The 65365-nt window shown below is 35.4% G+C and overlaps 1 protein-coding gene across 1 annotated transcript; it reads right to left on the bottom strand.

Annotated features, from left to right (window-relative positions):
• Positions 1-27829: 27829 nt before the first annotated feature.
• On the bottom strand, positions 27830-52817 carry LOC311170616 (transmembrane protease serine 11D-like; the record flags this gene model as incomplete). The annotated part of the gene is made up of 10 exons (XM_084233000.1): positions 27830-27991; positions 29780-29918; positions 31716-31979; positions 33495-33672; positions 36663-36701; positions 38513-38670; positions 44746-44813; positions 49114-49232; positions 51043-51164; positions 52732-52817. 10 exons carry the CDS (start codon positions 52815-52817, stop codon positions 27830-27832), a joined length of 1335 nt encoding a protein of 444 aa, XP_084089126.1.
• Positions 52818-65365: the final 12548 nt, after the last annotated feature.

Here is a 65365-nt window from a genome sequence, read left to right as displayed (position 1 = left end):
GAAAAGATGCTATAAAAAAAAATCTACATTTTCCCAATTCTGTTAAATCTAGGAATGATCTAGTGCATTTAAGTTCTGACAAATGAGAGAATGGGAAAATAATTTGTGCATTTTCTGATATGTTTTCTTATTAAAAGAAGGTATGTTCTTTCCTTATTCTGCCTTCTGGTTGAATGGAATGTATATACATGATGAATAGGCACAGTTACTTTGGAAACTGGGTGTAACAACTAGGTCATTGTAGGGTAAGGAAAAATGTCAGGCTTTTCTGCCCTCCCGCCATCAGGATAGATGATGGATCCTTTCGGTCCTGAATGCATGCCTGATGGCGGGCACCTGGAGTAGGGTGTGGGCATAGGTAGATGGGATTCACCTGGGCTGAGACTGGGCTTTTAAGGGCGGCATCATGGGGACGCCAGCAGAAGCTGAAAGAGAAGCCAAGAGAAGAGAAGCAGAAAGAATGCCAGAGAGCCCAGAAAGAGTAAAGACTTGCTGGGGGCTAGGAGGCCTGCCAGCCTCCCGGCCCCCCAGCGCCCCTGCCTGTCATGTACCTGGTAAACCTAAATAAAAAAACCTGCAAAACCCACTGAGGACTCTGACTCCACCTTTACCCGGTCTGCATGGGATCAGAAAACATGCACTGCGTCCTTCCTGACATTACAGTCATGGACCCAGGCGCCTTTATTTTTGACATCTTGAAGTGACATACTAAACTTTTGAAATATTTGTCTCTGAATCTTGTATGTTTGTATTCCTTTCCTAAATCAGGAGTTCTTAACCTTTGCTGCACTTTGGAATCACCTGAGGAATGTTTAAAATGATAATTTTCACTCCAGGCAGCATTTTTGAAAGTGATACTATATACACTAATACATTTTTAAAAAGCCTTCCAGGTAATTCTAAGTACAGCCTGGGTTAAAAGTCACTGATCTAGATCAGGGGTCAATAAACTATGAAATCTAGCCTGTTACCTGGTTTTATATGGTCTGTGGGCTAAGAGTGGCTTTTGCAGTAAAAGTTGAAAATCAGAAGAATAATATTTTGTAACTTAAAAATTATATGAAATTCAGACCTCAGTGTGCAGGAATAGTTTTAGTAGAAAACATTACACTCATTTATGTTGACTAATTTATTACTAACAGTAGCCTCAAGCAATGGGATAGCAATTATACCAGTCCAAGAGGAAAATGTATATTACCTGGCTTTTAGCAGAAAGTGTGCTGACTCTGCTATAGATAATGAACAATTTTAGTGCAAGGATTGGTATGAGGCTTTAGAAGATCTTCATTACTGCTAAATCCCCATTACAGTACTTAGCCTAGTACCTGCTATTAAGTATCTAGTAATCATCCAGTGAAGGCTTGAGTGGAATTTGCATATAGCTTCATAACCTTTATTCTTTCTCCCATTGTACTATTTTCAGGAAATTTATTCCCTCTCTTACAAAGTCAACCAAACAGAAGACATACCATTATCTCGGGATTAGAGAAAGCAAAGTAAGGTAGATATCTTGTAGTGAAAATTTATGCTAGATTTTGGTTTGTTCAGCTGTTCTTATTTAAGTACTGATTACTAATTAATTGTGTGGAGATGGCTCCTGCTTCCAGGTTTGCAGTCTGGGGTAATGAAATAAAAAAAAATCATAAAATGGTGATGAAATCTGCATTCAAAAGGAGTTATCACAAGGCTGTCTCTATAGGATGCCAAAAGATAAGGATATAAGTCTAAATTTGTTAGATTGAGATTTTGTTTATTTAGTAACAAATAGATTCTCAAAGAACTTTTAATTTTGAATTCATACAAGATATTGTGGCATCCTTAAGGTGAAAATCATACAGTGACTTTTAACAAGACATGTAATTACACCTGAAGTTGTTATGTCTTTTATATATTAACAAAAAAAAAAAAATATAAAGACAAAGGAAATAAAATCTAAGACTGAGGAAACCCTATTAAAGTACTTTATACAGCCTCAGGAGGGTCTGTTCTTGTTTCTACAGGTTCACTGACTTGTGAAAATTTACATTATTAAGAAAATTTATTCTCATGCAGAGGCATTTAATTTTGAACTTTTTGTTTTTATAAGCTGCTAAAGTTTATAATTTCTGGGAAGTAGGTATTACTAAGACTACCTTCAAGAGTGAAATTTGAAATACATTAATATTCATATTTTACATGGGTAGTTTCTTCTGATATTACTAAAACTACAGGATTGTTTTGGCATAAACTTAAAGTGGTTATTATATATGGAAAAACATGTATATATTGTGTGTACATACACTTATGTGTGTGTATATATACTGGTATTTAAAACAAGTATATTTTATAGGAGGTTATCACAAAACAATTTTGGTTTTAGTTTTTTTAGTAATGAAAGCTATGGGCACTAAGTTACAAAACATGGTCTTAGTTCAATAATTATCTGAGTCTGTTTAGTAATCAAAATTTGAAATTGATTTAAAATTAATGTTTTTCTCTCCCCAAACTCCAACTTAATATTACTCATTCTCCACAACATGAGCTGGATTCAGCTCTTTCTAGTCTTAGTGGGTGAGAATTTGGCAGCTATCTTAGGTATGCTAGGAACATAGTGCATGATTAAAACTGACTATGTTTTTCTGAACTCAATGTATCTTTTATTCATTGATGATGTCTCAATTATAGTTCACTTGGAAATAGCCCACCTTGAGTATTTAAGCATCAGGAAATATTTCACTTCCCTAACCTGAGATCCTATTATCCCTCCAAGTGCTCCCTTGGATAGAACCTAAGATGAGTGGGTTCCCCCACCCCCACAGGTGGTCTGTATCTGTTTCATGGAAACATTTATACACTTTGTCTCAAAGATCATTCAAGTTACCCAGGGTTACCACAACCTCTCTACTCTTCTAGACAAGCAGCAAGTCTCTTGTACGTCAGATACATTCCGGGTGTAGATCAGACTCTAGTCCACTGTGTGCCCAAATTGACCAGGCTATTTCCAGGGTCATATTGGTCTTTCAAGGTCCATGTTTCATGGAAAGGGGAAAAATAAAATTTGTTCAGGTATTGGAGTGGTTTTAGTGAAAGAAAAATTATAGTATACCTATTTTTAAAGTTACTGTCTTCAAATATTCTTATCTCTTTTTCTGGGTCTTTTATACCCTTTATGAAAGGTGTAGGTTATATGTCTATTTCTTGAATGCATACCTCTTACTCAAAGGTTTATAGGCATATACTGTGACTATAACTCTTGGTCTGGCAGCTAAAGCAGCTTGCATTACAATCTATCTAGTCATCTTGTTCACTTACACAGTAAATCTGTGTCTATAATAAAAGGCTATATTTGGAAGATGAAACAGAGGTGGTTGTAAATGCTTAATTCTTGGGGGTATGACCTCTTTACTCCACTATACATAGTTTTATTTCTGTGTGTATTTTTTTCTGCATAAACTGAAATGGAAGTTTGTTTAGGTACTTTTTTCCCTAAATATGATTTTTTAAAAAAGATTTATTTATGCATATAAGAACTGGGGTATAGGCCAGAGGTGCGGGGCGGGGGTGTGGGGGGAGGCGGCGGAGATGAGAGGACCCACCAGAGACAGAGTGGGGAAAGGACAGGCGAACTGAGTGAAATATACTGCTGAGGGCAGCAGCGGGCAAGACAGGAGAGGTCTGATGTGTCATGTTGGTAACTCCCTGGCTAGGGATCGAATTTGTGCTGCAATGACTGTGGATAGCTTCATAGGTTGTGTCTTAGCCCCGTGTGCCACCAGGGAGGCCCTAAATATGAATTTTTTTAAAATTAGAAAATACTATAATGCTTTAAAACAGCAGTTTGCAATCTGTGAGTCACGAATTATACAGAATGGGGCAAGGTGATAGCAGAAGAGGATCCTATAGAAAAATGTTTATATACATATATGTAGTATTGTTCTAGACATAGTGAACACTGATTGTTGTTCTAGACCTGTTGAACAATGATTTTTGTACATATTGCTAATTTTCATAGGTGTATATAATTGAATGCAAGTTAATTTAAGGTGTTACTAAATTTATAGTACTTGTTTGTCTCTTATTCAACAAAATTATTCTCATGGCAATGTACGGACCGTTTTTTCCCTATAAAAAGGTTCTCAGTATTGAAGAGATTAAGAAAGAATAGGTGAAAGACAATATATCAAGAACAGAGTACATAACACAAAAAATTGTTTTAAAGGGAAATCAAATCTGAGGATCCCATAATTTTTTCCTTTTCATTCTTCAGTAATAAGGATGATGTACTTTTGTGGAGAATTTTGAGAGAAAAAAAAAACATATAAAGAAAAAATACAAGTTTTGGAATAAGAAATTTAACTTAGAATCCCAGATTCTAAGTTTTTGTATTTGATTATCTCTTCAGAAATTTGTAGGTTCAGCAAAGGAAGGGACTGTGACTACTTTAGTCATTAGTGTTTTCACAGAGCCTAGATGTATACCCAGAGTTGAAGAAAACACCAAAATCTGGGTCAGAATTCCTTACACCAGATATCACTAACAAAATCTGCAGTACATGCTATTAACCATAAGACATTCTCTCTGACAAATAATCTTGTTTGATTCCTTTCCTTCTCCCACTCCCCATATCCCTAAATTTCCCAATAATGGAATGAATTCTGTTTCATAGGAAAGCCAGACATAATTATTACTTACCATAAATGACAAAATAAGCAATGAGTCCGATGACTGCTGAGGCAATCAACAACATTAAGATACCTAGGGTAATCTTTCCACACCTTGTGAGTTTCATTTGTGTTCTGGAGTCTGTTGTTCTAAGCAGAAAAGACAGAAAATCAAGTGTTAATATGAGCAGGATAGAAGAATCTCAGAAATAAATGTGGATTTAATGTTAATTGTAAAAGTGAATCATGTTACACTCATTCTGTATTCACTTTGACTACTGGGTTTGGAAAATAATATATAGAATTAGTGAACATAATATTTAGTATGCTTGTTTTTCAGTACATAGGAATGATGGAAATACTAAAATAAAAATTCATTCGTTCAGCCAATATTTACAGATGTTCTATGGCTAGGCACAACTGTAGGAGCAAAGACTCTTCCCTTATAAAGCTTATATTTTACTGAGAGGAGATAGGCAGCAAACAAAGAGCATAAATAACAAATACATAACTGGTAAGAATATATGGGCTGTGGGGAAAAAATGTTAAGCTATGCAAAGATCATAAATAGGAGATGGTGAAATGTGAGATGGTGGCAGCTGGATGCAACTAAAAGTGGTCAGACTAGGCACACTGAAAAGGTAAAACCTGAGCAGACTTAAAACATGTTTGGGGCTTAGCCATGCAGATATCTGGAATATTCCAGGCAGAGGGAGCAATTCAAAAAAGCCTCAAGGGAAGATGTTATGAGGATGATGTGGCTGTAGCAGTAAATGAGGAAAGAGGTGTAAGAGCCTAAATCTGGAGTTTGGGATTGAGGACTCAACTGGTAATATAAACCCACATATAGATTAGGTTCTGGGATGAGAAGAGATTATGAAGGGAGTAAATGTATGTAGACAAGATCAAGATATGATTACCTGGGTATTCCCATATTAAGAGATTAGGGAAAAAAAAGAAACCCATGTAAAAGCAATTGAGAGGAAGAAAGCAGTGAGTCCAGGAGGAAAAATAAAATATAGAGAAATGTGTCCTGGAAGTTAATTGAAGTTTATTGAGGTTGATGAAGTTTATTGAGGTTGATGATGAACAGTTCATCAACTGTTTAAGATGTTTAAGATGTTGCTTAAACTGTCCAAGATGTTGCTTAAACTGTTTAAGATGTTGCTGATAGCTCAAATAAGGTGAGCATATGAAAGCTGAAAATTGACCATTGAATCATCCTTATGGAGGTTACTGGTAATCTTGATGAAAGAAATTTTAGGAGTTGAAGGGTTATCAAACTGATTAGCGATTGGTTTAAGAGAGAATGGAGGCCTCCCTGGTGGTGCAAGGGGTTAAGATGCAACCTATGAAGCTATCTGCAGCCACTGCAGCATGAGTTTGATCCCTGATGGCCAGGGAGCAACCCACATGGTGCAGCAGAACTCTCCTGGCTCGCCCGCTGCTCCCCTCAGCAGTGTGCTTTGGTCAATCTGCCTATTCTGTTCCCCACTCTGTCTCTGGTGAGCCCTCTCACCCCCCACACCTCTGGTCTGTATCCCAGCTCTTGCATACATAAATAAATAATTCTTTAAAAAAAGAGAGAATGGAGTAGGGGAATGAGACAGTGACCATGGGCCACTCTCTCAAAGAATTGGCTGAAAAGAGGACTGAAAAATAGGACTATAAATGGTGATAGCAATGGGTCAAGATAAGTTTTATTTTATCATGAAAGTATATATAAAAATAAAATGTATTCTATACATTTTACTATGAAAATTTACATATATGTACAGTTGTAAGGAATAATAGAGAAGAGCTTAATGAACCTCCATATATCCATCACATTTTATAATTTTCTGAAATATTTTAAAGTACAGAAAAATGCGTGCATTGTGACAGTCACTCCTTTATTTTCCATCTAAAATTAAGGACATAAATTAACTATTTTTTATACCTAATGAAACTACCAAAAACTTCTCAATATTCTCAAATACCAAGTTCATATTCAAATATCTCTTTCCTCAGACTATCACAACTTTTTTTGTTGTTGAACAACAGTCAAATAAAAGCCTCCACACTGTACTTGGTCATTATGTTTCTTTCAATCTAGAACAACTTCCAAATTTGTCCTCTGTTTATTTCTCATGTCACTGACTTGAAGATACTGGGTTAATTATTCTATAGAATGCTTTACCAAAGAGAAGTTTGTGTGTTTACTTTTCAAAAAGTTATGTTTTATTTTGTGATGAATATTGACTGAAATGCAGTTGTAACAAGAATGCCGAGATCTTGTACACCTTATCCATTGTTTCCCCATGGTAACAAATTGCAAAACTAGTGCAACGTCACAATCAGAATATTTACATTAAAGCAGCCAAGATACCTATTTCCAAGACAAAAGGCCCACAAATTGCCCATTTTATAACCACGCCACCAGGACACCTGTCCCCTAGTCCTCTTCACTTAACCCCTGGGAGTCATCTGGCCTGTACCCCAGTTGTTGTATGCATAAATAAATAAATCCTTTAAAAAATCTGTATTCCTATGCATAATTATATCATTTTAAGAATGGCATGTCAATAAAATCACAGAAAATGCAACATTCTGAATTTTGCTTGCTTAGCAAAATTTTCTGGTAGTTCATCCAGGTTGTTTCATTATCAATAATTCTTTTAAAAACATTTTTAAAGTTGGGAAGTAAATTTTATTATAGCTATACTACCATTTGCTTACTTATTCATTGAAGTATATCTAGATTATTTCTGTTTGGCTGTTGTGAATAAGGGTTCTATAAATGTGTACCCTTTTATTTTTTTATTTTATATATTTTATACATCATCCTTCATTTTTGTACAATGCATGCTTTCGCATCTCAGTTATAGTCCTTGTGAAACTCCCATCCCCAATTCACCCATACTTTCTTTTTTTAAAATTTATACAAGCACTGGGTACAGTCAGAAGCGTGGGAGTGTGAGAGAAATCACCAGAGCCAGAGTGGAGAGCAGAACAGGCAGACTGATAAAGTGCACTGCTGAGGGGAGCAGCAGGTGTGGCAGGAGAGGTCTGTGCACCATGTGGGACCTTTGCCAGGCGGCCGGGGATCGAACCGGCACTGCAGAGGCTGCAGGCAGCTTTGCAGCCCAGCACTCAACCACTGCGCCACCGGGGAGGCCCATCCATACGTTTTTGTGTGAACATATGTCTTCATTTCTTTGGGATTAATTTTCAGAGATAGAGTTGCTGAGTTGTGTGGTAGTGGCTTATTTAAGAAACTACCAAACTGCTTTTCAAAATGATTAAGACATTTTATATTTCCACCAACAATGAATGAATTCCTCTGCATCCTTGCCAGTGTTTGTGTTGTGACTAGTTTTTAATTTTAACCATTCTGTACAATTATGCATATTCTTATGATTTTAATTTGCATTGAATAATGATGAACATCGTTACATGTACTTATTTGCCATCTAGTCCTCTGAAATGTCTATTTTGGCTAATTTTTAGCTAGATTTTTCTTTTTTTTACTATTTTGAGAATTCTTTTTATAGTCTAGATTCTGGTCCTTTGTGGGATTCCTCTTTTGCAATCCACCCTCCCACCCAGGTCATAGTTTTTCACTGTCTTAATGTCTTCTACAGAGCAAAAGGTTTTAATTTCGATGAAGTCTAGTTTCTTAATTTATCCAATGTGGACTATGCTTTTGGTGTTAAATCTAAGAATTCTGACTAGCCCTAGATGTCAGACTTTATTATACTTTTTTCCTAAAATTTATACATTTTATTTCATTTCCCTTAGGAACTATTTTTTTTTTTTTTACATAAGGTCAGAGACTAGGTTGAGGATTATTTTTTGCTGAGGCTGATTTTTGTTCTTTTGAATGTCTGCTTGATCTAGCATCATTGCTGAAAAGACTTCTTTCCTACCTTGAATTGCTTTTGTCCCTTTGTCAAAAATCAGTTAGACATATTTATGTGGGTCTATTTCTAGGTTTTCTTATGTTCCATTGATCTGTATCTCTCCAACATTCAATACCATGTAATTTTCATTATATATACTAAGTCTTAAAATTATCTAATTGGATTCCTTTTATTTTATAAAAATTGTTTTTAGCTATTCTTGTTTCTTTGCTTTTCCACATAAAATTTAAAAAAGCTTGGGCCTCCCCGGTGGCGCAGCGGTTGAGCGCTGGGTTGCGAAGCTGCGCGCGGCCTCTGCGGCGCCGGTTCGATCCCCGGCTGCTCCCCGGCCACCAGAGGAGGGTCCCACATGGCGCGCAGACCTCTCCTGCCGCCCGCTGCTCCCCTCAGCAGTGTACTTCGGTCCTTCTGCCTGCTCTGCTCCCCGCTCTGGCTCTGGTGAATTCTCTCACCCTCCCGCGCTTCTGACTGTACCCAGTGCATGTATAAACAAAACAAACAAACAAACCAGCAAACAAATAAATAAAGCATGCCTCTATAAAAAAAAAAAAAAAAAAAAAAAGAACAGTAGGAAAAAAAAAAAATAAAAAAGCTTGTCAACATGTAAATAAGTCTTGTTTGATTCTTGATAAACAGGCCAGTAAAAGTATGTCAATTTGAATATAGTTGACATATTTACTATGCTGAGTCTCCCAATCATGAACACGGCGCATCTTCCCTTTTCATTAGCTCCTCTTTGGATGTCTTTCATCAGCATTATATTTTTCAGCATACAAGTGGTATACATGTTTTGCTAGCATTACACATAAATTACATTTTTTTTTTAATAGAGGCATGTTTATTTGTTTGTTTTTGTTTATACATGCACTGGGTACAGTCAGAAGCACAGGAGGGTGAGAGAATTCACCAGAGCCAGAGCGGGGAGCAGAGCAGGCAGAAGGACCGAAGTACACTGCTGAGGGGAGCAGCGGGCGGCAGGAGAGGTCTGCACGCCATGTGGGACCCTCCTCCTGTGGCCGGGGAGCAGCCAGGTATCGAACCGGGCGCCGCAGAGGCCGCGGGCAGCTTCGCAACCCAGCGCTCAACCGCTGCGCCACCGGGGAGGCCCATAAATTACATTTTAAGCATTTATAAATGGTATTTTAATTTTGATATCCATTGTGTGTTACTAGTATACAGAAGCAGAATTAATTTTTTTTAGTTTATCTTGCACTTGTGACTTGGTTCAGTTTTTAGTTGTAGGGAGACATTTTTTAGTAGATTCCTTGAAATTTTCTAAGGAGGTAATCACATCACTTTCAAATAGATTTACTCCTTACTTTCCAACCTTTGATTTTTATTTACTATTCTTAATTAGCTACTGGCCAGGACTTACACTAGTATGTTAAATAAGAGTCATCAGAGTGGACATTTTTTGTCTTGTGCCTGATCTTGGGTGGTTATAAATTTTTTTCAAACGTGTGTATTTGAAGTCCAAGAGGTTTTTCTTTATTATATTTTCCTGAGAATTTTTGTTAAGAAATGGTGTTGATTTTTGTCAAATATTTTCTTTTTCTTTTTTTACATCAATCAAAATGATTTTTTCTTTTTGGTCTGTTAATTGGTGGATTACATTGACTTTTTAAAATATTTAATCAACCTTTCACCCCAGTATGAATAAGATTTGGTATTTTGTTTTTGGGGAATTTTATTTTTTATTTATTTTATTTTATTTTTTAATAGATTTTATTTATTTATTTAAAGATTTATTTATTTATACATACAAGCACTGGGTATAGTCAGAAGCGCGGGAGGGTGAGAGAATTCACCAGAGCCAGAACAGGGAGCAGAGCAGGCAGAAGGACCGAAGTACACTGCTGAGGGGAGAAGTGGGTGGTAAGAGAGGTCTGCGCGCCATGTGGGACCCTCCTCTGGTGGCCGGGGAGCACTCGGGGATCGAACCGGCGCTGCAGAGGCTGCGGGCAGCTTCGCAACCCAGCGCTCAACCGCTGCACCACTGGGGAGGCCCTTTGGGGAATTTTAAATATAAATTTCCTTAGTAATCACAAGTCTGTTCAGGTCATGCATTTCATATTGGATGAGTTGTGGTAATGTGTGTTTTTCCAAGAATTGATACCTTTTGTCTAAGTTGTCCAATTTATGATTATAAAGTTGTTGGTAGTATTTCATTATCCTTTTGACAGCTACAGGTATGTAGAGATAGTCCCCATTTTTGCTACCAGTAATTTGTGTCTTTTTCTTTATTAGTCTAGTGGTTTACCCCTTTTATGGATCTTTTCTAAGGACCATTGTTTTGAGTTTTTCCTGTTTTCAAATCCAATGATTTCTGCTCTATTTCTTTCCTTCTGCTTACATTGGATTTACTTTATAGTTTTTCTGGGTTCTTACAGTGGAAGCTTAGGTTATTTCCTTTGTAGTTGGAAAATATACCATACATGATTTCAATTATCTTAAATTTAGTAACGTGTGTATTATGGCACTGCATATGATGTATCTTGGAATATATTTCACGGATGCTTAAAAAGTGTGTTCTGCTGATGGTGGTGGTGTTTTCTATAATTACTGGAGCCTGTTGATGATGATGTTGATGTTATTGTATATCCTGTTTTCCTGTGTAGTTGTTTAACAATTATTGAGGAGAGGTATGGAAGTCTACAACTATAATTTGAATTTTTTTTTTATTTATACAAGAGCCGGGGTACAGGCCAGATGCGTGTGAGGGTGAGAGGATTCACCAGAGACAGAGTGGGGAACAGAACAGGCAGAAAGACTGAAATACACTGCAGAGGGGAGCAGCGGGCGAGACAGGAGAGGTCTGCTAGCCATATGGGTTGCTCCGAGGCTGGCAGGACCGAACCAGTGCTGCAGAGCAGCTTCACAGTGCTGTGCTAAACTGCCTGTGCCCCAATAATTTGAATTTTTAATAATTACTCCTTTCAGTTGTATTGGTTCCTCCCCCCCAAACATATTTTGCTGCCCTCTCTTTGGTTAATACACTTTGAAGGCAGATTGACTTCCTTTACAATTTCCTTTCTGGTAATTTTCTTTGCTCTGAAGTCTACTCTTATCAGACAGCTATTCCTCCTTTCCTATGAATAATGTTGCATGATATGCCTTTTCAATTCATTTACTATTAACCTGCCCATATTGGTGAGTTTCTTGTAGACAGTGTGTGAATGGGTTATATTTTTAAGTCTGTTCTGTCAGCATTTTCTTTTTACTGGTAGATTTAGACTATTTACATTTAAAATAACTACGAATATTAAGACTCAAGTGTACCTTTTTAATACCTTCATCAAGACATTGTTTAGAAACTCATGAAGTTTATTCACAGATTGAGATTTTTATAGGCTTTAGATGATATGTACTGCTTGGAAGTAATAGTTAAGACAGAGTAAGAGAATACCAATAATAAAACCTTTTAGATAAGGTATCATTTATGGATTGGGAGGGAAGTTTATTCCACTGTAGCTGTGTTTCAATATTGTTAAATGTGCACAGAGGTGGAGGAAATGTCTTTTTAGAAGTTAAATAATTTACTGTTCATGTTTATGAGCATTTTCTATGTGCAAGTCATTATGTTAGGCAAAGGGGAATACAGTAATGAACAAGATTATTAAGTGAAGATTAAATAATGAATAAGGCTAGTAAATGTAAAATGCAAGAACTGTAAAAGTTTAATTTTATATACTTTATTAGTATCCTAGTTTGCAAGCATACTAGTAGTACTAGTTTGCAAGTGCTGCCGTAACAAACTACCATGGACTGGGTGGCTTCAACAACAGAAATTTATTTTCTTACAGTTCAGGAGGCTAAAAGTCTGAGGTTAAGGTGTTGACAAGTTTAGTTTCTTCTGTTGAGGACTCTCTCCTTGGCTTGCAGATGACTGTTTTCCCCTTGTGTCTTCACATGGTCTTCCCTCTGTACATATCTGTGTCCTAAGTTCCTCTTATAGACAGTCCCACTGGATCATGGTCCACTCTAATGATCTCACTACAATATAATTACTGCTTTAGAAACCCTAACTTCAAATATAGTCACATTCTCTGAGTTTTGAGGTAACATAATTCAGTCAATTACATATTTTAATATTTGAAATATATATTAATATAAATACTTTATATTATATTTTCCACATTTTCCGTACTAAATACCATTGAGAACAACATTTTACGTATGCTTGTATGGTTGTAGGCATGTGGAGATGTTTCTCTACATATTGTATAAATATATATAAGTAAACACACATTGAAATGACTTACTAAATATTAATTAGTTTGAAACACATACATTAATATTAGTTTTCTATTTGCAAACAAAATCAACTATTACAAATTTATTTTTTAGTTAATAGTAACTTCCTGAACAAATGATATTCCCTAAAAGATAATACTAATTAGATTTCAATGCAGGTAAAATTCCAAGTCAAAATCTTTTTTTAGAAATTTCATTTGTTAAAATATTTTCACCATTTAAATATATTGTTGAAATTATGTTTGCACCATGTACATGAAATATATCAACATTTTCTGTGTAAGTAGATGTAAATTGACTTTTTTGCCATAATAAAATAAATTAAAAATTTTAAGACACAGTATGACATCTTGCTGTGTAATTGTTTTAGGGAACACACTTCATTTATAGAAAATAAGTGACCTACTCACTCTGTGAGTCAAGAATAGTGTTTAAAGTTTTTTGAAAAATAATAGTCTAAATGATATGTTAAACCTAGCAAGTAAAATTCCTACAAATGAGTATATTATCCTATAACATGTACCATACCCACAGATATGTCTGTATGTTTTACTTATCACAACTAGCCATGGAATAAACCTCAATGAAAATAGGATAAATGAAGTATGAAATTTTAATTGGCAAGTGTTTGCAATTCTCAACTATGTTCTTTTTCAGATTAAACCATGTAAGGATCCTGCTTTTATAGATTAAAAATTAAATGTTGGCAACTTTATAATAATTCAATCTATCAAAACACAGATATTCTTCACTGTTTCTCCTTATTTGTCAAAAAGTGATACAGGAATTTGTTTACAAGGGAATAGTGTTTGACTTTATACTTCCTTCCAGTAAAGTTCCTAGAATGAGAAATTTGTGTTTTGTAGCTGGAAGGGACTTTGCAACTCACCCATTTTACTTTCCTAATTTTAAAGAAGGGGAAATTGTAAGATAATTTATCTTTAGGGAACTTCAAGTCTATGGAAGGTAAGTATTCTAGGTAGACATTTCTTCTCTGGTTATAACCAGTATATAATAACTTGTAATAATCAGCATATTTAAGTTAGGGGTAAAGTTAGGATTAGGGTCATTTCTTGATCGCTAGAAAGAAAATTAAATTATATTGGCCACTCTAACTTGCAACTCTCATTTGTCATTTAGCCAAAATATAAGAACACTACAGTGCAATCTATTTTGATTCACAAATGTAAAATCATGGCTTAATAAATAAAAATTAATTTTAAAGGCAAATGAATTAAGTGCTCATTTCTGTCATTATCATCTGAATTTTCTAAGATGTAGATGTTCTAGTTGCAAAAGGTTTTATCGATTTATGATGTTACTGTGTTCATAAATTAACAAGAAAAAAAATGAAGCTTTGTTAAATCTATTTTCTTGAAATTATTTTCTAAAAACAATGCCAGACATATAAATGCCATTTTCCTAACCTGTTTTTATGTGGAATTTTGCCAGAAGCATACACTTACTCTCATCTGGGATTGGATCTTGAATGGGAGTAGATGTAAAGAATAGAAAAACTCCTTTTGATTTTAACAACATGCCTCAATTTTCCAAGGTGTTTATTTACTAATGTGTATCCTGAAGTCTTTCAGATGTAATATTGACAAGGAGGTAATGAAATTGAGACTTACTTAGCAATTTCAGAGTGGCTTTTTAGCCAGTTGTAGTTAAAAAATTTCCTGAAAGAATGAATTGGGAATTGGGATCCCCCTACACATTTCTTAAATATTATTTATGGAGTTTTAAGAACTGAGCAAGTTAATGTGGACATAAAACACATTGCTTAGAAGCCAAGATCAAACATAGTTACCAGAGATTTTGCTAGTAAAATCATAGGAATTAACAGTAAAAATTTGATGGAAACGACTTCAAGATGTCTCTTATAGCTAATTAAGCTAAATTATTAATATGAATGTACAAAGCGACTGATTATTAAGACAGTTTATTGGGAAGTTACATTCTGTCCAATACTATACTGATCATCAAGAAGCTAAGTACTGGTAAAATACCTAGAAAATTTGTCTAAAAATTTTATTAAAAATATGGGTCACGGTCAGTAGGTTTCTCAAGGCCTGCATTTTGTTAGAGTGCCAGGAAAGACAGTAATACGTGTGAATTTGTCCTTTGTGTGCTAATTCGGTTAGCTTAAGAATCAAAACATAAAAATGATTGCCCACCTGTGTGTGCAATAAGTCAGCATTATTTCTTTGATTTATAAGGCCATTGCTCTCTGACCAAGTGGCATTGCTAATGGGAAGGAATAGAATCCTCTTTCATTGCTGCTGTTCTTGTTTCCAAATAAAATGTTAAATTACATCACTGAAAATGTATAGCGGTGAAACATTGTGCTTTAATACCTAAAAATTAAGATTTATACTTGTGTCTTCTATTTCCTATAGGTAAAATAGTAAACATATGTAAAATAGTATATGTAAAAATAACATAAATATTAATACTCCATTATCAAAATACAATGTTGGAGGTGATACCTATAACTATCTTGATACATATAAATACCTTGTATTTTTTCAGTTTTCAAAGTAAAATTATTTAGAAGTAAAATTCCCTAATTTTATTTCAATTCCAGCAATTATATACATGTATACATGTGTGTCTGTCTTCTCATATACTTTTCTAATGTGTAATGGAAAGATTTCTCACAAAATAACAAGCAGAACAAACCAATTTCATTCTGGGGCCTCCCTGGTGGTGCAAGGGGTTAAGACACAACCTATGGGGTGTCAGCAGCCACTGCAGCACAAGTTTGATCCCCAGCCAGCGGGGGAGCCCACATGGCCCAGCAGACCTTTCCTGACTCCCCCGCCACTCCCTTCAGCAGTGTATTTCAGTCAATCTGCCTGTTCTGTTCCTCTCTCTGTCTTTGGTGAATCCTCTTACCCTCTACACCTCTGGCCTGTACCCCAGTGCTTGTATGCATAGGTAGATAAATCTTAAAAAAAAATCTTTCATTCTTAAACTTTCCCCCCCTTTCTTAAGCATATATATTGAGCATGTTTCTATAAAAAAAATTAGGGAAGTAAGTCATACTTGAGGGCATTAAAATGCAAAAGAAGCTACTTTAGCTAATCTCATCCTTTCAGAGAGTTTACCAGAGAGCAATGACAAACCCTCCTGCCCTCCTGCTGCCCACCCCCGACAAGCCCACCTGTTCTGCAGCTGTGTCCATGCCTGCTCCCTCTGCTGAGCTCGTCCCTTTGCCATCTTCTCTCCAAGTGCTGGGCAGCACAGTCATTCTTCACCTATTTAGCTTATGAGATCCTGTGGGTTTTATGTGTTTTATGATAATAGTATAATGATAATACTTAACACTTGCACAACTTTTCATCTTCAAAGCGCATTCTGAACATTTACTAATGAATATTACATTAGTAAAACATGAGCTGTGTGTATGCTACTCCGTAATTAATCATATGACCCAAGTGGAGGCAAAATTTAAAACTCAAAACTCACTGTGACTGAGATGGTAATAGTGTCACTGGGTTTGAGGACAGTGAAACTTTATTAAGGCTTACATTTTTTGGAGATGAGCATCTGCACTTCTCACTCCCTAGAATCCATATCCAAAAATTGTGTCAGATTTCTTTATTGCTTTTTGGTGGAAGGCCAATTGTTTTTCCAGCTCTAACTATTGAGATCTGAATGCTTCCCAACTCTTAAATCTCTTGTCCCCTTCGAACTGTACATCATCCTTTTATGAATTCCTCCTTGAAATTTTTAATGCTACCCTTAAACTAGTGTTCACTAAAGAATTTTTTATGCCTTGAAATCCAAAATGTGCTGATTTTTTAATTGAAAATATGTAGATATACGCAGTAATTTTCCAAAAATTTCGGATAGCGTTCTAGTTCATAGCAGCCAATTTCGATATTAGTGTGGACACATCCTAATGTTTAGCCACCTGGAAGAAACATTTGACAGACTAGAGGCAACCAGTAAGGGAGAATGCAGTTATATGCTAAGCTAGAAGACTTCTTGGGTGACAGCATTTGTTAAAAAGACTCAACCTCTTTATGTAATAATCAAATAGAATCACTATGCTACTGATCCTATGTCCTTTCTTCCCAAAACATGTACAGGGGATGATAATCATAGAAATCATATTTGTATGATTTCTGCTCTGCCCTTTTTGTCAAAATACCTAGTGTGATCCTTTGCTCCTTTCACTCTCATGTGTCTCTATAAATACTACTCATTCTTTAAGGGTAGCTCAATCCTTCCTCCAAAATAGCTCAATCCTTTCTCCTTTCTCTCAAAATACATTGCTTTGTGACTTGAAGCTCATAAATTTATGGGAGATTGCATCAAAATGTACAGAGTTTGGGGGTAAATAGACCGGGGATTATAAACTTCCTGAATTATTATAGAATGTTTTTGAAGACCAGGAAATAGTATTTTGATGCAGGATATCTTCTTTCTTTGATCAAAAATATATATTGGATAAACTATGGTACATTTAATGTACAGTGATGAAAGAAACAATCTCTCAAGTCATGCAAAGACTTGCATTTTACTATGTAACACATTTTACTATGTAAAAGAAGCCAACCTATAAGTCTACTTATTTTCTGATTCCAACTACATGACATTCTGAACATGGCATAACCATGGAGATAGCAAAAATACCAGTGGTTCCCAAGGGCTAGGAGAGGGGAATGGATAGGTAAAGTACAGAGGATTTTTAGGGCGGTGAATATGCTTTGTATGGTGCTATCCTGATTACTACATGTCATCATACATTTGTCCAAATTCATAGAATGTTCAAAACCAAGAGTATACTCCAAGGTAAATTATGGACTTTGGGCAATTATGACTTATCAGTGTAGGTTCATCAATCATAATAAATGTTGCAATTCAGTGAACAGTGTCAATAGTAGGGGAGACTATACATTTCTGGGAGTTACGGAATATATGTAAAAGTTCTGTACCTTTCAGTTGTGCTGTCTACTACTCTACTCTAAAAAATAGTCTTTAAAAAAAAGTGTTGCATATCTGCCATGACTTTGGTACAATACTAATTATTATAGGATTAGAAATGGCACCCTAAGGGCTTACAAACTCACAATGAAGGCAATTAAATAATCTGGCAATTAAAAATATCAGAATACACACTAGATGGAGCATTCATGGAACACCATGTGAACATGGAAGTGAAACCAAACACTGCTTTTGTGGGAGGGAGTTGGAAAGGAGTACTCAGAAGATGTATGATCTAACCCAAAACCTGAATATGTTTGACATTTTGTTCAAATAACTATGGCTTGCTATGTGGAAAGGAGTGGATTATGGAATTGGAAGGGAGCAGCTAGAAAGTTATTTTAGTCATCCAGGTGCAAATGCTTTGAATTAAAGCATGGAGATGAAGATATCTAAATTTAGTCAAAAAACTTGGTAGGGTTTAATGAGTGATTACATGCAGGTGTGAGCACTTGGAGGCCTCAAGATCAATACTGATGAATAATTTCATGAAAGTTTTGATGAAGGCACTTATGATACCTTGGAGTATAAGAGTAAACAATAAACTATGTGGCAATGGTTATCTTCCTGCTTGTTCAACAGCTCTTTGCAAGTAGTGCTGATGAATAATTGGACATGAATCTCTTGAGATTACATGGTCTATAGTAGTCTTTAGACTTGAAATATTTTCAATTCAATATTTTAATCAACAATTTAGGAAAAATAACATTTTCACAGGAGTAGCTAATATGATAGGTCTACATCAGTATTTGAGATGATAAGTTAAATTGTGAAATCCTGGGGAAAATAATAGGTAAGAAGATACATATTTGGTATTCATATATTACATGATTTTGCACTGAACTTAAAGTATAAATACAGAATGAGGGAAATGTTTTTTAGAAGTGTAAACACCTAATCATCTAACTATTGTATGCTGCTGCTGTGTAAAAATTTCTCCAAATGCTAACCTTTATTTTTTTGGTAAGATTTATTTTATTTATGCATACAAGAGCTGGGGTATAGGCCAGAGGAGTTGCAGGAGGGTTGGGGGGAGGATTCAACAGAGACAGAGTGGAGAGCAGAACAAGCAAATTGACTGACATACACTGCTGAGGGGAGTAGCAGGTAAGACAGGAGAGGTAGTTGTGCCATATGGGTTAGCTCCCTGGCTGAGGAGCGAACTCATGCTGCAGTGACTGCTAAGAGCTTCATAGTGCTGAGACTTAACCTTTGGTGCTACCAGGGAGACCCCCAAATGTTAACCTTTAAAAACAAGAGTGTATGTTCCTAATCACAGAAAGTAGCATTCCCACTGTTTCCCATGATTATTAGAACCTACCTGGAACATGCAATTCTGGTGCTGTAGTTTCAAAAAAATGACAGGTGAGAAGCTGAAATTATAACATGACTAGAAAACTTAGAAAGAGAGGTTAAAGAAATTAGAGAGTGTTGTCTCCATCTGATAAGACTACATAAAGTTTTAGGGACTAGAGGAGGGCAGAGACAAAGTATTAGAGTGAGAGCTGAAAGATAGGTCCTATGGCTCTTCAACTCTTCTACATCTCCCTCCACTTAGTTCTGGAGAGTAGGAATAATAAAAGTGGGGTATGTGTGAGGGGTCAAAAAGTAGAGAGGTCTTATGTTCCTCTTCACATTTGGAGTGGGAAAATGACAGCCTTGCTGAATTTCTTGAGCAATGGTGGTGCTCGAGAAATTGGGTAGAGAGACTTGACAGTATATCGAGGAAGAGAGACACCTGAGGTGGCCTTGCCAGATTTGATGGTGCTCAAGAGTAGTGGGCAAGAATAGTTCATTCATTCTATGATTCTAGAAGTGCGCAGAAATGAGTTTGTGTGAAATTGACTGACCTGGTGGACATTGGACCAGCAATCAGCAGCATGATCTGTTGAGTCTAAGTTGGAGACAAGATTCACATTGCCCAGAATTCTGACAGGACAATTATAAATGGGACAGTGTGCTTTGCAGGAGGTGATAGTCTGGACAGAGGATGACTGTAGGTCAGCCCATCAAATGCAAGTGCTTTGACACCGTGTAAGTCACTTAGAACATAGAGAAGGGGGAAGAATATGGTAATTTACCTAAAAAACCATCAAACTGTTTGAGAAAATCCTGAATTGACTTAATCTACCAAGTTTAAAGTGTAGAGTTGCCACCACTAAATAGAATGGGGACTTGAGAGAGAGATGTAAATAAGCAGGTTTCTTTTATGGGAGGAGGGCATGCTTGAGGGATTTTTACTATTTTTTTTTAAATTGTATTACTTTATAACACTGTATATGGTTTAGGTGTATAAGTTCATACCTCTTCAGATATCTATTACCACATCACACCCACTACCAAATTACCCATATTTTTCCACCATAGACTTATTTGCCCTCTCCCTCCTCCCTCCCAACCCCACCTTCTACCTCTAGTAGTCTCAATTCTACAGTCAGATTTCTAGGGTTTGTTTTGATTTAGTTTTTTTCATGTGTTGAATAAAAAGAAAACAAAGGAACAGACAAAACTAAGTCACTAAATATTTAAATCAACAAATTCAAGTCTTCATGAGGCAAACATTATCATGAATAGTCTTATGTTATAGACACTTTAGTTTTTATTCCTCCCTTTTCCTCATTTACAGACTTTTTATTTGTCAATTTTTAATTTAATGTTTTTCAATTTTATTTTTAAAGTTTAAGAACATATTTAAGAGGAGCATAATGAAAAATTGTCTTTCTCGAGGCAGAAACTATCCCTTTAATTAGAGGGGTATTTCTAATGAAAAAGCTGTTTTCTAATTTTCTTAATGTTTGGCATTGAAGAGTGTCCTGAAATATAATTATGTCTCTGTACAGGCATTTATACCTGAGATTTTATGAAACTACAAAGAAACAGCTTACACTCACCTCAAGGTATTTAGTATTGGTACAGAACGAAAGTCTTCAATTTCTCTTACATGTTACCAAAATATCAAGGATATTTTCTCATGTAATTAGTGTTTCTTGTGTGAGGTTGGAGGAAAAAGAAATGAAGCTACTGTCACTCTATTTAAAACAAGTTTGACGTTCTTCTACATAAAAAATATTTACAGAAGGGATTGTAAAAAGCTTCAGTTATAGAAGAAGAAACATTTCCTTGTTCTGATTAAGTTCTACAAACAAAATGGTGCTTTCTTTTTATTTTTTACCAGGATAATATAATTAAATAGACCACAAAATCAGTAGAATGATAGTTTTCTTAATTGGCCCAAGTAGGTGGTATAAAGTTACCTTTGAAGCTAGTGTTGATTTTTTATTATCCTATTTTTATTGCTTATGATTTTGACAGTTCATTCAAATTTATCTCTCTCTCATTAAATTGTTCTGACTCTCCAAAGTAAAAAGAAAGTGATGCATTTAAGGTCAAAAAGTAACAGGATTGCATCCTAAGCTGTTGAGGGTTGCATCCTAAGCTTAGGTTGTATCGTAAGCTGTTAAGTTGATTCTCTATGAGAATACATTAAAAAAAATCATGTGAAGAGCAACATGCAGGATTTTGTAGAGGATCAAGATGAGTTTGAGTGGTCCTGAGGGAGATTGGGGGAAACAGAAAGGAAATTTAGGAATTAATGCTCATATTGATTCAGTTAATGACTATGCAGAAAAAGCTATAGTTTATTTAGTTAATGAGTTTCCAGATTATTTTTTGTTCTGTTTTTTATTGAGATATCATTGGTTTACAACACTGTATAGGAGTTAGAGGTACAGATTCACAGTGTTCAAATGTAGTAGAGCAATATTTTTAACTTGCTTCAAGCACAGAAGCTTTTAGCAATACCCATCATACCTCTGCCCTCATCTGTTTTTTATTATACTGATGTGTATGGAAATTTAGTTCTCTTTCATTCAGAGGAGGGAGTTTTATTGAAGGCTGTGACCAAGGGAGTATAGAGGATGTATCTGCTTCTTTGAACTTAGTTTTTAGAGAATTTAAGGCCCCAAACAGAACATCATTTTCTTATAAGTGGAGTTTGATGATATTTTAAGTAAGAAGTGATTAGTACAAGCTAGATAAAATGTTCAAGAGATCTTTCTTGAGACTTTGGAGTCCATCAGGTTTACTGTTGTTATTTTTTTTTTAAAGACTCCATTGATTATTATTATCAAGTGTGGCAAAGATTTTAGGAGAAGCCAGTCTTTCTGCTCCTGAGTAGATATCTCCATTATTCCCAAAGGTTGGAAATATAAGCAATCTGGAAACAGTGATATAACTTATATTAATGGTTTCATAAGCATAGGCTGTGGGTATTTTTGAGCTTAGGAAAGAAAGGAAAATAGCCAAATTCTATGCGATGGAAGCAGTATGGTTTACATAGAAGGCATTTGTGGTATATCATCATACTAAGAGTGAGACTAGAATCAGAAAGCCATGAGGAAAAACAGACATTTCCTAAGCCATCTGAATGCTATGGTTCTGAAGTTTCCAGTTTGAATTAGAGATGGTTATGTATATTTACTGATAATAGGGCATATGATACAGATCTCTTGAAACTTTAAATAATGAGAACATGATGATTGCCATAATGTGGGGAGTACTAGTAAAAGCATGACTAAAATTACAAGGTAGAGGCAACTGTATTTAGACAGTCTGATCCTTAGGTTGAAAACTCAGTTTGGAAATTAAAAACAATACATGTGAAAAATTCAAATCATGCTTAAAATACTTTCTAAAGAATAAGTGAACAAACTCTAGAATCAGAGAATCTATCTTTAAATTCTAATTCTGTCACTTTGCAGCTCTGTGATTTTAGATATTTTACTTCTGTGAACTTTATATTATCCATCTTAAAAATACTTGAATAATAACAATAAAAATACCTTTCATTGGTTTATTACATGGAGACCTGATGTTAGCAAATGCTTCATAAGTATCAGCTATTATAACTATTATTATTACTCTTTATTCCAGATCATACTTCACTGATTAGATTTTTGATCTACAAGAGGATGTTTTATTTTTGCTATGAAATTATAGTTACTCTTTTATTGTTAAGATTTGTTTCCTCAGCTTTATATTCTTTCACATATAAAACATGATATGCCGGAGATATGAAGAAATGGTCTTTCAAGAGAGAATCAAATAGTGATTCATGGCTCTGTAAAATAAACAGGAGTTAAACAGTCAGCAATATTAAGTAGATACACCTTTGTATGTGTGTATGGGCAAACAACCAAAAGCAATTAGTTAAAAATGAATCAGTAAATTGTTACTTTGACTTTATGTGTGAAAACCAATTCTGGGTTGCCTAATTTGGGAACCAATCCTACTGACTACATAAGATATTTGGGTATCATTAAATGGCAAATATAAAGGACATTAGACTCTGGTAACGTTTACTTTGTCCATCATCACACATTATATTAAAAAAAAAATCCTGGGAAAACAGAAATTTTGCTCCCATGGTTTTATTAGCAAAGATAGATACCCCAATGAAATAGAACATTTAGTGAGGAAATGTTTATAAATTTTATATTAAGGTAAATTTTATTAACTGAATTATAACTTCAAAATTGGTGAAGAGACTGAAAACCATTTATACTGGAGTAACCCAGCAAATAAGCTTTTTTGGGAGTATTCTGGCAAAATCATTTCTGTCATGAAACTGTCTTATAAAATGATTTTATCTAGAGCAAGTTTTAACAGAACAAAGAAATAAAAAATAGAGTAACAGAATAAAGATACAAGTCTATTGACTTTAGTAGTAGGATAGATTTGAAAATGTCAGCTATTACAGTTTCAATATATTAATGTTCAGTTTTTCGAGAAATTGTGTTTATATCATGAGTTTTACCCATGAGTTTTGTAATATTACAAAAACTCACCTCATAATGTTATAGTTATGCTTTATTAAAAAGAAATCCAGATGACATTTTAATAAGAAATTAGTTTTACCAATAACTTAAAGTACTATATCTGATCTGTGTGCATTCACTTAATGAGAAAATATGAATGTTAGTGAGAAAAGGGTATAGCATTGGAGATTTCACACTTTAATTTTTCACAATCAGATTTTGTTTGGTATGAAGTTCAGTGCAATCCATTCAAAAAAGAAAAACCTTTAACTACCCTGTTAATCATATTCGAGGTAGCTGAAGTCCTTCAGTTTATTAACTGAAGCCCTTCAGTTAATAGGATTGGGAACTCAAAATTCAAGAGGATTTTGCATTTCTGTTAAAAAGTGGTACTCTTTTAGTGTGAGAAAGACATCTTGTGAAAGCTGACCATAGATCTGAGGGTCTCTGACGTGGAGGGGAAGGGTTTTTACAGGGAGGTGGTAGAAATGCACAATGGACTGTGGTGGCAGACTGTGATTGTAGATGGTGGCAGGGCTATAGTGACTACACCTGAGAGGAAAAATCCTGTACTGTCAAAAAACTAGCAAGGATGTGAAAATTGGTATTTCAATAATTTTAAAAAAAGTGAGGAATACTATAAAAGTTTCTAAAAGGCTTGTAGAATGCACAATTGGTTGTGAAATCAATTACCTGGTTACATATCTTCAAAGCAAAAATTCCCTTTTAATTTTTATGGTTTTGAGTTATTCTATTTTTAATTTTAATTTTAATTTTTTGTACTACATTTTTGTTCTATATGTGCACATGTTCTGCTTACTCTCTACCACAAACCACCTGTGCCAATACCCTAGTGTTATTCTATTTTCATCGATCTAAAAAAATACATCAGAGGTTTACATTGCCTATTTTGTACAATTTATTAAAAAAATTAATTTTTCCTGAAGTAAAATGGTCCTTCAGTAGAGCTTTGTGAGTGGAAGAATAGTGTGAACAACTAAGTCACAGAACCAGCAATTGAGCTGTGTTCTGCCATTTCCAGCTGTGAGCTTGGTCATATCACTGAACTTCTCTAACATTTTGCATAGCCATAGAGTTGGGCCACTATTCTTGATAGTTTCCTTTCTTGTTGCAAATCAAGTGAAGGAACAACTAGCTTATAGAAGTCCTGATCATTTTCCCTAATAGAACAAAACAGGAAAATAAATCACTAATGTCATAATGTTATGTTTATAATATTTATATTATTAATGTGTTTAGACTATTAATAAATATTTACTTGCAGACTTCATTTATGAAAGCATTGTAAATTATAAAAGTTGTAAAAAGTTATTCCTAATTTTATCTTTTATAGAATGGGACTACACATGGAAAGGTAGAAAATGAGCAGCAAAGAAACCTTGGGAACACTGATTTCCTAAGTACTTTTCTAAGGACTATTACAAATATTCTGTTTACAATTAAACTAAAAATATTTTAACCTTTGATACTTAAAACATGTTTATTACCAGATGATATGCTTGTATGGCAAGTTATGAATAACATTTCCCATAGACCCTTTAAAAAAATTTTCATTTTATCATTGCAAGTACAATTATTTAACTATTGCTCTGAATCATTTGAGTGTGTCTCTTATTACAAAATAAGCTTATATATATCTTTTTATTTTCCCTTGAAAACTATAATTTAGGAAAATTACCTATTATAGAAGAAATAAGACCTAATATTCAAATTAAACCATGTACACTGATATGTTTAAATATGTAAGAGTTAACACCGATAATAAGGTTGAGTCCCTTTTCTTAAATTTATTGACCACTTTGAGTTTTCTTTTCCCCTGATGTGCTTGTTCCATTTTTATATTGATTGATTTGTACTCATTTTATATACTTTTTAGATGTAAGTTCATTGCTAGTTATATGTACTACAAACATCTCTCTCACTCTTTTATTCCTTTAATAGTACCTTTTGCATAACAAAAAGTTCTCAAAATCACATATTCACTTTGTCATTTTTTAAACTGATTGGTATGTGTGTTTTCTACATGTTGAATAGTTTTAGTTACTCTGGTATTGAATTGGGGTGCTGCAAAAATTCTAGTGTTTTCAGATTGATTTTTTTAAGGACTGAAAGAATATATGAATCAAAATCCCTCCTGTAATACTCAAAAATTGTTTTCTGGTGTCATATCTCTATCAGAAAAGTGAAACTCAGTGCATAAAAAAGAAACTCTTGGGAGGGAACACAATGGATTAAGGGTGCACCACAGGTGCTTTAGTGGTGGGTGGCTTTCAAAAGGGGTGTCTGATAGCCCCACAATACAAATAACAATGTAACATTACCTCAATAAAAAATTACCTCAATAAAAAAGAAACATTACCTCAATAAAAAAGAAAAAGGGAAAAAGCAGCTTTTCAAACAGGTATCTTGCTGGCATATTTCCCTATAAAATATGAATATTTATTTAACATTTTATTTTCAGTAGTTGAATTTGCTCTTTTCTACTAAAAAAGCACTTTTTATAGCTTCCAGTATATATGAATAATATATAGCTTCCAGTATATATGAATAATCAAAAATGGTTGCTTCTGTGAAAGCATGCACACACATGTGTGCACACACACATACACTGATGCACAAAAACACATTCCCCTTGAGGCTTCCTCTAAATTACAAGTTTAATGTTGTGCTCACAGGGTATAGCCAGGGAGTGTCAAGCTGGACGCTTGCCTTAGTTATAGAGCTTGATTATAAGGCAACAGAAAGTGCCAAGCCTTTAGAGTCTAGTTGGCAGTTCTCTCATTGGAGAACCAATTAAATAAATTGTTTTGGATTGTCCTGCATAAATCATAACATCCATAAATACTTAGGCAGGAAATGAATAAGAGTTTATTTGAAATAAGGTGTACCAAGAATTTGTACATTTCACCAAGAGTAAGTTAAATGTTCAACTTCTTTCCTTAAAAGCAAATTACTTCATTGTAATTTTCACAATTTTACATGAGGAAATACATAAAGATTTCATTAGTGCATGGACAATGCAGTGGTTCTGATAACCAGGTGGTGTGAGTTAGTTTTTATAATGAAGAAATCCTGACACATAGATGGTTACGTATAATCAAGCTTTGGCTGTGTGAGGATCCCATAAAAAGCCAGTAACATATGTGATTCACACTCTATATATCGGTGTGCCATTAATTTTTAATGGGTTTTATTTATGTTCTTTGGTTTTGTGTATGTGTGTGAATGCATGTGTGTATGTGTATAAGAAAGGAAAAAGGGAGAGAGAAAAGTTCCTTTGAGACAGTTTTGTTTAAATTAACCTAATCTTCCTCTTTATGCACCAATTCTTTTTCTCCAAAGACCTTTAACTCTTTGCTTGAATTTAGCTATTGAGGATCATTAAACTCTCAATAATAACTGTGACTGGTAATCTTTAGTTCTTAGAAATGATTTTACTTGTTAGAAAGCATTGTGTAATTTTAAGTTACCTGAAAATGTTATATGTTTATATTTTCTCAGCTAATCTATCGAAGAGATAAATTCTCTTTCACAGGGATGATGGATATTTTTAATGAACTTCATTATAAAAATTATAATTTGGGGGGTTCTTCTTGAGGGGCGAATAATTTAACTTTGATCTTAAATGTCTCAGCTTTGTCAGTTCCTATTGGAACGTGTTCTTACAGGATAAAAAAATGATTGCTGTAGGAATATACAATGATTTCATATATTTAAGACTTCCATCTGTAAAATATTGAGTAACCAGAAATTTCAAATGACATTTTTCTTGCCTCATGCTGTTCTGTTTTGAATGTTATCCACTACTTCTCCTGCAAATTTCTACACTTTTCTCACTTACCAATTTCAAGAGAGAAGACTCACCTGACCCAGCAGACCTGTCCAGATTCCTCTAGTACCCAATCTCAGGATAGCTGTTTTTCTCTACACTAGCACCTATCACAACAGTAAAATTATCTCTAACTACTTGGCTATGTTTCCCCTGACACACTCCATGGTACTATGCAACATGCATATAGTTTTCTTAAGAAAACATAACATCTGCAGTAACATAGATTAAATATGTTTATGAATCCATATATATGTATCAGGATTTTAAAATGGAACACTTTCAGTTTCTTTTGTGGATGAATAAAAATCTTTGGGATTTTATAAAGGCACACTTGCATACAGACTTAGCAACAGAACTGTAATTATTGCACTAGATTCCAGTTTGTTGGGTTATCCAATCTCGGTAAGATGTCACTCGAGTATATACTCCTGGATTATCTGGAAGACCACACTGATACCCCCAGCTTACTATCCCCACAAGGAACCAAAGTCGTCGCGAATCTTCTTGTACTAGTGGGCCACCAGAGTCACCCTGAGGGAAAGAGAATGATTGATTACTTAAGTGTGAAGACAACCCCAAACAATTAAGTAGTTTATTTCTATGGCAGCAGATGTCACATCCACTAGGCAAATAAAGTCATTCTGGCATTTCCTATTGAAATACATACCCAGTCATGCAAAAATTACCAAAATCCTCTAAGTACACATCTCACTCCTTTGGTGTGAGCACATTTCCCAGACTTGAGAGCTACTGTGCATCCCAGTTTTTGCCTTCATCAGCAAGTCTTCTCTGACCTAATCTTTTCCTCCCATTGTCGCCCCTTCCATTTTTTTGGTTAGGTTAGTTTTTACTGCCTGTGTGTCACATCTTGTGTGTATCTCTTTCACAGCTTCTTCATTATTTTATATAAGCACGTTTATGTGCCTGTTTGAACTTCCACTAAGCAGCTCCCCTTGTTGAAACAGCTACAATTTTCCTAAGTACTCATTGCATTTATGATGCTTGTTCAGTGTCAGTTTCTCTGGCTAATACTGTAATGTCCATGAGGGAAGGGGAATATCTATTCCAGATTCCTCTGCAGTCTACGTTTTTAGCCCAAAGGCAGTATTGTGAAATATTTGTTGAATCAGTGAGTTTCTGTATGGTTTTCATGACAACATTATCAAAGAGACTGCCCCTATCCATTGTATATTCTTGGCTCCTATGTTGTAATTAATTGACTATATAAGCATAGGTACTTTTCTAAGCCCTCTGTTGTGTGCCATTGATCGCTGTGTCTGTTTTTATGCCAATACAGTACTGTTTGTTTAATATAGTATGGTTTGAAATCAGGGAATGAGATGTATTTAGCTTTGTTCTTACTCTATATTACTTTTGTTATGGGGATCTTTTATGATTCCATAAACATTTTAGAATTGTTTGTTCTATTTCTGTGTTAAACACCATTGGAATTTTGTTAAAGATTGTATTAAATATACAGATTCCTTTGGGTTGTATGGACATTTTAACAGTATTAACTCTTTTAAGTCCAGGAACATAGAATAAATTTCCATTCATGTCTTCAATTTCTTTCATTAATATCTCATTGCTTTCAGTAAAGGTCTTATACCTCCCAGGCTAAATTCATTCCTAGGTATTCTTTTTGATGCAATTACAAATGAGCTGCTTTTAACTTTCTTTTTCTCATAGTTATTAGTGTACAGAGATACAGAAGATTTTTTATATGAATTTTATATCCTTCAGTTTCACCGAATTTGTTCATTATTTCTGACCGTTTCTTTGGTGGTCTTTAGGCTCTTCAACATACACCTACCTCTTTATGCTAGAGATTTTTTAATGTTTTTGCTGCTATTTTTTCCCATAAGAAATTTCTCTGCATATCTTAGTCAGAGTGGGTAGGAATTTTACATTTATTGTTTACTTTTGTTATAGTTTGTTGAAAATTCATACCCCCATTTGTGTTGTATAATTGAGGTAGCTTTTGTGACTCAAGTAACTAAGTTTATGCACAAATTTCTGTCTTAGATACTATGATTACCTCCCCATTTTATGGATAAAACATGTTAAGAAATTCAAACCCAAGTCTGTCTAGTTCTTGAGCTTGAATGGCTAACTGCTCTGTAATTTGGCTTGTCAAAATTGTTTTCATTATCGATCAACTTCATAAAGGAATTTTATATGAAAATCTAGATCATCAATTTTTAAAGTAGCAAAGCTATGTGTTATAGTTATGGCACCTCTTTGTCTTTCACTATACCACATGGTAGTAAGTGCTAGTAAATTTGGATGATGACAAAGATAACATTGTCTTAAACTTACCCGGCATGCATCTACTCCACCTTCAGGTACTCCAGCACAAAGCATTCCAGGCAAGATGGCTCCATGGTAACTAGTTGGTGCATTACATGCATCATTACTTATAATGTTGACTTGTGCTTGCTCTAGCTCTGTAACTGTGCTGCCTGTTAAGTATAAAAGTAGAAAGAAAATGAACTTCAAGATGTATAAATTAATGACTCTGTGGTGAATACGGGAAGGAATAAATGCACTCCAAACATTAATTCTTATTCAGCAAATGGAACTATTGAAGATGTACTTTGAGTTTCTTTTCAGAAGATTCCCACAGTACAGTAAAGCAGGATAGCAGATAATCCCCTTATTCAGATCAGTTCTCTGTCCCTTCCCCTCTTCTTCAGCTTTGTAACATCCCTTAGACCTTTAAAGAAAACAAAAAAACCTCTATCTTAAAATTGGTGAGTAGCATTTAAATTACCTATAGACTTTCAATTGAAAATTACATGTTGATGAGATACCATCTTACACCAGTGAGAATGGCACAATTAAAAAAACTAGCAACAACAAATGTTGGTGAGGGTGTGGAGAAAAAGGAACTCTTCTGCATTGTTGGTGGGAGTGCAAAGTGGTCCAACCACTATGGAGAGCTGTGGGGAGATTTCTGGACCTACTAAACATAGAGCTTCCATATGATCCAGCAATTCCACTCCTAGGTATTTACCCAAAGGACAAAGAAACATCAATTCTAAAGAGCACCTGCACCCCTATGTTTATAGCAGCACTGTTTACAATAGCTAAGCTTTGGAAACAACCCAAATGCCCAAAAATAGATGACTGGATCAAGAGGAAGTGGTACATATATACCATGGAATATTACTCAGCATTCAAAAAAGATAAACACATGCAATTTGAAGCAACATGGATGGCGCTGGAAGGGATCATGCTCAGCGAAATAAGCCAGAAAGATAAAGAAAAATACTGGATGGTCTCACTCATAGCAGGAATCTAGAAAACTTAAATAAGGGACCAGGAAAATGAATAACTATAAGAAAGTGAAAATCAAAATCAACAAAAACTATGAACCAGAGACACTCTATGGGGGTTAGGGGGTGGGAGGGGAGGGAGGGATTGGGGTCAAAATAAGGGGGTTGCAATTGTAAGGGGAATATAAAAATAAAATTTATTATTAAAAAAAAGAAAATTACATGTTGAATAACTTTAGTGATAAAAGAGAAATCAGTCTTTTTATGACTAAAGGACTAATTTATTGTATACTGAAGTCACCTTATAATAGTACTGTTTTTTTTATTGACGTAAATTTAACTGTTGCACCACATTACTCTGGGTCATGAGAACAGAATGAAATGTTTTCTAGGACAATCAAACCTTCATATTACTCCTCAAGAGACAATCTACACTATGTGGAAATTGTTAGTGCTATCCTGCTACTTCATGACCATACTCTAATTTTCACTGGCCCTATGTGCACTTTCACATTGCCTTCATTTCCATTTTGTTCATCAAAAAACAAGCGTGAGCTAATGCTTACATATTCAGAGAATTTCTTCCTCTAGAGGCAGAATTTACTTCATCCCAGAATACCTTAAAAAGTTGTTGCTAACCTAGAGTATTAAAGCACTTAGAGAATACATATTTCAATTATTTTTTAAAGAATATTTTTTATAAGGGAGTCATTTGAGTCCTATTGAATCCTACTTATTGAAGAATTCATGTGTCATTGCTTTCTTTTGTATTTCCTTATTATGGCATTTGCAAATTCCCCATAGTTTCTATGAACATTATCTTGCTTTGTTGAGGGAACTCAGCAATAAGAGACTGAACAGAATATAGGATGGTTCCATCCATAAACCTGCTCTTCAGTTATTTTCTAATTTAAATAATTATATAATCACAAGTCCTATATAATCACAAGTACTTTTGTCTTTTTTTTCTGAGATACTCACCACTATATTTTTTAGATCCCCATCCTGTTACATAAGCAGTAGAACCAGGTATAATATTCTGGGTAGCCATTGGGAGACACACCGTATGGATATTTTTGGTGAAGGTGACACTTCTTTCAAGTTGCACAGCTGCAATATCATTTTCATGAGTTGCAGATTTATAATTATTATGAACTATAATAGTCTTTACTTTCATTCTCTGTTTAGGAAATGTTGTGGAAATTCCAAAGATGACTGTCCATTGACGAGGATCAGAGATGCTAAAAAAAAAAAAAAAACAAACAAAACACCACAATGATACTTGAATAGGGAATTTGTATTTCAAATATTTAGATTTTGTGTTTGCCATTCCCCTTCACCATCTAGAAATTATTTGACCAACCATCTCTTTACTATATTAAGTGCCTGCTAAGACCAGGTATTTGTATTTCTAGGATGATTAATATCAGTTACTGTCATTTGGGTTCTTTGGCCTTTTAGGAGGCAAAGGAGATTAATATTTTTGTGAATTATATCTTGTTTCTTGTATTAACCACCCATCCCAATAAATGTCAGTCTAAAGAAATTTAATTAATCTGGGTCTGTATTTCAGAATAAGTTTCAAATTTATTCACTGTATAAAAAATATTGAGCTATAAAATATCATAAAAATTTCAGAATTGGGTTTTCCTGACATTTTTGTTTGGAAATTATGCACTAGTCTTGTTAAACTTCATTCCCTCTTCAGTTTGTAACTGATATGTATTATCAGTTAGTATTCTGAAATCTGTAAAGGGATTTTTAGAAACTGAAGATTTTACAGAATTTTCATAGGAAGAAATGGAAAGTTGGAGGGATTTTAACATCTCAGGGAGAAGTAGATTGGGCAAGTGCTCTTAATCTTGTCCATCTGGAGTTCAAGGTTTGTGCTTTGAGAAACAAGAGTGATTGATTTGATTGGAGTGCTTCTTTGGGTATTTGGTAGAGAACAGCTTTTTGATGTGGGTATTGAAAGAGTTTGAGAAGATATGACCAGACACATATGTGTTCAGATAATCATCACTTTTCTGAGTTAAATTTTGGACTTTCCCCAACAACTTTAGTGGTCAAGGATGCACCATTGAAAAGATGGGTCTGAACCTAGCAGGTTGTAGTCACATGGAAGGCTAAAGTCCTACTATGAATAGTAGGACCTTTTTTTTTTTTTTTAAATACCAATAGGTAAGTTCAATCATTATATCCTCTTCTGACCGTTTATCGCTGTTAGCAATAAGTTTTAGGCATATGTGTGAAAAATTTTGGATATGTTATTTAAATTCATTTTATTTATGCTATACATTATAATTATTATTTCGTGCATGTGTATCTGCAGGGTGGCATAATACAATGGGAATCTCTCACAATTCATCTTAGCATTTAACACATGTTTACATTGGTGTATATAATCCTGTCAGTAACATTAAGGCATAAATAACAAAGTCCCTAATTGAAAAAAGTTACACTTATTGAGGTTCAGTATTTATCCTAAGCTTTCATGACCAGCATTTAAATTAAACACTGACATATAAATCTTTGTTCTTTGCTATAATATATTATTATCTGAGCCAGAAAATAGGAGTACATTAGCAAGTTGAATGAGAAAACATATTTTTGCTCTCGTAGGAAGAAAGACTCTTTTTGCATTGTATTATTTCTGACTCAGCTCAGTCATGTTCAGCCCTGATAGCATGAATGGAATCCTTGTGTATATGTCTTTCTTGGTTATCCCCAGATAGGTAAATAAGCTGTGACCTCACCTTCTAAAGCAGTGAGCTGCTGTCAGGATCCACGTGTGACTGATCAGGGTGCCTCCACAATGGTGAGTATTTCTCAGGTGTAGACTGACTTGCCAGGGCCAGTCTCCTTCCTCAGCCTTTGTGCCTCCTATGATTCTCTCCTCAGACAATGTTATTAGGTCCGAACGTGCCCCACATGCTAAAGAAAAGAGGGGATTACTTGATGGAAAGATGATGATTCATTTACATTTGTCATTTATGTCTTGTATGTATTCTCCTCCAGGACATGCTAGTCTATTCAAAATAATGATCAATATGTTACATTTTTAGAGTACGTATGTGACTACGGTTGCCTACTGACTACACTTTGCAGACATTTCTGAACTTAGTTGGCAAGTCTGCTTCAAATTCTAGAGTAATTTTTTTTAAGATTTATTTATTTATTTATACAAGAACCGGGGTACAGGCCAGATGCTCAGGAGGGTGAGAGGATTCACCAGAGACACAGCAGGGAACAGAACAGGGAGACTGATGAAATACACTGCTGGGGGGAGCCGCGGGCGAGACAGGAGAGGTCTGCTGCACCATGTGGGACCCTCCCCAGCCAGCCGGGATCGAACTGGCGCTGCAGAGGCTGTGGACAGCTTCACAGTGCTGCACTCAACCGCCTGCGCCACCAGGGGAGGCCCCTAGAGCAATTTGAAAGTTCTCTGGAATTCCGTAAGAGTGGGGATTATGATACATTAGTGTTGGATGTACCAGCTCAGGACACAGGTTCACTGGGAAATGTCTATCTTTATAACTTACCTGTGGAATTACAATATAGGCATCACCTGGGAACTTATTTGACATATTTTTACCCTGGAAACAACCTAAGTGTCCATCAGTGGATGAGTGGCTCAAGAAAAAAGTACATATATATTCATTCTTATAAAAAGCAAATCTTGCCATTTGCAACAACAGGAATGAACATAGAAGGTACTGTGTTAGGTAAAATGAGCCAGACCAAAAACAACAACAACAACAACAAAAAAAAACCAACACTGCATGTGCATGCATTATTTATAAATGAAATGTAAAAGAAAAAGTCAACAGACAAATAGTGTTGAAAGTGCTTGTGGCAAAAACTTTCAGCTATACAATGAATAAGATCTTAGGATCTAATGTAATGCATGGTGACTATGATTGATAACACTGTGTTGTTATCACAAACTGGTATTTGCTAGGAGAGTAGAACTTAAATGTTCTCTCAAAAAAAAAGAGTGGGGGGGTTATTAGGTGAGGTGATAGATGTGTTAATTAATTCGACAGGAATTTTTTCACAATATACACATATAACATACTGTGACATTGTACATTTTAAAAATCTTACAATTTTATTTGCCAATTATACTTTAGTAAAACTGAAAAAAAAATACTCTTAAGTCTATACCAGATAATGAACCAGAAGCTGCATTTTAGCCCCGGTTTTACTGAGGCAAAACAAATAAAATTGTACATATTATAAGTATATGATGAGGTAATTTGATACATATACATGTGAAATGGTTACTGAGATCAGGGTAATTAAAAATATCCATCACCTTACATAGTTTTAACTCTGTGTGTGTATATGTCATAAGAATGTTGAAGGTCTACTCTCAGCAACCTTCAAGTATACAGATTATCAAGTAGAGTCACCTTATGGGCCCTAGATCCTCACTTAATAGAAGCTGCACTTTAATGAGTGATTCATGTGCACACTGAAGTTAGAGGAAATTGCTGTCATCAAGAACCCCTGGTGGCACAAGGGGTTAAGTACTGCACTATGAAGCAATCCACAGCCTCTGCAGCACGAGTTCAATCCCTGGCCTGCCAGGGAGAAACCCACATAGCATCGAAGACCTCTCCTGTCTCGCCCACTGCTCCCCTCAGCAGTGTGCTTCGGTCAATCTGCCTGTTCTGTTCCCCACTCTGTTTCTGGTGAATCCTCTCACCCCCCCTCATCTCTGGCCTGTACCCTAGCTCTTGTATGCATAAATAAATCAATCTTTAAAAAAAAAAAGAGAAGGCTCTTTAATGGTACTACAGTTCATCATGGTTCAAGTCCACCTCCATAAATGACTATTGCCATGTGGGCCCTTGCAAAGGAGTTAATTTAGGTCCACAAAAATATTCTTGAGGATGCCTGAGAGGTTTCTAATTATCTAGATGAGATTTGTTTAAATGTCTTGAGCTCAGGAGTATTTTAAGTATTTAAACTGAAATTCACTGAGACGGGGTCCTCAACCCACTTTCCCATGATTTAGTTCTCCTTATTTAGTCTATAATTAAGAAATTGGAGGCAAATCACCAAATTCTGCTGTTGGACTGACTCCATTATACTAGTGACCCTGACTTCTTCAATAGAACAACCATACAAAAGCATTTTTCAAACATGTATTCCAGATAGAGGACCAGACTTCCATTAAAAACACAAATGGAACATACGGGTTCCTTTGCTGCATTCTCCAAACAAATTCTCTAATAAATTACTAAAGCATATTTTCATTAAAAAGAAGCATGAATTAAATATATAATGAAGTTAAAAAATATTCAGATTAAGCATCACCTTGTAAGATAGGACTTTAAGTATCTGAGACAGGCCAATTATTCAGGTACACTGAACTAATTTCTGTTTGCTATCTATTAGTCAAAGTAAACTTTGGTCTTTATTTCTGCTGCCTCAGTCTGAGAGCATGTAGAATAACATTGGAAAATAATGACTCTTACTTTAGGTTGTAGACCTAAAACCACAAGACTTTTATAATTTTTTACTGTACCTTATGCTTAACATAAATAAAAAATGGCTTTGAGAACCTGTAAGAATGATGTGAACACATATATTTGAAAGTGTATAGAAATGCCACCACAGAAAAAGGGCATGAAAAACTTTCCATAACTGCAAGAAAAATTCATGAGGTCAGTTGGATAGATACAGAGTAGATGGAATGCCACTGCTACTTCTTCCTTCTAAAAGGAAAGGGAATCCTAAACAGTATTCCATGGGTCAATAGGATCAGCATTGTCTTAACTCAGAAATCCATATGAATGAACCAAGAATAAGGACACTAAATTAATAAACACCACCTTGACAAAGAACACAAATAACTTGAACATTTACTCTTTAAATTTTGGTAAACAATATGTATATATAATTTGAAAACTTACTTTCAGAGAAAATATTTGCTGTATCCTGGTCAGTTAATGCTGGTATTAAAAAAAAAAGAAAAGTGAAAATAAGTTCAATACAGTAAAGACTGTATAGGTTTTTTTTTAGGACTGTATATTATTTCACCTTAATTTCTTGAAGTGTAGTATTCAGACAAACATAACCAGAATCACTTAGAAGGCTGCTAAGATAGATTTCTAGAATCCATCCCAGAAATGCCATGAGTCTCTTAGTCATAGCCTCACAAATCTTTCCTCAATTTATTACAAACATGAAAATTTGAACTTCAACTTAAAAAATTCCTAATATATACTTAAAAGATACTCCTGCTCTCAAGATACTGTTTAGTTGGGGAAACAGACACACAAACTAATCACTGAGAGGTGGATAAGATAAATGCTATGAGAAGTTAATTTTTCATTATTCAGACATGTATAGTAGGTATATTTGTATTACTCTACTGGTGTTATTAATGCTGTAAATATAACTGAACAAATATAGGAAGTTTGCCCTCACATAATTTACATATAGAAATTAGTCAAAGAATCATTCGAATAAATTTAAGTGCAGAGTGGAGAGGAGAGTTATTCTGAAAGAGCCTCAGAATTTTTGGTGAGAATTAACATTTGAACAGTATTTTGAAAGAAAATATTTATATCCTGGTCAGTTTTTGCTGGTGTTAAAAATTAAACACTGTATCTTGAACTGTATTTTGAAGACCCAAAAGGAATTTTTCAGGCAGACAACAGGTGAAAAGTCATTTAAGGTGGAAGGAATAGTGGGCACAGATACATGGCAGTGTAAGATGCTTGTGGTGTCCTGAGAGCTAGTACAATAGTTGCATGAGGGAAGATAGTGGTAGAGCATGGACAGGGAAAAATGTTGGGGTCAGATAGTCTATTCCATTTTGAAGTCTGATTACAGGATAGTTTTATCTGCATGTCCTACAACTGTCTCAAACTCATTATGACCATATTTTATCCAAAATTTGCTACATATTTTTACTCCCTAATGACACTACTTCTACCAGTAACTAAAACTCCTAAGTGGTCTCTAGCTTGTCTTTTATTGTCATTTCAGTACCTTATCAGCCTACCGATTTTTGTAAATTTTAGTCTCTTTCATTTGCATTAACCCTATCCACCCCATTCTTTTGGCTACTACTTTAGATTAGGCTTTCATTATTTGACACCTATGCTATTAAATATCCGACTCTGTTACCTGCCTCCATTTTTGTACTTCTCATTCATCTCTATCAGAATGATTTTTTCTAAAAATGTATGTCAGATCATATACTTCCCTGCTTGAAATCTTTTAATGAGAAATATGCTTCCTATTTCCTAAAAGATAAATCCAAACTTCTTAGACAGATTTTCATGCTCTCTATAATCAATTTAGGTGAATTTTCCTACAAAAGTTTCATGGGGATTGGATATTTCATGTGCTGTGTAAGTGGATTGTCATAAGAGAGATAAAGATACTGCTAAATCTCATTCTAATATTCTACAAATATTTAGCAGACACCTTCCAATAATGTGCTGGGTTCTATTCTGGGTGAGGTGGATCATTAAATTGTTCTCTGATCTTGAACATCTGCTTAACCATTCCCATAGCATACTTAACAAATTGGACATCTGACAACAACATCTCTCATAAGGAATGTTGCTAAATGATTTTTGAAATTTTAGGTTGGTTTGTATTAGGCTATTTTGAAATCAAGCTTTTAACAGTTTTTTCATAAAGTTTAATTCCAAGGAGAAAGAAGTCACTTTCTCATTAAATTAAAATGTGAGTTAGAACTGGTTGACAGGCTATATTGAAATAAAATGATATAAAAAATGGTACTTGCGTGTTAACTCAGTTGAAGGATCTATTTCCAAGTTTCCAGAGTTACTCAGTAATTGGTGTAAAACAGATTCAATTCTGCTTTTCATTGATGCACCATTGTTATTTCTACTGAATTTAAATTTCATGACAATATCTGCTATCACACCATTATCACCTTGCCTGAAAAGCATAAAGATATTTTAAGGTATTTATAATTAAGAGAATTTTTTGCTGTTCCAATTCTTGATTAAATATTCTAAAAAAGTACTTGAGGAATTTAACTTTATAAAGATTGCTAAGTTTGCATAAGTAATGATATCACAATACATCCCTCAAATTTGAATTCATTGTACTTAGAGTGAATACAGCTGGCTTTGGGGTCAGAATACCAGTTTGAATATCAGTTAATGAACTTTCTGACTTTGGGTAAGATACTTAAGTTTCTTACAATCTCTGTATCTAAAAAAATTTAAAATCGTTATGTATCTAAATATCTTCACAAGCATAATGGGATATTATGAAGATTATATGAATTAATCTATTTAAAAATTTTGGGGAAAAATACATAGCATATAGTAAATACACTGTAAGTATTGGTTATATTCAACCTTACAGTTAAAATTTTTTTTAAATTGAGTAAGATTAGGATCTCCCCATTAGGTATTGTCATTGTAGCACACCTACTACCAAATCACCCATACTCACTACCACACTCATTGTTCTTCCTTGCCTCATTGTTCTTACCTCTTACCTATCCCTTTACCCCTCTGGATGCTTCAGTTCTATAGTCAATTTTCAAGGGTTAATTTTTAAGCCTGTGTTTATTTGACCCTTATAAACTGCACATTTTTTAAAATTTTCATCTCATTAAATAAACTTGTAGATGGTGTTCCAAAATTAAATGAGTGAGAGGTTCAAGTTAATTTTCTGGCACGTATGCCCATTTATCTTGCCCTAAAGGTAAATTTTAACTTTTATTGTTGTAAGATTTTATCTCTTATGCAATTAACCAGAGATATTATTTATAATGACCCTAGATAATTTGACTAAAGGCTATAATTATCTAAAATCTAGATATTTTCCATTTCCTTCCATGTAAATCACACCCTCCACCTAACATTGGCTGCCATAAAAATATACATTAGGCAAATTTGATTTTAATGTTCTCATATCACTCTAGGCCTCCTCTAATATCAATTACCAGTTATGCCATAATATCCATTCCAGATCTCAATGCAATTTTCAGATAAAAGCAAAAATAAAAAAAAAGTTAATTACTTGTGTACCTTATAAAAAAAAGTAAAAGGAAGTACTTCAGTAAGAAAGAAACAGAATCCAGAAAATATGTGAGGTACAAAAAGAAATAGGAAACAAAGAAAACTAACTGGCAGTCTAAAAAAATATGACAATCTAATTATAATAACTAATTTGGGGGCATTAAAAATAAGTTCAAACTCAAAAATAATTAATATTAGTAAGTGTTCCAAGTTCTCTGTAATACTTGAAGGTCAGTAGATTAAACCAACTCTGCCTGTTAAAATTATAAGAAAAATCATTAAAAAAACAAATAGGAGGTATAACTTTTGAATTTGTTTTCTTTCACTAGTTTAAGAAAACTCAATCATACAAAAAGAAGGCAGGACAGTAGGAAAAAGCATAGTAAAGAGCTGGAAAAAGAGACAAAATAATATGGAAAGAATTAATCTAAATGTAGCAGGTATTTCATAAGTGTAAATTGACTAAATTTGCTAATCACAGGTGAAGATGGTCAGAATACATAAAGATAATCTACCTATTTTATTTTATGGAGAAATTTCTAACCTGTAAAGATATATAAATGTTGACAGTTAAAGGGGAGATAAAGATAAATTTAAAGAGTAGTAACTACAAGTAAGTCAATATAATCATATTGGTATAGACATACACTTTAAATTAAAAAGCATTAAGTAGGGATAAAGAGGATTAATGCCTTTATAAAAAATAAGGAAGAAATAACAATTCTAAACACACAGGCATTTGATAATTTGTTCTCAAAATATATTGAACAAGGAGAAGCAAATCCATGAGAACAGATCTTGAATGACTAAGCTTAATAGGAAGAAACAGAATGATTATTTATACACTGACTCAAAGACATGTAAGCAGCGTATCACAGAATTGGTATCACAAATCTGAAGGAAAATGATATATAGAAAAAATTAAATTTGTGGAAGAATGTCTTTTTACATATGGGGAGAAGAGAGCTCTTTGTGAATAAAATTCCTTTATTGGAGACACCATATAAATTTATTTATTTTTATTTTTTATTTTTTAAAGATTTATTTTTTACTTGCACAAGAGCCAGAGTACAGGCCAGATGTGCTGGGGGTGAGAGGATTCACAAGAGACAGAGCGGGGAACAGAACAGGCAGACTAACTGAAATACACTGCTGAAGGGAGCAGCTGATGAGACAGGAGAGGTCTGCTTGCCATGTGGGCTGCTCGGAAGCTGGCCGGGATAGAATTGGCACTGTAGAGGCTGTGGACAGCTTCACAGCGCTGAGCTCAACCGCCTGCACCACCAGGGATGCCCCACCATATAAATTTAATTCAAAAAGAAAATCCACAGTAGGGATAATTAAAGCAGGTTACTGATGAGCCAAAATGTAAACACATTCTGTTTGGACTGATAAGACTGTAGGCCTTAATCTTCTCAGATTTAAAATAATTTTGCTTTTTTTTCCATTAAAAATATTTAAGCAAAAAATTAAATCATGAATTCACAACTTCCCAATGTTGCGAATTATGATGCCCTAGCACACCTAACTTTGAATTATAACCAGCCAGGAGTTTGCAGATTCCCGAGGCCCCAGCAAATCTGATGCACGGGGTCAGGGTAGAATCCAGAACCTGAAAATTTAACAAGTGTTCCCAATGAGACTGATGTAGGCAAGTCAACGAGTCCCACTTCCCAAGACCCTTTTATTTGTTGAACTACTAGAGATTAATTTGTAAAAGGGATTAAAAGATGGTCCCGCAGAGATGGGGTATTTCTTCACATGAATCCCTTGCTAATAATGCTGGAGTTCTGCAATGATCTTTATCTTTAAATGAAATGTTTTCTGCCTGGTTAAACAAGTTCTAGTTTTTTTGCCATGGGGGAAATATCTTCCCTAAGAAAGAATTTATAGGGCCTCCCTGGTGGCGCAGCGGTTGAGCGCTGGGTTGCGAAGCTGCACGCAGCCTCTGCGGCGCCGGTTCGATCCCCGGCTGTTCCCCGGCCGCCGGAGGAGGGTCCCACATGGTGCGCAGACCTCTCCTGCCACCCGCTGCTCCCCTCAGCAGTGTGCTTCCGTCCTTCTGCCTGCTCTGCTCCCCGCTCTGGCTCTGGTGAATTCTCTCACCCTCCTGTGCTTCTGACTGTACCCAGTGCTTGTATAAATAAATAAATAAATAAATCTTTAAAAAAAAATTATTAAAAAAAAAAGAAAGAATTTATAAACTGAGAGGTATTGTGCCTAATTTTCTACAGCAAAAGATGTCATAAATGAAGTGTAAAGATATTCTACAGACAGGGAGACTATATTTGCAACTCAAAGTGAAGAGTGTTTGGTACCTACTATAAATACAGAACTCATGCAAATCAATTTGAAAAAGATGGACAATAGAAAAATTAGGAAAAATAGGAATATGTGATTCATGGAAAAGGAATCCTTATTTGATGATGAACATACAAGGGCAGGAGCTCAGACAGCACTTGTTGTTTTACTCCTAGTGATTTATTTGATCTTCATAATAACACTATCAGAAATATGCCCCCTCCTCTTGTAAAGAACATATCTTTTCAATGGTATTCATCTTTGGATTTCTTGGCCTTACTGTACCTCAAATTTTCTATTTCTATGTTATCAAATAGAAGAGAAAGGCAGAAAAGGGGTGTGTTTGCATGCATTTCAGGCAGAGGGAGAGTAAAGATCAAAGATATCTGGTGGGACTGATAAGTAAAGAACAAGGTGGACTGTAGTAAAAGATAATCACAGTGGTGGATATAGGAGTCAGATAAAGGTTTAATAAATGTATACAAATATACATATATAAACACATAATTTCCTTGATATATAATGTATACTAGATATCAAGAATATATGCATCCGGGCCTCCCTGGTGGCACAGCGGTTGAGCGCTGGGTTGTGAAGCTGCCCACGGCCTCTGCAGCCCTGGTTCGATCCCCAGCTGCTCCCCGGCCACTGGAGGAGGGTCCCACATGGTGCGCAGACCTCTCCTGCCGCCCGCTGCTCCCCTCAGCAGTGTACTTTGGTCCTTCTGCCTGTTCTGCTCCCTGCTCTGACTCTGGTGAATTCTCTCACCCTCCCACGCTTCTGACTGTACCCGGTGATTGCATAAATAAATAAATAAATCTTTAAAATAATTTATATATATATACATCCTTGATACCTATCTCTCTCTATATATATATACATACACATACACTATATACTTATGCCACTGACATGTCATAAGGGTGATGAGAGCCATTAGAAGGGTTTAGACAAAAGAGAATACTATGTTTAGATTTTTGTTTCAAAAAGATCTTTCTTGCTGATATAAGGAATCTGGAGTGGAACAAGAATGGAGAAAAGGAGACTCACAAGGAGGTCTGTTTATTATATAGGAGAGACGGCTGAGAGCAGTGATTTGAGAGAGATCTAGGAAATATAGTGGTGAGGATGAGATGATTAGACGTGTGGGCTCAAGAGTCTTATTTCTTTATTGGGAAAATAGGTTGGTGATGCCAATGTTACGCAGCTCTAGAAGAGTAACATTTGGTGAAGGAAAGTATATTCTAGTCTGGGTGTATTCTAGTTGAATTCTTTGCAAGATAGCCATCTGTTAAATATCAAGTAGATGGCTGTGTATAGCTAGAGATGAAAGGACTGGCTCAGAGAAACAACTTTGGGAATAATCAGCAAATAGTGACAATGCAACCACTGAAGGAGAGAATGAGAACTGAGCATAGTCGGACATTCAAAGACATTTGAAGAATGTACAGAGAGGGAATAGAGCTAGGAAAGAAAAATTGAGTAAGTGACGAGGAAAATCAGGAGTGTATAGGGTAACAGAAACCATGGAATGGTACTATTTCAAGGAGGAATGAAAATCTAATATTGCCAAATATTGTTGAGAAGTGCAAGAGGCAGACCGATATGATTTGTTTGGAGTTAGTGATTTGGATATCATTGCTGAAGTTACAAAGTACAATTAGCATTTTGTGGTGGGGTTAGAAGCCATGCAGTAGATTAAGCAATAAGTGGAAAAGTGAACAAAAAAAGAAAAAGTAAGGAGATTGAATCAGTCCTACAAGTTTTTGGGGTAGTGACTAGCACACTTTCAAAAGAAAGTGTTAATGCAAATGTACTTTTGAACTGACTGAAATAAATATTGGGAAATATTCTTCCCATGGATTCTTCCTACTTCTCTAACTCTTCAGCAAAACACATCTGACCACAGAGCCATGCAACTGGTACGTACTAGGTGATTATACCGAGAATAAGAAAATTTTTCTTGTGGTATTAAAATTTGAGAAAGAATTAGTATAAATCTTCTCTTTTCAAATGAACTTTTGCATATTTGGTGCATTGAGCAATGGACATTTGAAGGCTTTGTGGTAGAATCAGAAGGGTGACTATTTTAATTGGGAGAGATCGTGTGTCTCATTATAAGGCAGGAATGTCAAGTACAACTAGCAACACAGTACGACCCCTTCAATTAATGACTGACATATTTGGATTTAATCATAGATTTTTTTTTTTTTTACATTGTAGTATCCCAGGCAGACAAAAACCAAAAAGTAATTTTTGATGTTGGGTAGAAAGTTCTGATCTTGGAAGGATACTGCCCAGGACTATAGTATGGAACAACTCCAGGACCCCTGTTTACATAGCCTTCATTGTGAATGATATCCACCCTGTTTGTGCAATAGGATAGCCTTGTTATTGTACCTTCAACCCAACTCTCTGTATCCTTTCTTTCTCCTTCCATCATAATGGAAGTAATATGGTTATTTACAGCAGTAGGTAAATAGATATGACATATGGTTTGTCTTAGTTTTGGTTCTTTTTGGCATCATTTTTGTAAGCTAGCCATGATACGATTTTCATAATATTCCCACAACCTGGGTAAACTTCTCATTCATTATCCATTCTGTGAACACAAGTCAAATGGGTCAAAGTGAATCTATTCTTATATATAGATTCTTTTTGGTATAGTTCTACTCACCTGAATTTGACCACATGAGCTCTGACGAACTGATTGCTTAAATTTGATTCTTTGAATGTTTTACTAAGCTGTAAAAAGAAAAACAACTCTCTGTAATTATAGTTCTTCCTACTCTTCCTCCTTCCTCCCAACCTTGCAACACAGCTCTTATGTTATGAGGAAAAGAGATGAGTTGTTAGTTAATTCAGTTCCATCTCAATACATGGGATCAAATTAGGCAAGTTATGCAACCTTCACAAAGACAGTAATGGATAGGATATGTCTTCACTAGTCATTCTAAACACATCTGATGTTTTACTCAATTAGAGTTTATGTTATATGATTTTGTGACTATTCCTAAGGAGATGGGGGCAATATGGGGGCAAGTTCATTTGGTGAACTATACTCCCCAAGTCAACACTAGGGGAGTCACCAGTATAGCCTCATTGTGTGATCCCTCAACAACTTTTCAATGGGTAAAAAAAAACATATTTAAATGGTTAAAAGAGGAAAGAAGCCATAGGCAGTCACTTCCTTATTTTTGATGACTGCTTAAGTGTCCGAGGTAATTTTTAGCACCAGTTGGTAATTACCTGACCTAACCTTAGCTATCTCCCAAAATCATAGCTCAGCCCAAGAACAATGATCCTCTTGAAGTGCAAAGGTCATTCACAGTGAAGTACTAGGAGTGGTTCTGTGGAAAGAACAATTATACCAAGATGCAGGGTCAGATGTAGTGAGGTCTCAGAAAGGAGAGTGGATTTTATTTACTTGTACTGTGGGGTTACAACAAGATGGCAGTAGACTTGGAATGGTGATAATGAAAATTAAGTAACATGTTGATTATTAAAGAAAGTCAGAATTTGAAACTGATTCTTCTTGAGACTTAAAGTTTATACAATTATACCTCAATATGCTTTTCTTGTAGCTGATATCAGATTAAATTATTGTTTGACTAATTTAAAAAATATTAAAATATAAGTATCCTAATGACTGAAAATAAATATTTAAAAAGATTGTTTGACAAAGTGATTTTCTTTCTTTCTAGAGAAGACTTGAACATTTTCAAGCCTAATGAAATGATTGATTTCATCAAAATAATTCATATTCCTTTTTTAAAAAAAATCAAGTAATACTAGTAAGCATTTAGAGGAAAGCAAATAGCCAAAATTATATGATCTAGAATTATATTTCATTGTCATTTGGTGAATTGTACTCCAGTTAACTATGTAGATGAATGGGTATAATATAGTATGGTATAGGAGGTGTTTTAGTAAAGCACTTTAATTTTTTTTCACTCTTATGAAAGTAAAAGAAATTGATCTAAAGTTTCAGGATTTGCTGAAATTTGGATAATGGTGTTTTTTTTTGTTTTTTTTTTTTTTTTGTGGGACCCTCACCAGCTGCCTGGGAACGAACCGGCGCTGCAGAGGCTGCGGGCAGCCTTGCAGCCCAGTGTTCAACCGCCGCACCACCAGGGGAGCCCTTGGATAATGTTCTTTATAATGGTATTTTAATTTGTGATTTGGCATTATATTGGCATAGGATAGAAAACCAAAGTGTTAAAGATCTACTTACTTAATTTTTAAAAGATCCACAGTAATTATTACATTTCTATTATATGGAAAACATTGGGTCAGTTTAGTGAGGATTAGGATAATATACAACATATAGAAAGTAATTTCACTAAGTGGTTGACATCTACATGTAAGTACAAAAGAAGAACTGTATGGATAAAATTCAATGTTACAGGTAGTGAATTTATTCTTTACTCCTTCATTAGAATTTATCAAATGCAAGGTGGAAGAATCAATGAGCAGATGCTTAAAGATACCAATGGGATAGTGGAGAGAGGACCAGGTGGAGAATACAGATAAGTTAATTTGTTGGGAGAAGCTAACCTTGTAAACTTTCTTCTCAGTTTCTCCATCATAAAAGGAAAAAACAGTCATAAATGTGTTTAAAGAATATAAAGAATATGTGCACATTTGACTATTACAACTCACAGAGACTAAGCATCTGTTTTTGGTGAGCTTTACATTCAACCTTTTGGTCTTTTCACTACCTTCAAAATTAGTTCTATGTTCCAAGCCTATCCATGTTGTCATGAATGGCAAAATCTTTGTGTGTATATACACTACACAGCTACACATTAAATCAAATATATATATACACACACATATTTATACATATCATCTTCATCTGTTGATGTTCACTTTTCATAACTTGACTGTTGGGAATAGTGCTGCAGTGAATATAGGGGTGCACATATCTTTTCAAATAGTATTTTAATATTCCTTAGATCAATGCTTGGAAGTGGAATTGCTAGAGCACATATTTTCAATTTTTTGAGTATTTCCATACTTTTTTCCATTTTGGTCACAACAGTTTACACTCCCACCAAGAGTGTAAAAGGAGCTCTTTCTTCCATATTATTACCAACACTTTTTAAAGGCTTTTGGACAACAGTTATTTAATAGGATTACACTGAGAAATATGCCAAAGAAAGACAAATATATAGTTTCCATATCTGAAGGATAAAGAAACAAAAACCTTAAATTTTGATAATAGTTACCAGAGGGAGATATGGGGATGGGGATGATTGCAGTGGTTAGAGAGAGTCATTTGGGTGGTGGTGGATGGTAACTAGACCTTTGGTGGTGTGTGGTGTCGCATATGCATTTGAAGAGGTATGAAGCTGTAGATCTGGACCTTATATAGTGTTCTAAACCACTCAACAAAACTAAAGAGGGTTAATTGGAGAAATTATAACTGTATTCAAAGGTTGAATGAGTTTACTCTTTTGATTTTATAACTTGTAATACTGATTCTCTTAATATATGACATACATCAAATGAACATAAACAATGATAGAAGATAATTATTTTATATTTTTTTCTCCTGATTGAGGATGACAATAATATCTTTGTATTCTAGAGTCCTCATATTTCAGTAATACTCATAATTGATAAGAATTAAAGTGAGAAATGAAGTTGTTTATTTAGATAAAGTGTAATAAAATGAACATTAAATCTGTTAGTAGAACAAGTCATATACAGGGTAAAGCATTACATATAGGGTGTCTAGAATCATCACATATTTTTAATTTCTAGAGGGAAAAGATCTTATTGCTGGTGAATGTGTCAGATAAATTACATTCTTAGTTTTAGTACCTTCTTAATAAGTATAGTTTTGTTCATATTATTCATCAGTTGAAAGGTAGGAGTAATGTTGTTTTGTGATTTCTGTCACCCTCAATTACAACTTTCTTATCTGCTCAATAGACTGGTGGCAGATTGTAGATGCTTTGGTGGTGTGCATGGTGTGGTAACATACATCTGAAAGTGTGAACCTATACTCCTAAATCATATACGGTGTAAAATAATGTTGTCTCAATAAAAATAATACAATAAAAAACCTGGAAAGTTCACTTTTCAAGGAAAGGATAAAATATGTGGCAATATGATCTATTAATATGATCATCAAATATTTTGCCTATGTATTTGATGGGTAATTGCATTTTGCTTATCAGTACTTAAAACATGTAGGTTTGTAAGTTATATACTTACAGTAAAACTGTAATACCAACAATGTACATTATAAAAAGTCACAAAATGAGAAATTAAAAATGTTGTTACTGAACAAAATTAAGATATTCTATTTTAATAATATTTTCATTTTAACAATATGACTAGCTAGAATTCATGTTTTGAAAAACTTTTTGATAAAATGACTCCAAGTTATAAGTTTAAATTTAAATACCTTTTTTACTAAATACCTTTTATGTGGTCAGAAATTTCCCACACAATTTTGTGGTCCAAATGCATAAAGTGTTTCATTGGAAAAACTTCATAGATTATGACACTAAGTTGTCAGTTCCACACATAAGGCAACCTATGAGGTTTCCTATCAGGCAGGTTGTGGATCTTCAAGTGAAAGTCTAAACTTGCTTTACTTATTTTCTCTCTGTCATTGAACCTCAGTGTGGTGTTTCTCAAACTGTCCTATTATTGACATGCACATCTTCAACACCAGTGTCCTATGTGTTGGTTGGATAAAGAAAAGGAGGCAAAATGAAAATGATTTAAAAAGACAACGGTAGTAGTAGTTATAGTAGTAGTAAAAGTTCAACTTGTAGGAACAGTGGAATTCCAGTTTTAGAAGTAGTAATGTAAAATAGTGTTTATCAACCCTTCTAACACTTTTCCCTCATGACTTAAGTAAATGTGAATTAGAACAAGTATACTAGCACATTAACTAGGAAAAAAGCAAAAGAAACACATTTTTACTATTAAAGGGAGGAGAATATGCAGATAACCTAGCAATTAAAAAAATGGTTTATTATATTCATTTTATGATGAAATAAAGAGGAAAAAATTATTAACTCACCATAGATTCAATTCTCCCACTCAAAGCCTTGTATTCCTGTGTAGCTGGTGAATTTAACTGATCACTGTATTTAACATTTAGGATTTGAACACTGCCATGGTAAAAGTAAGATTTTTGATCTATAAAACAAAGAAAAGGCATAATCAGCCTCACATTACTAAAAGACTAAACAACTTTAGTTTACTCAGGATTATGGAACTATAGTACATAATTTAAATATCTTCCCTTAAAGGAAATAAAACACCAATGTTAATATAAATGTAATTATCTTATCCTTTCAGTTTTTAAAAAGACTGGAGAGCTGGTACTGTTAAAGATGTATGAAAATCTACTCTCTGCATTTAAGGGTTTTTGTTATTCATTTAGTTTATATTCCACAAAAAGTGAAATTATATGGTATTTGTCTTTTTCCATCTGACTAATTTCATTTAGTGTAATACCCTTTTGCTCCAATTTCTAACAACAAATTGGAAAATTTTATCTTTCTGAATACTTTAAAAGTTATTTAAAATAGTATTCTTTATAAAGTAATAATTTGTCATTAGTCTTTTTGATCTAAGTTATAAAACAAGTCTTCTGACAAAATAGCTAATTTGAATTATTTCCATCAGAAAGGGTGTTCCAGAGGACATATTCAGCTATGTAAAGGGAAAAAAAAAATCTCTAAAACACATCTGTATACATTTAGAAGTGTTATGAGCATGAACATACCCTGATAGAATCTGTCTCAGGGAAAATCCCTGCTCCCATAACTACTGCAGGAAAAATACCTCAACCAGGGCAGAAGTTCCATGTCAGGGTGAGGGTTATGTAGCTTGTGTAGTGGAGTACAAGTCTTCCTCGAGTCACAGGATGGTGGGATACAGTTTGAGGAAGAATTACTTAGGCCCCTCCCTTTGTGTTTAAGTGTGACAATAGTGTCATTAAGAGTGAAAATTCAATACTCTGAAACTTGATGTTTCTTTTTCCTCTCTGTAATACATCTTTAGACATAGTTGGTTCTAGGTGATTTGATAGCCAAATGTAGTCAAAAAGAAAATTTAGCCCCAGCTTTATAATTTGATTGAAAAATTATTCCTAGTAACTAGATTTTCTAATTTTGGTATTTTTTGCATCATAGGGAGTTATTCAATTTTTGTATAGTTGTGTTTTTTCCCTTTTACATACAATAAATTCTTATTCTATTTCCACACACACAGTTTAAAAGAATTATAGTTGAAAGAAAAATAAACTGATAGTTTAAGTGAAGGCAGATCATAACACATTATCTACTGAAATTTGACTTTTTTTTTTAAATTGAAGCATCTGAAAGAATATTCACTGAGATATTAAGGAAAGTTGTTTATGAATGTTCAAGGTATATGTATCCTTAATATTTCTTGATTCTTGTTTGTTTCCTACTTTTGTGTGATATAGCAAAAAGTTAAAGCAAGTAAGATAAAAAATAAAATAATAAAATCCTATTTAGTGTTAGCTTTTAACCTTTCTACTTGTAAATTCATCTATTTCATAATGTTTTTCATAAGACTTTTCACGGGACAGATCATGAATTAAAAATATAAGTACGTTCAAACTCTTTGGTGTTGAAACTTAAGGATCTTTGGAATATTTCTTATTTGCAGTTTTATCAGATTATTTTCAAGAAGAAAATCGTTATTAATAAAAAAACAAAATGGGCGAATTCTAGCATGAGACAGTATCAAGAATTTTTTTTGACTAGAATAGTTTTTGTCTGGCCAATACTGATTAATATACTTAAAAGCATCAAAACTGAAATGTAAAAATACTAGTTGAGGGAAAACATAGGTATGTATTTAAGGAAATATAAGTAAATTATGAAATCATGTTATATTAAGAAATAAAAGTGGAAGTAAACAAGTGTCAAACTTTTAGTCTAAAAGGTGGTACTGCTAATTTCCTGGCACTCACCAAAAGCTAAAAAGTAGATAAGCAGAGCCACAGTCACTGCCAGGACCACCACCACAGCAACAACAATGAAACACACTAAATATGGATTCAGGAATCTTGAGGTCGAGGGCACCCGGGCTGGCCTTAGAACAAGAGGAAAGAACAAAGGTCACTCATTTCACTAAAATAAGGCATCATCTCAGTGCTTGTTATCATCTGCTTTCCTAACTCTCTTAGCTTGGACATGACTCTTTATAGGATTTTTTCTTGACAATATAGATTTGAAGTGAATCACAGCTAATCAACATTCTCCATAGTGGATTTCCTTCAGATTTTTTTTTCAGCACACAAACACTGACATTTAGGTAATTTGATAGAAAAATAAGAAAACATGACCTATGGCTTGCAATTGTTTTCCCTGCTGCTAATTGGTGAAGTGGCAAGAATAGCAACTAATTTTTGTTGGCTTTATTACAAATTTTCCCAAGACCTACATCGGACATTACTGTTGGATGCTCCCTTACATCCCCTGGAATGTACTGAAAAGAGATCATTTTGGGTAGGGAGAAGGGTGAAAGTAGGTAAAGAAGTAGGGGGAGAGAGAATAAGAATACTCTTTGATATAATTTTGTCCTGTCATTAAATTTGGGGATTTGTCTAGCGGCTGAGAACTGAGATCCAGGAGAGTAACAAACATCTGAAATGAAACAGAATTGTACCACCAGCAGAGAATTTGTGTGATTTATCATTTCTTCTCCCCTCACTAATTTGTCAACTGCAGTGTAAGCCAATAGATTTGTACCAACACAGTGTCTGGTATTAGATGTCTAGACCAGGTAGTATTGCCTTCACTGATGCGCGCGTGTGCACACACACACACACACACACATGCACACGCACTCATGCCCCACACATACACACTAAAACTGGGGATGTAGCCAGAAGAGTTTAATGTAAATTGCTGTTCTGTTCTTGGCTTGCTTGGAGATCAGGGTGTAATTTTTCTGACTTCATTTACAGAAAGCATCATATTTGTCTCACAAGGCTGTTTTGGAGATTAATGATGATAGTCTTAGGTGTTGAAAGTGAGGATGATATGGATACTTATGTTTCTGACACTTTGTAAGATGAATGGCATATACAGATGGTTCATAAATATTTATAAATACTTGTTGCATGTTAACTCCTAGGTATATTTTGGATTTAAAAGCCTTAACAGAACAGAAAGCAGCTACATGAAGCCAAAATACAATTTAACTTTCATTTTTCCTGTTTGTTTTGCTAACATTTCACTGTAAGTGTGAAGGGAATGCTTTGAGGGTCAGTGATTTCATGACAAATAGACTTCACAGAAGGGTTGCCTGGTTGTGTTTGGGCTCTACCAACTCAATAGACCTATAAAGGGCACCTCTCAGTATTTTTAGTGGACTGCCTACAGGTTGTATTCTGTGGACCAGTAACATTTCAGATTATTGGAGATACACACAGACCTGCCAACTTTCAATTTTGTTATATAAGCACATTTTAAAAAATGCTCAAACATCATTTAATAAAAGAGTATTTAAATACATAAAAGTTGGCAGACATGATCTCAGAATAATAACAAGATGAATAATTTAGTTAACTTTATGATGTCTTCTTTCTACATTCCTCTTGTTCGTTTTGCTATGCCAGACATAACTGACTTTCACTGACATGGTTGAGTCTGACCTTTGGGAAACTCTGCTGTGGTGATTTTTGAGTGGGAGAAAATTGGCCCTTTGGCCTTTGCTGTCTTTTTGAGCTTGTTTATTCATGTTCCCTTCTGTGTGCCAATGAGATGTGATCACCAATGCACAGTATTTGGTATTTGTGAGTGGAGTGTTAGTGGTTGCTGAGAGGCATAGGAGAGTCAAAAGGAGGCAGAGTTGGAAGAAAGGGTAAGCCCTAAAGCCTAACTGTGTTTTGAACTGGTAGAGTCTCTCTATACCTACAAGGGATTGGTAATTTTTCTAGAGATGATCTGATGTGTCATGATTTATGTATGTGTGGTGAGAAGTGCTGAAAAACAGGATTCAGTTGGAAGTCAGAACCCCAGAAAACAAAAACCAAAGGCTGGAGTCATCATATGCTTTAGCTTGGATGAATCTCCCATGGGAATGACTTTAGAGCTAACTTTGCTTTCACTGAAAACACGTTAAACTCAATGACTGAGAAGCACCATGAGACACATGACTCAATAAACAAAGGGTGTGGAGCCCAAATTACCTTAATCTCACAAGCCATAATAAATTGCATAAGAATGAAGTGTTCCATCCTGTAGAGACAGCTGAAAAAATACCTGCTTTCTTGTTAACTTGTTAAACTGTGGATGATCACAAAGCTATGTTAACACAAATTAAGCTATACACAATATTTGCTTTGTAACCTATTGGAGGGAATTTTTGTATATGCTGTCTGAATTTTGACTTTGGGACTATCCTGCTTTATCTTGGGGGAAACAAATGGTATCAGCATTGATCAGATGCCTACTAAACATCTATGACTTTGTCTTACACATAATAAGTGTGCAATAAAATTATTAATTTAATTTAAATTTGTTTTTTTTTTCTGAAAGTATATTTGTAATAAACTATTTTCTCTAATGTTTTAACTAGTTAATGAATGTCTCTTTTTTTTTTTTATAAATTATATTGTTATATCCCCATACAATTGCAACCCCCATTCTGACCCCAATCCCTCCCCTCCCGCCCCCGCCCCCCTAAAAGTGTCTCTGGTTCATAGTTTTTTGTTGATTTTGATTTTCACTTTCTTATAGTTATTCATTTTCCTGGTCCCTTATTTAAGTTTTCTAGATTCCTGCTATGAGTGAGACCATCTGGTATTTTTCTTTTTCTTTTTGGCTTATTTCGCTGAGCATGATCCCTTCCAGCGCCATCCATGTTGCTGCAAATGGCATGTGTTTATCTTTTTTGAATGCTGAGTAATATTCCATGGTATATATGTACCACATCTTCTTGATCCAGTCATCTATTTTTGGGCATTTGGGTTGTTTCCAAAGCTTAGCTATTGTAAACAGTGCTGCTATAAACATAGGGGTGCAGGTGTTCTTTGGAATTGATGTTTCTGTGTCCTTTGGGTAAATACCTAGGAGTGGAATTGCTGGATCATATGGAAGCTCTATGTTTAGTAGGTCCAGAAAACTCCACACAGCTTTCCACAGTGGTTGGACCAGTTTGCACTCCCACCAACAGTGCAGAAGAGTTCCTTTTTCTCCACACCCTCGCCAACATTTGTTGTTGCTAGTTTTTTTAATATGTGCCATTCTCACTGGTGTAAGATGGTATCTCATGGTAGTTTTGATTTGCATTTCCCTGATGACAAGTGATGTTGAACATTTTTTCATATGCCTGTTGGCCATTTGCATTTCCTCTTCAGAGAAGTTTCTTTTAAGCTCTTCTGCCCATTTTTTGACTGGATTATTTTCTTTGTTGTTGCTGAGTCTCATCAGCTCTTTGCAGATTTTTGTGATCAGTCCTTTATCATCAGTATTGGGTGCAAAAATGTTCTCCCAATCTGTGGGGTTTCTCTTTGTTTTGGTTATTGTCTCTTTTGCTGTGCAGAAGCTCTTTAATTTGATGTAGTCCCAGCTGTTTATCTTTGCCTTCACTATCACTGCTTTGGGTGATGTGTCTGTAAAGATGTCTTTGATGTGCAAATCCCGTAGTGTTTCGCCTATATTTCCTTCTATGTATTTTATGGTTTCAGGTCTTATGTCTAGTTCTTTAATCCATTTTGAGTTGATTTTTGTGTATGGTGTGAGGTGGTGGTCAAGCTTCATTCTTTTGCATGTAGCGACCCAGTTTTCCAGCACCATTTATTGAACAAACTTTCTTTGCTCCAATGCATATTCTTTGCTCCTTTGTCAAAGATTAGTTGACCATAAATCTGTGGGTTTATTTCTGGATTTTCTATTCGATTCCATTGGTCTGTATGTCTGTTCTTGTTCCAATACCATGCAGTTTTGATGATTATGGCTTTGTAGTATAGTTTGAAGTCTGGGAGTCTGATGCCTCCATTCCCTTCTTTTTTTTTTCAGGAGAGCTTTGGCTATTCGGGGTTTTTTGTGATTCCATATGAATTTCATCAATAATTGTTCTATTTCTTTGAAGAATGACATTGAAATTTTGATTGGAATAGCATTGAATCTGTATATTGCTTTTGGAAGGATGGCCATTTTAATAATGTTTATTCTTCCAATCCATGAGCAGGGGATGTCTCTCCATTTCTTTGTGTCTTCTTCTATTTCTTTTAACAGTGTTTTATAGTTTTCTTTGTATAGGTCCTTTACCTCTTTTGTTAGATTTATTCCCAAATATTTGATTTTTTTTGTTTCAATAACAAAAGGGATGGTCTTTTTGATTTCTTCTTCTTCAGATTTATTGTTTGTGTATAGGAAGGCTACTGACTTTTGCGTGTTGATTTTGTATCCTGCCACTTTACTGAACTGATTGATGAGTTGAATTAGCTTTTCTGTGGAGTTTTTGGGGTTCTCTATGTATAATATCATATCGTCTGCAAATAGTGATAGTTTGACTTCTTCTTTTCCTATTTGGATTCCTTGGATGTCTTTCTCTTGTCTTATTGCCCTGGCTAGGACTTCCAGTATTATATTGAAAAGCAGTGGTGAGAGTGGACATCCTTGTCTTGTTCCAGATCTTAATGGAATTGCTTTCAGCTTTTCACCATTGAGAATGATACTGGCTGTTGGCTTGTCATAGATGGCCTTTATGATGTTGAGGTATGTTCCTTGTCTCCCAAGAATTTCAAGGGCTTTTATCATGAATGGGTGTTGCACTTTGTCGAAAGCCCTCTCAGCATCTATTGATATTATCATATGGTTTTTATATTTCTTTTTGTTGATGTGTTGGATAACGTTGATTGATTTTCGGATGTTAAACCATCCTTGTGCCCCTGGAATGAATCCAACTTGGTTGTGGTGAATTATCTTATGGATACATTGTTGGATTCTGATAGCTAAAAGTTTATTGAGGATTTTTGCATCAGTGTTCATTAGGGAGATTGGCCTGTAGTTTTCCTTTTTTGTGTTGTCCTTGTTCGGTTTTGGTATTAGTGTAATGTTGGCTTCATAAAACGTGTTTGGTATTGTCCCTTCCTTCTCAATTTTTTGGAAGAGTTTGTGAAGGATATGCACTAATTCGTCTCTGAATGTTTGGTAGAATTCATTTGTAAATCCATCAGGTCCTGGGCTTTTGTTTTTGGGGAGGTTTTTGATTACCATTTCAATTTCGCTAATTGTAATTGGTCTGTTTAGGTGTTCTATTTCTTCTTTATCTAGCTTTGGGTGATTGTAGAGTTGTAGGAATTTGTCCATCTCCTCTAGATTGTTAAACTTGTTTCCATATAACTGTTCATAGTAGTTACTGATTATTCTTTTGATTTCTGCTGTGTCCGTTGTGATTTCTCCTCTTTTATTGATGATCCTGTTTATTTGTGCTTTCTCCCTTTTTTCCTTTGTGAGCCTGGCTAGGGGTTTGTCTATTTTATTGATTTTTTCAAAGAACCAGCTCTTGGTTTCATTGATCTTTTGGATTGTTTTTTTAGTTTCAATTTCATTTATTTCTGCTTTGGTTTTTATTATTTCTTTTCTTCTACTGGTTTTGGGGTTTTTTTGTTGTTCTTTTTCTAGATCTTTGAGCTTCGAGATTAGGTTGTTTCTTTGCATTCTTTCTTGTTTCTTGATGTGAGCTTCTATTGCTATATATTTTCCTCTTATTACTGCTTTTGCTGCATCCCATACATTTAGGATATTGGTGTCCTCCTTGTCGTTCAATTCAAAAAATTTTTTAATTTCTTCTTTGATCTCCTCATTAGTCCAATGGTCTTCCAGTAGTGTGGTTTTTAATCTCCATGAGGTAGGAAAGTTCCTTGCCTTCTTTTTATGGTTTATTTCTAGTTTGATGCCTTCATGGTCAGAAAAGATGGTTGATATGATTTCAATCTTGGTGTATCTGTTGATGTTTGTCTTGTGCCCCAGTATGTGATCGATCCTGGAGAATGATCCGTGTGCGCTTGAGAAAAATGTGTACTCCGTTTTTTTGGGGTTTAGTGTTCTATAGATGTCTGTTAAGCCCAATTGCTCTAGGTCTTTATTTAGAGCTTTGGTTTCTTTACTTATTTTTTGTCTTGTTGATCTATCCATTGTTGATAGTGGTGTGTTGAAGTCTCCCACTACGTATGTGTTTTCTCTGATGTCTGTTTTCAGAGAGGACAACAGTTGTCTGATATATTTTGGTGCTCCTTCGTTTGGTGAGTATATGTTAATGAGTGTTATTTCTTCTTGAAGTATTGTCCCCTTGATCATAAGGTAGTGACCATTGGGGTCTCTTTTTATCTTTTTGAGTTTGAAATCTGTTTTATCTGATATAAGTATAGCTGTTCCTGCTTTCTTTTTTGGTCCATTTGCTTGTAGGATTGTTTTCCATCCTTTAACTTTGAGCCTACTTTTATCTTTTGTAGCTAAATGTGTTTCCTGGAGACAGCAAAAGGTTGGGTTTTGTTTCTTAATCCAGGCTGCAACTCTGTGTCTTTTTATTGAAGAGTTTAGTCCATTTACATTTAGAGTTAATATTGATATGTTAACATCTGTATTTGCCATTGTGTTTGTCTTTCTTTTGATTTTATTTATTTATTCTTTTAATAACTTTTTTTTTTTTGGCCTTCTTTCATTGTTATTCGTCCCTCTGAGGTTCTGGCTTTAGGACTCCTTGTAGTATTTTTTGGAGTGGGGGTTTAGTTGCAATGAAATTCCGGAGTTTCTGTTTGTCTGGGAAGGTCCATATTCTTTCTTCAAAGAGGAAGGAGAGCTTTGCGGGATAGAGTATTCTTGGTTGGCATCTGTTTTCTTGGAGTCTGTTGACTATGTCCCTCCACTCTCTCCTTGCCCGTAGTGTTTCTTCGGAGAAGTCTGATGTCAGCCTGATTGGTTTTCCTTTGAATGTTATCTGTTTCTTCCCTCTTGCCAGCTTCATTATTTTTTCCTTGTCCTGGATTCTTGGGAGCTTTACTATTATGTGTCTTGCTGTATTTTTCCTTTTGTCGTGGAAGTTTGGTGTTCTTCTTGCTTCTTGTATATCAATTTTCAGCTCCTTCTTCACATTTGGGAAGTTCTCTTCAATTATCTCTTTGAATATTTTCTCTGTTCCTACATCTCTCTCCTCTCCTTCTGGTATTCCTATAACTCTTATATTTCCTTTCCTCATGGAGTCAGATAGTTCCCGAAGTCTTTCTTCGTTCTTTTTCCTTCGTACTTCTCTTTCCTTTTCTGTTTTGGTTCTTTTTATTTCTGTGTCTTCAAGATTACTTATTCGTTCTTCCATTTCATCTATTCTGCTTTCATTGCTTTTCCCAGAATTCTTTAGTTCTTCCATTAATTCTTTGATCTCCTGCATTTCTTTTACTTCCCTCTTTAGGGACTCAATTTCTTTCTTCTGACCATTGTTTTCCCTCTCTAGGGACTCAATTGCATTCTTCTGATCGTTGATTATTTTTCCCTTATCATTGTTTTCCTTTATGACTTCTGTCAGTTTTTTAATCACGGCAATTTTAAATTCTCTTTCTGGAAGGCTCAGAAATTCTTCCAAGTTATTGTCGTTGCAATCTGGGGGCTGGCTTTCTTTTTGTGGTGTGCTTTTTCTCTGGAGAGTTGCTAGGTTGCGTGTGGTTCTTCTCCTCCCTACTGTCTGTTTTCTAATTTGCCGTATGCGTTGGGACACTGTGTTGTTGGGACTGGCCGGCATCTTGGGTGGGCCTCTGGTTCCTCCAGGAGTCATCTGTCAGTTTCAAGCAGCCTTTACTGGAGAAAGGTCCCTGTTCTAAAATGCCGATGTGGGGACACACTCCCCTGTGCGCCTGGTCTGCCCCGGCGGTGGGTTCCTGCTCCCCTCTGGGCTTGGACTGCAGGCCAGAGGGGGTCTGGCGTGGGCGAACTTCCCCCGCTCACCTCTGGCTCCTGAGGAAGCCTTCTGCAGGTAGTCTTTACTGAAGAAATGTCCCTGTTCTAAAATGGTGATGTGGGACACACTCCCTGCGCTTCTGGTCTCAGGCACACTCTTCTGCGCGCCTGGTCTGCCCCGGCTGTGGGTGCTCGCTCTCCCTGTGGGCTCAGACTACTTGTTCGGAAGGGGCCCGGTGTGGGCTAACTCCCCAGCTGGCCACTAGCTCCTTCAGGAGCCTCTGCTGGCTTCAAGTCGCTAGGTGGCGCCAGAGATCTCTCCTAGAGCCCTTGGGGAGCTGATTTTCCACCCTGTGGGACAGGGAGCAGAGCGGGGATGGTAGGGTACACCTCAACGGCTTTGGGGTGCTGTGTCTGCCTTGTGCCCCACCGTCGTGGGGAACCCACGCCCCTAATTTCGTGCCCCGGGTCTCAGTTCCAAAGCCCTCAGTTCCAGGACGCGGGCTGTAGCCCAGATCAGTGGCGCGGGAATGGCGCTTTTTGAATCCTGCTCCCCTGCCTGGGCGCCTTGTTCCTGCTCACTCAGGGAGGGCCTCCGCCTGGGTCTCAGTTCCAAAGCCCTCAGTTCCAGGACGCGGGCTGTAGCTCAGATCAGTGGCGCGGGAATGGCGCCTTTTGAATCCCGCTCCCCTGCCTGGGCACCTTGTTCCTGCTCACTCAGGGAGGGCCTCCGCCGTCTCCCCGCAAGCCTAGGTCGCAGGCGCGGGGACCTGGGCAGCTGCAATCCGAGCGCCGCTTTCGCGCAAGCTTACCGGGCAGCCGGGGCTGTGTGCTGGTGCTGGTCTCCTCCTGGGGGGCGGGGCTCTCTTTAATGGCGCCTGGAGCTCACCTCCGCGGCGGATCCTGCAGGGTTCGCCTCAGCTCCCGTTCACGGGGTGTGGTGGCTGAAATAGTTCCTTTCCACTCACAGTCCCACTTGCTGCGTCTGTTTTTCTTGTTGGGCGTTTTGGTTTGTTGTTTTCCTCCTCTCTGCCGGTCGGAGAGTGCCGCCTCTGTGGGCGGGGGAGGGGAGCAGGGTTCTGCGCTTCCCTCCCTTCTCGTCCTCTTTTATGGCAACTTTCTTCTTTGGGCAGTTTGCTGGAGTCCTCCGTTTGTCTTCCGTGTCCCAGTTCTCACTGGGACCTGCCGCTTTTCCTCCCTATTAACTTTTTTTAATGGGAGATCTTACTCGCAGAGTCCCCTCGCCGCCATGTTGCTCCGCCCCCTCTTTAATTTAAATTTGAATATACATCTTACATTAACAGATTTGTGTTGGAATACTAATCCCTCCCAATGACACATAGTTATATGTATAACTGTGGATGAATAGTCAGCTGGCAATAGCTTTTCATTATTTGTAAGTATGGAGGCAAACAACAACAGGGTAATTGTAAATTTACATACACTTAGTATGTATATGTGGAAATTTTAGACAATTTGTTGTCCATTTAAATAAGATTTCAAGTGTAACAGTGACAAAGATCTGGTCCACCGCAGTCTTCTGCTATGCATTCTTTCTCAATGATCCCATTGTATGTCATGGTTTCCACAAACATGCAATAGGATAATGTTTCCCAAGATAGACCCTTAGGTCATCTATCTTTGACTTTCATAGCATCGTTTCCAAATATCCATTGTACCTATCACGATTGCTTTACAACCCCGTTAAATATAGTTCAAATCTGATCTTATCTTTCCCCTCAGTGGGCCTTCATTCCCCATTATTATTTATATTGGTAAATATTACTATCATCTACCTGGTACCTTAGTTTGGGACCCAGAATTTAGTTGCACTTGATCCCTCTTTGATCACTTTCAACATTCAAGTAGTCACTTAACAGTGTTTATCCTACCTCCTAAATCTTTCTCTCTATTCCTTAATTCTGGCTGTCGTTAACTTACTTGTATTACTTAAAATGCCCTTTAACTGATTTCCCTTCTTCCATTAACTAATCAGTTAATTCAAGACATTTGGTGAATGCCTGTAATTTTAAGTGCTGGGGCTACAATGAGCAGAAATAGTCAATCTTAAGCCAGGAGGTGAGAAAGGGAGTGTATATACAGTGCTGAAAATTTAAATAGAATGGCTAAGACAGGTCTTGTTGAGAAGAGGACATTTAAATTAAACCTGAAGCAGGTGAATGAACAAGATATGAAAATAGTGGGTGCTGGGGGAATGGGGAGAATGATCTAGGCAAGAAGAACAGCAATTTGAAGACACTGATCTAGGAGCTCATATGGAAGATTTGAGGAAGAGCAAGGGAAGTGAGTCAAGCAAATTAGGAGTTGGGGAGCATTAGAGATAGGAAAGATCAGAAGCATAAGGAATAGGAAGTGAGCATTTAGGGGTTTACATGCAAGATATTGGGATTTCTATTGAGTGACACAGAAAGTTTGAGGATTTTGAGCAAAGAGGTGACATCAGATCTATTTCTTTAATAATGTGGTCAGGGGAGTAGTGAGCCTGGGATGGAGTGGGAGACCAATTGAGGAGGTCACTCAGTAATCAGGATGAGAGTAATCAGTAATGTTAGGTTTGAAAAAGTGGTAGCAGTGATGAGATGTCAGAGTCTGGATATATTTTGAATTAAACCTTAGTGTATTTGCTGATGATTCACTGATGACATATAGGGGAAAGTAGAATCTAGACTGAATTCCAGATTTTTACATTTCATCTCACCCAGAGAAAATGTTGCCCTAAGATGTGAGTTACGTATGTCCTTTGCCCAGAAAATGACATACCTCAACAGCCTGGTTAATTCCCATTTTTATCCTTGATATAATTCAAACATCTTTCTTTTTCCTCCAGATAGTTACTTCTTTCTCCCCTAGCTGTCCCTTATCTGATTTCTTAATCTTCAATGAATTTCTCTATTGTGGTCCTCATTCCTTCATGTGGTAAACAGTGACTTTCTTGCCTGCTTCTATCTTCAAGGTGTAACTCATAAATGTAGAGATGTGTCTTGTCTGTCAGGATATGTCCCATGTCTAGCACAGTACCCATTAGAGTTCATATCAGGGATTATTTATAGAAAGATTGATGAATGACTTCACAAAAAGGGATTTAAGATAATTTTGCTATTATTTGGAGGGACTTTGTATTAGATTCTATACTATACCTTCTGTTTTAAATACTGATAAATAAAAATGTATATTGGAGAGTAATCTTTACCATCTATTGAGTCCTTACCATGTACCTAGCACCATGCTGAATTTTTCCTACATCATTTAATACTTTTAAGAACTTTGGTTTACAGATGATGAAATAGAGACTTAGTTATTCAACCAGCAAGTGTTAGAGCTGGACTGTGAATTCAGGTCTGTCAAGCTTAAAGTAAAAGGTCCACATCAGATGCAGGGAGATTTTCTATTAATCATCACATTATTATTAATTTCTATAATACTCTCTTATTGCTGATACTAAGAAACAGAAATCTCAAAAATATTTATGCAAACAGGATTTACAAACACATTTAAGTGTGTGGCACTTGTGTTTGTTTATAAGTTGGAATTATGAGGACTATAAGAAAGTTTCAAAGTAAAGAGAGTACTCTATTTTAATCAGTTCAACTAAGATTAACCAAGGTTACCACTAGGCAGGTAATGGAAACTATCCAATTCAGGGATTTAATTTTTTAGAAATCCTATTCAAATAAGGTCTTGCTTGGAAGCTCAATAATATAAATAGAATGCATATGAACTAGATTTTTTTTGTTTGCATTTGTGATGTCAGAAAAGGATCCTGTTTTATTTTCAGCAAAAACACTGAGTTCATCTATTTTATTAAGTTTTTATATTTTTTTACAAGATTTTTTTTTTGCATAGAAGAACTGGGGTGTAGAGGGTTGAGAGTATTTACCAGAGACAGACAGAGTGGGAGAACAGGTAGATTTACTGCAATACACTGCTAAGGGGAGCAGTGGGCAAAACAGGAGAGGTCTGCTGTGCCATGTGTGTTAACTCCCTGGCCAGGAATGGAACTCAGGCCATTGTGATGGACAGTCATGGTGGTAGGTCTGAGACTTAACCCCTAGGCCACCTGGGAGGCCCAGTTTTTATATTCTTAAAAAACCTAGACTCACTATATTCAGAAAGGGCCACAAAGGATTATTTATGGTTGTACAGCCAGATAGTACCAGAGTCAGTGCTACAGTTTCAAGACTTAATGTATATTTTTTATTAAGCCATGCTGCAGTCTGAACGCTCTAGGTCCATGTGAAGATAAGATACTATCCTTGAATCAGAAATCCATAATAATTTATGTGTTTGTGCCTTTTAATGTACTGCATGACATTCCCCCATGTTTTATTTTCAATTTATTTTTATTTGGAGTAATATTTAAATAGGTTTATATTCCTTGAGAATATAAATCATGCTAATGGTAGATGGTGGCATAGGTGACAACATAGGTATACCTGCCTAGATGATTTGAAAACAGTAGCACATAGAAATATTTCATCTGGAACTTTATGATACTGGTATTTTAAATATATTTATCTAGTCATCAGATTCACACAGTGATAGAAGCACTGTGTTTCTACTGTCTGATTCTCAACAATTGTAACAGAAATCCCTGAGACAGGTTGCCTATCTTGCTTTGATGTTAAGGAGAGTCTTTGTATATACTCTAGAGGGCACTGCTGCTCAATGTTAATGTTCTCACTGAGTTCTGAAAAATAAAGTTACATATAGTCATTGAGCCCAGAGAAGTTTCAAAGCAAGAAACAACTATTTAGTTGAAGGTTTGCTTCCTTGTTATTTTCCAACAAATGACATTTTTCCCCCTACCTGGGTTTTTTCTCCCTTCCCTTCCTTTTTTTTTTTTCCCTTCAGTTAACATCCTTTTTTTTCCTTTTAACTGAGTATTATCTTTAAGCTTTATTGTCACAAACATTATTTTGTCAATTTTATATGAATTACAAATAAATATTCTGACAGTATAGATACATGATATTTTATTTCAAAAATGTTCTTTGAGAATTAAGTACTTGATATCAATTGTTAAAGTTAGATGTAGTTATTGGGGTGAAGAAAATGTTCTGAAATTGAGTTTTGGTGATGGTTGTACATCTCTATAAATATACTAAAATCCACTGAATTTTACACTTAAAGAGGTAAACTTTGTGGTATTATTACATACAACAGGTCTATAAAAAACTTAAATTTTCATAAAGGCCATATGCGACAAACCCAAAGTTAATATTATTCTTAATGGTGAAAGGCTGAAAGCTTTTCAAAAAAGACCTGGCATATCACAAAGATGTCCACTTTCACCTCTACTATTCAACAAAGTATTGGAAATCCTAATAGAGCAATTAGTCAAGAGAATTAGATAAGAATCTGAATTGGAAAAGTGAAACTATCACTATAGGCAGATGACATAACATACTTAGAAAATCCTAAAGATGTCACCAAAAAACTAATTGAAATTAAAAAATCAATTCAGTAAAGTGGCATGTTACAAAATAAGCTTTCAAAAATCAGTGTTATCATATACAAACAAGCTAGAAGAGAAAAGAATCAAGAAAACAATCCCATTCACAATTGCATCAAAAGGAATAAATAGTAAAATTATCACAGTAGATAAAGAAAGTATATAATGAAAATTATATTATTGAAAGAGAAGAAACACACAAATATAGAAAAGCTATTCCATGCTCATAGCCTGGAATATTTAACATTGTCAAAATGGTTATTCTACTGAAAGGAATTTATAGATTCAGTGCAATTCCCCTCAAGGTTCCAATGGTGTTCTTCAGAGAAATGAAACAAACATTGCTGAAAATTATATTGAATCACCTAAACAATCCTGACAAGAAAGAAGGGTGATGGCTTCTCAAAATATTAAAAATAGTTTTACCGTATGATCGAGCAAATCCACATCTAGGTGTCTACCTGAAGAATGCAAAAACACTAATTTGAGGAGAGTATGAACTAGTAAGTTCATTGTAGCACTATTTACAATAACTGTTTACAATAAGTCACAGCAGTAACCTAAATGCCAAAGGACATATGAGTAGTTTAGAAAAATGTAGCATATATACCCAGTGGAATACTACTCAGCCATAAAAAGATAAAATCTTGACCTTTGTGATAACATGGATGGAGCTGAAAGGGATAATGCTTAGTTAAATAAGTCAAAAGGAAAAAGACAAGTACGAGATGACTTCACTTATGTGGAATAAGGATAAACAGAGTCAGAGAAAACCAAACCAATAATAAACCCTTGAAATTTCACTGTGGAATTGAGGCTACAAGAGGGGGGGGGGAAGGAGAGACAAATTGGGGAAGGGGGTAATGGACTATGGTAGAAAACTGTGGGCTCCTCGGTGATAGGTACAGTGATGTGCC

Source organism: Talpa europaea, assembly GCF_964194135.1.
Source record: "Talpa europaea genome assembly, chromosome: 5".
Classification (NCBI taxonomy): domain Eukaryota; kingdom Metazoa; phylum Chordata; class Mammalia; order Eulipotyphla; family Talpidae; genus Talpa; species Talpa europaea.
This window is presented reverse-complemented; position numbering and strand designations above follow the sequence as displayed.